This window comes from Trachinotus anak, unplaced genomic scaffold (assembly GCF_046630095.1).
Source record: "Trachinotus anak isolate AG129_WGS33_773 ecotype Australia unplaced genomic scaffold, CSIRO_AGI_Tana_v1 ptg000023l, whole genome shotgun sequence".
Classification (NCBI taxonomy): Eukaryota; Metazoa; Chordata; class Actinopteri; order Carangiformes; family Carangidae; genus Trachinotus; species Trachinotus anak.
The window spans coordinates 1,443,505-1,515,593 of NW_027273874.1; the positions used below are offsets into that span (position 1 = coordinate 1,443,505).

Consider the following 72,089-nt stretch of genomic DNA (forward strand, 5'->3'; position numbering starts at 1 on the left):
CTGTCTGTAAAAAATACACTGTTAGCTTAGTTTAGCCTAAAGATCGTCAACACATAACCTCCTGTGAAATCATCAACTGCTTGTTGTTCCTTTAAGTGTAGCTTAGCTTAGCTTAGCATTAAGGCCGGAAACAAGAGGAACAGCTCACTGAATATGCACCACCAAACCAAGAAACAGTCCAGCACATAACCTAAACTTAAACCACAAGTTATCGTGTTTGCACTTCAGTTTTTGCATGTCGATTAATAAATGTTCTTAAATTTCATTATCTTCAATCTTATGTCAAAAGCTGGGGCCCAAAGTTTGCCTCTCTCTGCTGTTGGTCACATGATATGACTGAAAGCTCCAGAGCAGCTACTAAATGGTGAGATTGTTTTCTCAGCTGCTGTTTCCACGGTCAAGAATGTACTTTGAACTTTTAATAAGGTTTTATAATGAAAACAAAAACAAAGATCAATCATGGATTCTGAAAAACGTTGACCTTGTTGTGTTGAACCTTCCTCCTACTAAAACAACAAGGAATAATCTGAAACTCTATCTTGGGCGTGCATGACCTCAAACTAAATCTTACTGTTTGTCACTTCTGTAATGTTAAAAAGCTATTCATACCAAAAGCAATAACTTTGATCCGTTGGCAAACATTGCTGAATATCCTCATTGTTGGGCGTCAGCAGTGACGTGTCAGTCGTCAGAAAAATAAATGGACTTTGGTAGGTATGAAGTCATAGCTGCAGAGGTATTTGCCTTTAAAACTCTCTCTAAAATCAAAAAAGAAAGGAGAACAATTACCCATACACAGGATTTGATTCACTGTAAGAATTCAAACTGAAGTCTGTGGGTACAGAAGCTTTTAACTCCTTCGTTAATTGTCTGTTCAGATAAAAAAAAAAAAAAAAACACATCAGCACACAGTGGATGCTCTAGTCTTTATCACCTATCACAGGCAAACAGGTTTCCTAACATCTCCAATTTCCTACTGTTCACCTGAAATCAAAATAGAGCAACAGACTCTGAGAAGAGAGCCTTCACATATCAGTGTCTCTCCTCCCAGCATGCTTCAGAAGAATTAGGTCAGGGCTTGTTGGTAGTTATCTTTTCTAACCGGGTTGTAGTGTCGAGGCAATGGGGAAACGTGAGGGAAGAATACAAGATAATGAGGATGAAATGATGGTTGTTCTTTAGCTGTTGTGTTTCAGTGATAGGATTTGTTATAACTCAACTCTGAGATAAAGAATGGCACTTTGCCATGCGCGAGCTTCGTCCTTGAGCGGCCTAAAATTGGTGTCTTCCCAGCGCAAACACGCCATGTTTGATGAATATCTGGGTTTCAGTTTGTCTAACGCAGACGACTCAGAGATACTTGGAGTATTTTTTGAATTTGTAGTCTGCAGGTTTCTCCTTCTATTTAAATTTCAGCTGCCAGTAATGTTAAAGTGTTTAAGTCGTAGCTGGTTTATCTGGCCTGCCAGTGAAAAAGAGAGAGAGAGAGACGGGGAAAGGGGGTGGGGAGAGATATGGGTGACTCATAGGCTTCCCCATCACTGAAAATACAGGTTACAGTTGGAAAAAAAAATACACGGATGACAAAGGGAGGGCCCTGGCTTATAGAGTAAATGCCACTGACAGGCTATTTTTGCGCTGTGTAAATAAGAGGCAATGTCATACTGTACCTACTGTAGAACACACACACACACACACACACTCACACACACTGGATGACCTATGGAGACCTCCTGCTCAACAAACAAGTGGTGTAATTATATGCCTGTGTGGCGCTGCAGGTGGAATGTGCTAGCGATAGTCAAGCCCTTGTTGTCATAAGGACTGGAAGCAGCCCCAATAGCCAACAGACATGAGCTCACCATCATTACAATGAGAGGCGTGGCCAAGCCCGTCACCACTGTGGACCTGATGTTGCCGTGGAGACAGGACACACACACACACACACACTGACAAATACACACACATATAACCAAACAGATTGGCTTAGAGTGATACCGCTGGGAAATTAAAATGGTAGCCCAAAGCAACAGGATTTTATTGGCCAATCACAGCTTGATCTTGGATGTGTTTACCTTGCAAGTTTGTGTGTGTCAGCATGTGTGAGTGTGCGTGTGTGTGTGTGTTTGTTTGGTGCACGGCACTGTACAGGTGCGCTGCACATGCATCGCCTAATTATACTGACAATGTCAGCCAGTGTTGGTGAAATATTCACCACGCTTGTCTGGCATTCGGCATCAAGCACAGAAGAGCAATTACTGGCCTATCAAATCATTTTACAGCTCTGTTCTCTCTCTCTGTTTGTGTGTGAGTTTTAGGCTGTCAGCACTGTCAGTGTTTTCTGTCCCTGGGACAAAAATAAACGTGAATTACCTGTTTCACAGCATGCACCTTAACTTATTGCTACTGATACTTCAGGACTGAGTTAATTGTAGACAATTAGACCAGAGCTTAGTCACATCAGTCTTTGTCTTCTCTGAAATCAAAGGCTGTAAATAAAAACACATTCATGTCTAAAAGCAGACACTTGATTGCAATGTCTTGTAGCAACCTCTAATTACAGTGAAAAGCTTGAGGCGGAGGAGTGGAGGCAAAAAGTGAACCATTTTATTACATTAAAATGTTTCATACAAACAATGCATACACACTAGATTCATATTGCTTCAGACATAAGTTTCTTTTCTGCTGAATTCCAGTTAAACAACTCTGTAACAAAATGTAAGTACAACATTTATGAAAATATAAATCTCTAAACAGGTAAATCAGTCCTGACAATACAAAGAATACCATAGAAACATTCATTACCAGTATGCCAACTATGAGTTGCAAACATGTAAGTTATTAAAAGTCATTCAAGTTACTTAACATACAATAATACCATTTACTGGCTTCCATATGGACACATTCAAATATACTCTTAAACTGGCATTCCAATATATTTCATAAGAGGACTCTTTTTTAAACTTTTTAGCAAAGATAGCACATTTTCTCTATCATAAACATAATCACGGTAGAACACTGAAACAATTTGGTAACAATATAATTACAGTACAAGCCTCAAAAACAAATGAGACAGTCAACAAAATGAAACAAACTATAATTTGGACTTTGGCAATCACAGGATTTTTTTTTCAATTTAGAAACTTGTAGGGAATAAAAGTATTTTAAAGCTTGATGCTGCTACCCGGTTTTGAAATTATCCAAGGGCCATAATCTCAAAAGTTCAAAACTAGTAAACATACAATAATATGGAATAGCCCTTAAAAAGTATATGTCAAAGTGTAAGTGTGTGGGTTTTGTTTCAATCATGCCTGGCAGATGATTGGTCTCATCAGAGCTCAAAATTGCAGAACACAAATTCAGTTTTGGGTTATTACAGACATGCTTTTATAAAAGCTATCATGGCACCTGCAAGTTACAACCTCATAGACTCTCAAATATTCTTTTAGATTGTCAGCAAACCAGATCTTAAACAACTTTAACATTATATCAGCCATAATTTATGGGCCCACATATAGTAAAGGTCAAAAAGATTTATAGCCTGTAAATAATATGTTAATAGTTTCAAATTCCTGTGTAAATCTGCAACAACAGTCTGTATGAAAAATCAAGTTTTCAAGACCAAAAAAAAGGAGAATGTCTAAATAAAATTTGGCAAAATGATATCAATGGTGAGGTTATGCATATAATTAGAGAAAATGAGTACTTGTGTGGACATCTGAGTACAGATTTACTCATTTAAAGACTTTTTTTGTTTTGTTTTCTGTCTTTACTGGACAGTTGATAGTGAATAGGCAGACAGGAAACAGGGCGGGGATATGACATGCAACAAAGTTACCAGACCAGAATCGAACTGTGTATGTTGTGGTTATGTGGCATGCACTGGAACAATGTATCTACCAAGGCGCTCGTTGAGGACAGATTTAAAGCAGAAGGCACGCAATAATTATTAAAAAAAAGACTAATTTATAGGGCACATTTTGGCCCTGATTTTGGTTGTAAAAAGCAGGGCTTCAATTTGTCTGTGTAACTTAATGTGTGTTCATCTGTAATTTCAGTGACACACAGTTTTCTGCTTTTATTGTGCACTCAGGTGTTCACAAAAGCAGTTGTTCTTAGTTTAGCCTCACTGTTTATATTATTTGTTTGACATTCTCAAAATTTTCCAATAAATTTTTCTGAAGCATTCACAACCATGAAGTTTCCATGAAAAGTTTTTTTTCACAAGTTTACAAAAGTTGACATAAAACCACAGGTTTTGATTTTTTTTTTCAGAGCATCACTTTCCAAGCACTAAATCTTATTGACCCTTATTTGATCCCATAGTTTTCCAATTTGCCCATCTCTGCAGTTAGTTGTTAAGATGATGACATCTTTGTATTGATACCAGGCATATAGAGAGACTAGCATTTCAGTGAGTCAGCTGTAGCCTGCAAGGACCTGGATGGCCTTGTGTATTTTTCTAGGCAATTCCAACACCTGTTTAAGACAAATCTAGATCACTTTAAACAATTTATACAATGTTTTATATGAATAAATCTAACAATTTCTCACAAACCACTCATAAAGTGCTTCCACCTACTGTCTAAACCTCTAAATATATTCACAGAGCCAAGTTGTTTCAGTGAGACATTGGGCTAATCACTCCATCCTTTTCTACTGAAACATTTGAACAAACTCCACTAAACCTAAAGCAAGTACACTGGTTAAGGCGTGAATGTGTATGGTGCTATGCTACACTGTATGCTCAATAGTGGTGTTTCCCTTAAAACGAACAGCACAAAAATTGATGGAACCGCAGATAAAGTCACATCAAATTTACGTAAACTGTTCCAAAAATTTTCTACAACTATCATTACAAAGAGCAATGCCATCAATCTCTCATGTTGTTGACTGGATATCAGTACACTGATCGTCTAGATTTAACGTCAATGCAAGTATTATGTAACTGTGTGTATACTGTGTTTACAAATTCCCTGCATTTTCATAAATCTTGTAATCTGCACATAAAGAACATTTTAAATTCCAGGCACTCACTTTGATTGCATTAAGCACAACATAACATTTTTAAGGAGTTGCACAAATTGCAGCAGCCAAAAAGAGATATGTACATATGTTCATAGTTCTTCCATTTTGTACAGTACCAACTGATGTAAATACAAACATAAATATACTTTTTTAAGAACAACATTATGGTTTAATGTGCACAATGTAAATAAAGACAGTGTACAATGAAAGTGGCTAAGATCACTGGAATGGCTCTGAAAATATTGACCAAGACATTTGAATAATAACTTTGTTCTTCAAATGCAAAAGGACACATAATGGCAAACTAATAACTCACAGAATTTACATTTTTTTCTTTTTTTCAAAAACAAAGTATTCTTCTAACAGTCTTCATGTGTAAAACAAACGGAAACTGTATCATAAATTGGAAGTAAGTAATACATAATTTGAGTGCAGCGTTAAAACGGTCGGCCCATTATCTACCCAGAGGGCTGACATCTGCAGCTGAATCACGTGGCTGTAAACAAGAATCAACTGCAACCCCAGAGATTCTAAACTTTGTCATCTATCTCCACCCTTCTGTCCTAACTCCACCTACTTTTTTGTTCTTCACCTATCACTGCAGCAGCTCAGTCTTTTTTGTAGGCGTGGTTGACTCACCTTCACCGGAGTCAGAGACGTTGATGGGGCTGTCCCTGGAGAAGACCTCTGTCGACTCCCTCCAAATGCAGTCGGCGACGGTCTTAAAGGAATGGTTGCCACATTTGGGCCGCACCTTCTGCGAGGCATTGTTGACAATCTGTCGGCTGTTGGAGGTGGCAATCTTTATCTTGAGGGCAGCATCCACACGGTCCACCACTGTGTAAGTGCCGATGCTGCCGTCTTCAAAGCCAATGATGATGTTTAGTGCTCTCTGGGAGAGAGACAGGAAGGTGGGAGTCTTGTAAAGCGAGCATGTACCTATGCTCTTACCATCAGCAAGGCGCATCACTATAAGATTGGACACAACACCGGCATCGTCATCTTCATCACAGTTACGGAAACAGACGTACACTAGATAACGTCCATCTCTAGATAATTTTTGACGCCAGATTATACCAGCAGCATGGACGAGCCTCAGCTTCCCACTGTGAAGGTCCAGGACGTTAATATTTTCATCACCCTTGGAAACAATTCCCAGTTTCCCATTGGGTGAGATCTGGAAGTCCTCTAGATTTTTGAGGAAGTTGGTTGGCAGCTGGACTCGCCTGCACACTGACTCATCTGCCACACTCCAGATGAAGACAGTCTCTGTGGATGTGATGAACACCACACAGTCGGGGCAGTCAGGAATGAGCTTGAAGTTGATGATGGTAATACCATCATCACAGACAAACTTCTTGGATACGCTGCCCGACCACAGACTTACAGCGAGGAGCTTGTTTTTGGAGGTTCCCACAAGGAATGTGTTTGCTGTGGTGATCAGTGCATTTTGGAGGGTGACTAAAATGTTGCACACTTTGTGCCCAGTTGCGAGCCTCCAGACTCTGGAAGCGTTCTGCTCACAGAGAGACACCACAAACTGGTCATTGTGGGTGATTAGCAGCTGTGATATTCTCTGTCCATTGATGCGGAAGATGTTTTCTCCAGTGGTGGTTTGCCAAATGTACTGGCTGGACTTGTCATCTGAAGTCACCATGAGATCCCCTGAGGAGGTTAGGACACAGTTCTCCACTATACCCTCGTGCTTGAAGACCGTCTCAATGAAGCCAGTGCTGAAGTTCCACTTGTGGACAGCTTCTGAACCGTCCATGGTAAACACATAATCCTCTCTGCCAGACAGAAGCAAGCTCTGGATCTTCTTGCCTGTTTTGTCGATATTAGACATGGCGGTGATTATATCAATGTCCCAAACTGACAGCACTCCACTGCTTGCTACAGAAAGCAGCAGGTTGTGATGGACTGATTTAATGAGTTTGACAATAGCCCCTGAGATCTCAATGAGGCTAGCCATGCATTGTCCACTGTCCCTCCTCCAGACAAAGATGGAAGAGGTGTTCTCCATGGAGGCCACGATGCTCTGTCCATTCTTGGAGAGAACGGCAGCAACAAAGCGTTCACTACGTTTGGCTTTGAACTTTTCTACCATTTTCCATACTTTTGTGTCCAGTACTTCAATACTTCTGGCTTTGCAAATCAGAATGGAGCGCTGGTCCTCTGATAACTCAATCCCAACCACTTCACTATCATCCCCTCTACAGTCATAATCCTCCATTAGCCTTGGGTTGGTGATCTCTTTGGTGTTCCATACTGACAAACTGCCTTCATTGTCAATCATCACCATTTGGTTAAGGGTGTCCAGCACGAGGATGGACTTGACGAACCCCCCAGAAAACTCAGAGGTCACAGTGGCCAACTTGTCCCCATTTCCCAGATGAAAGACGGATGCAGTATTGAGGTACTGGCCACAGAAGGCATACATTCCATCTGGAGAGCACTGCACGCAAGTCACCTCGTACCAGCAATGGAACTGGTAGAGAGGCCATCCATAGAGTAGGTCAATGACGTTGACGTCTTTACTAGCCTCAAGCCAAGCCAAAGCATGATGGGTGGACAAAGTAAAACCATTGATGAAGGCCACCCCACCAGTGACGCCACCATGCTTAGACCCCTTGATTTCAACCTCAGATAAAAGGCAGGACTTGTGATTATCGTAGATAAGCAGCGTGTTTTTGGTTGTGGCCACGACCAGATACTTTTCATCAGTGGTTAGCCTGATTCCCAGCACAACGGATCTGGCTGTGTCAATCTGTCGCAGTAGTTGTCTGCTCTCTACATCCCAGGTACTGACAGACCCATCTTCGAGGGCTACAAGAACTATGTTCGGTGCTAGAGTGGGTAAGATCTCCACAATCTGCATGTAGCTAGAGCACAGAGGAAGCCTCTCTGGACTGTAGGTGACATCCATAGAGGAGTGGAGAGGCACTATGGAGCAGTACTTTGGACCATCTTTGTCACACTCCAGGAGTAGGTGTCTGAGCTTGGGGAGGGAGGTGACAACTGGCAGAAGCCGTTGCTGCAGTTCTGCAGACAGTGAGGCTGGATTCTTCAACACTTTTAGCTTGATGCTACGCAGAGTAGTAGCCAGGAACTTCAGTTCTTTTTCTTGGCTGTAGCTATAAGCTAGGTCAATGTCAGTTAAAGCCTTTTCAAACTGGCCAATCTTGATCATTGTGTAGAGCCAGCTGAAGTTCATGATAACACCAAACATGAGGTCATCAGTGCGACCACTCCTGGTAAGGTGATACACCAGCTCTGTCATCTTTCTGTGGTTGACAAAGAAAATGTCAGGCTCTAAAAGGTTGCACTGGAATACCCAAGGCTGCTCGGGAGTCTGCCTGTCATAGGAGTACTTGTCAGAAGATGTTTTTTCATGTGACTGTTGATGGTGGGGGTTTTTGTGATGAGATATGTTGAGGGAAGTGAAATGATTGTTATCGTAAGTAAAGATCTTCTTCCTGCCACCTGACCATGCCCCCAGGAAGTACTCAGCTAGGAGGCTGTGCATTTGATGGACATCCTCTTCATTGCTGAGATACAGCTTCTGAGCAATTAGATGCAGGTGTCTGTTGGCCCAGACCATCAGGGTTACGTTGCGTACCTGACGTTCCACCAGATATCCCTCCAGCTCCTCTTTGAGCCTCGCAACCAAGTCATAAGAGATCCTCAAAGGGTTTTTGAGGTAAGTTGCCACAATAACATCCCCAAGCACTATGTTATCCAGGGACAAAATATCTTCTAGCTCGACCTCAGTTAATCCAGCCTTTGCCATGGTGATGTACCCTAAGGCTCTGAAGACAAATCGTTGACCCAACTTGTTTTCCACTGAGTAGAAGAGCTGCTCTATGCTTTCATGCACTGTGGAGCACAGGGACCTGTCATCCACATCTTTGTGAGACCTCCAGTGAACTACCTCTCTGTAGATGAGGTTGACAAACATAGGTAATGTACACTTGGCAAGTGCCTCATTGACATAGATCTGTTGGCCTGAGGTGACTTTCCTCTTCACCCCCAGCAACTGCTGCTTTAATGTTTGGCTGCAGATCTTGCGGTCCCTCTGAATTAATTCCACATAATACCCTTCATCATGGATGAGGTGTCGGAGCTTCTGCAGGATGCCATGTTTATTGGGCAATGTTGAGACTATAATGCGGACCGTCCGAGGCAAGTGTACGGGGAGCCACCACAGCTTGCGAGCCTCATCAGCATCTGAAAGCTGCTCCAGGGCATCCAGGACGATGACCAAGGGCCTGTCGAATGAGGATTCCCCTAGAAGATTGATCAGGAGCTCCCTCATCTTCTGGATCTTGTTAGGCAAAAAGTCAATCAGGCAGCGGTAGTTTATTGCAATCTGTTCACAAATGCTTTGGAGGAGGGTGCGCAGGTCTGTGGAGAGCAGGCTGGAGCCAATAAAACGGACAATGACCACTGGATCGGTTTCAGGGCCCATCTCCTTCTGCAGCCATGTGTAGGCCTGAAAAACAGAATTCAGGGTGGTTGTTAGGATAAATAATATATAGAATTATATATTTTTATGAATGACCGTGCAAATACTCCATATATTATATATGATGATTATGCAGAAATCTAAAATGTAACCCAAATCTGTAGAATGCTTGTTATAAATTCTGAAAAATCTTGAAATGAACAACTCATAAATTAAATTACTTTTATTCTGCTAGGTCTAGTTAAAGAAAAAGCAAAACAACTGGTATAATCAAGCTCTACAGTGAGGGCAGACAGATCAAATTAATTGATATTCCAACAGTATGAGGCAGAGCTCATTAGCACAGCACAGAGGAGAGGTTTAATAAATTTTTACCTTATCTGTACTGCACCAAGTCTCTAACTTTTTTACACAGAAAAATGTATCAAACTCAGTAATGTTCATTTTAATGTCCTCAAACCCATCTAAAGTCATTAATACATATATTTTAATTCATATATGAATAATCTTATCATTGTGGGAAATATGCTATGAATGAGAACTACTCCAATTTTGAGACTTCATTGATATTATAATTTCATTCATGAATTCATTAACTGGCTCAGCTGAGATTTCGGGAGACATTAAGATGTTATTTGACACTTTTAGGGCAACAGTGATGACGCCTGCTCCACATTTAGCTGTGAGTACGTGTGAGAGGGAGGGAGAAAAACAAAGTGTGTCAGTAGAGTATTTACAATCTGAAATATGTTTTTGTGTGTGACTGAATTTCTAAATCAAAATAAAATATTAAAGACTATAAGGTTGTGCAAAAAATTTATACAATCTTTTTGTCAGCCTGCTTGATATTCACAGATTACATTTTCTATAAATAATGACTGTTTATGAAAAAGCCACAGTAAAAAAGAATGCAACTATAATGTCACAAGTTGCATATGTTACATTGAATACAATGTGACTGCAGAACAGGAAGGCAAGATCATAGAGATGCAAAGTGGCAAATGCAAAAAAGTATGTCTGTATGTCTGTATGTCTATGCACAAGCCGATTTCCCACTATTACAATAAACCATAAATGAAAGTCTATGCAACTTTAATTAATCTGCCTTACGTACAGTAAATACCAGCCATTATCATGTGCCTGAAATTCAGCAGTCTCTGAAGACTCATGACTGCGTTGGCAGTATTCTCCACCGTGTCAAAGCAGCCATTGTGCTGTTAGGAACCCTTTACATTCTGTTGTATATTATGCTATAATAGCCTCCTTAACAACAAATGTAATTCATCATTTCTTACACTGAATTCTTATTCTGCAACTGTGTATGGGTTGCCTTTTTCACATCCTCAACTGCCTGTTATCATCATGAGACTCTATTGAAGCCTTAGGCTACTGGTCTAACATGCTAAAGTGAGAAGATAAAGGTCCAAATAAAATATCTGGCTTATTACCTTTCACAGTATCCTTTATTTTGCCACTGTTCTACATTCAGCTAACTCATTAAAGTGTATGTTTGCGCAGTTATACGCATGTACAGGCATGTGTATTGTTCATACATTTGGATCCAGGTTTTAGAGCTCACTACATCTCACAACTCTGAGACACTTTGACCTGGTTTCCATTTTCCTCAGTGGCCTGCCTTAAATTATATGTCAAACACAATATATATATATTCAGTGTGTTACATTTTCTAGACCCACTCTGTTTGTAAATTGCCTTGAGATAACTTCTGGTGTGATTTGCTGCTATAGAAATAAAAATTTACTTGACTTCTACCATGGTCTTTTTATCTTCATTACTAACCCCACTTTTCCCTTTGTCCACTAAAAAGAAACAAAAAAGTTCAGCATACACCTCTGTTGCTTGACATAACAGCAGGCAATTATAGTCTTATTTTTATTTACTGCCTGCATGCACAATGTCTTTCAGTCCAATCCAGACTTTACACACACATGCTCAAAAAAGCTCTTTAATCTGGCATCAGTATGTAGCAGCACAGATATCAACTCTTTGGAATAACCAGTTATATTAATATTGTTTTGAATTGCCATTGCTTTCCAGAAGGTCTTCTTTTTATTTCATTAATTTAGCATGTGATTTTGCTAACTGTTGATTTGGCCTTTATCTTAAATCATCCAGCTTTAACCCACAGGTCATTACTATGTGCACAAGTTATAGATATCTGGATTTGCACACTTTACCTTTTGATTAGACTTATTATTTGTACATTATGCAACTGGCTCTCCTTTGATATAAACACTAGAAACAAACAAAGGACATGACATTTCCTGTGTTACTGTGTGTACAGCAGGAAATGGCTGCTATGATCGAAAGATTAATAAAGATACATTTTTAATTTATGAATTTATTTCGGTCTGTGTTGCATTCTCACTACAAACAAACCACAGGAAGACAGAGACAGAATCAGTGTGGTCTGAGCTCCAAAGTAAAGACATAAATGCTTCATGGGTGTGAATCACACTCTATGGACTTTAGATGGCCCACAGGACACCTCTTTCCTCTGATCGTGTCCCTCTCTCCTTCAAACACCAAGGCCACACAGGGTTTTTTTTATAGTAAAAACTGCAACTGTTTTACTAAACTTGGATCAGCATCAATCACCTGAGTTAAACTGCATCTTTATGGCTGTGAAAGCAGATTAAAACAACGGCAGACATGGCAGAAATCAAAACAGATGACATGCACTACAGTTATGTGATAAATCAGTAATCTTTATCTGTGTGGGCAATAATTGTTTTGAAATACTTTATTATTTCATAAGTCAACTGTTAATTGCAATCATTTGAATTTATCATTTATTTTTTAGTCATAACAGGCTTTTTCAACTTTATTCTGACTGGATAAAGCTGATATTTACCTTTCTGTGAATTTCTCAAACCTTTTTTTTTTAAGATTTCAGAAAGCAGATTTTTCTCTTTTCTATTTACAAAACCTCCCTTTCACAGTGTGGCTGGCAGCATGTTACAAGGAGGCTTTTGAAACATCCACCTGCTATTGAAAACATGAAAGAACTAAAGTTATTCCACAGAAATCAAGACAGACACTAAGAAAGCAGCAACGCTGCTGTGATAGGAACTAAAAAAAACACGTTGGTGTTGAACTGAAATGAAAACTATTTGTAGCAGTACAGCTGAAATGACGGATGGAAATGATGGTTTATTGGGTGATTTTCCATTTCATCCATTAATGTCATAAAACATGTTGTTCTGCCTGTTTTGTTAGTGTTTTTGTACCTTGTAATATTTCATTAAACTACTACACACTGAACTTGGATGTTATGAATGGCTCTGACAATAAATAAGAGTATTAATGTGACATTTCTTACAAAGGTGGACAGGAGGGGTGAATATGTGGACGTCTGCTGTGTGATCTTGGCTACGGTGTGATCCTAATGTAGGTGGACAACCAGATGGCACACACAACGCCACAGAGCGAACACAGAGTATGTTACATGTGCACAAACATAAAGCTACCTATACACACACGCAAACATTAAGAAGCAAATGTACACAGACTTTGCAGAGATCACTACAGATGTTCACATCAAAATGTTTGAAATAACGTGAAAAAAGTCAGATACAGATGTGGACACACAAACACACACACACACTTGCATGGCTTCGCAGGAAATTAGAGACATGTGCGTGGCAATGGGCCGTCTCATGGCGGACACACAGATGGTCAAGCAAGCGTTTAATGGGAAAGAGATGAACAGTTGCACGCCCCCTCATACTCTGTTGTACAAAGACGGACACATGCTCTGATCAGACAGACAGACGAGCGCAGGCGTGAACACACAGCGAGAGACGGCCAACGTGAGGGAGAAAGAGGGGTTGGGTGGGGGTTACTCAGAAGCAGAAAGATAACACACAGTCTCTCACTTGTGTCTCACCTGTTTGGCCACCTCAGACAGCAGCAGTGTCTTTCCAGTGCAGGGTCCGCCGTACACCACCAGAGGGCTCATTCTGCTCCCCTTGGACGGCAAGAGGTACTCCTGCATGTAATCCAACGACTCGGTCTTGTACTCGTAGAGCGCTGCGTAGGTTTTACAGAGAGACAGGTGCTGCAGGATCTCGTCGTACAGCGGGTCGGTCTCTGTGTCAAAGTTCTGCTGGACTGTGGCCTGGATGATATCCACCATGTCCTCGTAGAACTGCTTGCACAGACCCTCCACGTAGTGGCTCTCCACCTCTTGGGAGTAACCCAGCTTCATGTCGCAGTGAGTGACAGAAGAGTAGACGCGGAGGTTGGAGGCAGCGACGACCGTTGGGATGAATTCGTCCCGCACCTTCAGAAGGCGTTCGTAGGATTCCTGGTTGCGCATGATGCGGTCGGCGCTCACCACGATATCCATGTACCGGGCCATGTCAGGGAGTTTGGCGAAGCGGTCGAAATTGGAGATCTTGCGAATGTAGCAGACACATTTCCTGAGAAAGGCAGGAGTTTGTTTCCCAAGGGCAAAGTCTAATTCATCCTCCAAGGCTGCAGGTAGAAAAGAACACAACTTTGTCATATTTTAGGTATAAAAAACATGACTTTTCATTCTCAATAGCCTAATTGTATAATTTTCTAAGCAGCTGATAAAGGCCACTGCTGGACTGTAATGTACAACCTGCAAAGATAAAAGTCAGATGCAGGATTTAGATTTCATTCAGGAGCAAAGCTGAACAGATTTTAGAAGCCTTTACCCTCCGATTAGCTAGATTTCTCTTGAGCCTTATTTAAGAAGAAACAAAGTTGATAAAATCACATAAGCCAGCACCACTGAACTGTATCACAGGCTCCCCACAAAGAGCCGGCTGACTGATATTCTGCCAGCATCTCCTGCGTAGTTTTGGTAACCTGCTAATTAAGTGGGAGAGGGAAAAAAAAAGTGTCAAAAGTGTGAAAGGAAAGGAAAGTTGGGAAGTTCCAAGCGACGGCACAACTTCCTCTACACAGTACGACCAAGCACCGCTTAAAGCCCAGTGTGCTCAATTAAAGTGCATAAAACCTGCAGCTTCCTGACACAAATGCAGTGCTTCCTCTTCATGTGAAATTATAAAAGTTGAACGACAATGACCAAAACACATTTTTATTACTCTTTATTTGTTCTGTGTAAATGGCTACAAGCTGTGCCTAGTCCATAAAACAAACACTTGTCATCAGATCCTGAAAGCATATTGCTCAGTTCATTTCCCACAATGTCAGACTGAGAAAAGGAGATGTCTTGAAAGATTAGTTCAGTGCTGTCCAAACAATTCAGTAATAACTGGGTGATTCCCAAATGGAAAGTCTGTTACAGACAAGAGCTGATATACGGCATATTGGATCAGCCTTGGACAGGGGAAAATAAACAGTGGGAGGTAACGATCAAATGTCAGAGAGTTGAACCTCTACCTTTAGTTGAGCAGAGGTATGATAAAAGTGAGAATAACTGTTTTGTTTTGATTGTGGCTTCTGTTTTGTTGTTTGATTTGAACAGAGCTCACAAAGGCCACTTCAAGTGAAAAATAATTAGCACCTTTCAAGAACCACATTCATGGCCAAATTGTGGTTTTGTGAGTATTACTACATACAGCAGGGTTACTCAGTAATTAGCCTGATGATCACTGAAAATATTGCATAATATTAAAAAAACGTAGTGAAAAGTAATGAATAAAAAATGATGTTTATAAAGAATGTTTCTGTATTTTCCTGAAACTGTAACGTGCTGCTTGGATTAGTCACCTTGAGCTGAACGGACAACGTGATCGATCACTCACTGTCATCTGCTTGGCTGACAGATCCTGATTGCATCTCATCTCTTGTTATCAATTTCATAAGTAGATGACAGTCCAAACAAGAGCCTCACTCATTAAAATGACGGCCTTGTCATTTTTTCCACTTAAAGTGGAAATGTTACATCAATTAATCAATTACTTGTTTATCAAACAAATAAAGTCAAATAATTATTTTTTAATGTAAAAATCAAAAACCAAATAGAAACCCAAAAATGCAGAAATTAGCTGCACAACAGAGTAAGTTTCAGCTGGAAAATAATTAATTATGATGTGAAATGAAACTGTGAAGAAAAAGGAGACTTGAAACTGACCAGAGCAGAGGAATTTCTTGGCCTGAGCGCTCTTCATGGTCCCCTTCTCCTGAAGCTGCAGCACCGCCGTTCGGAAGATCTTCTTGATCTCCTCCGACACATTCCTCCAGGCCTTGTCGTTCTTGGTCTTGGCTGCGCTGCTTGACTCCATCTAAGCAGGACAGAGGGCGGGGAGAGGACAGTCTGACTTTACAGTAGGACAGAGGACACCCAGCATGTACAGAGGGAGTCCTACCGTTCTTGTTTTTGTGCTGTGCAGACATAAACAGTAACAAAAGAGATGTTGTTCTGTGTGTGATGTAAGAAACACTCATTTAGACTGAGTGCTTATGCTGACCCCTCACCAGAGGATATTTGGGCAGATTCTGGGTCTGATTTGCCCCTCCTGACAATTGCGGGGGCTGAACTGATCATCTGCCCAAATTAACCTGCAGTGTGACCAGCTGGATGCTAACAATAAAACTTTACTTCCCACTGACCTCCAGCTCTCTCTGTAAAAAGTATAAGCCATGCTGATTCTGTTTCTTCTGGTATTTTCAGAAAATGTGTTTTTTCTCTACACCAGCCAACGTTATATCATTTTTATGACTTAAGTAAAACCCAAGGCGACATTATCATACTCCATATTTTATTATGTCTATAAAGATCTGGACAAGATAGGAAGTTGGAACGCACTAGCTAAACAGCTTCATTTAAAAGTAACTGTGCTGACAGAATTATTGTTAAATGACTTTTATGAGGTCCTTTGCAAGTATACTGAAATGTCTTTTTCCCCTTATTTGGTGAATATTAAAGCTAAAGACTTCTGAGGGGTTCAAGAGCTGCCAGAGTTTAAACAACTTTGCTCAGAAACAAAAAAAACAAAGCTGGTTTTCTTCTCTGTATGTGCGTAGAAAATGTTCTTCTCAAGAAGTAAATTCAGCGCTGTTCAAGCCTCCAGTAAGTGAAGTTATGACTACCATGTGCGTAAAATAACCACCAACAAATCCCTTTTCTGCCGCTGCTGGTGTTTAAAGGTGTCTTATATAGCAGGTCAGTTGGACTTACAGAGTTCTGGTAGTTCTTAAGCATCTGGGCTTTGGGTTTGAGGTAGTATGCGGGTGGCACAGAGTTTTCATCCCTGCAGTACCACTCTTCCAAGATGTGTGTGTCCAGGCCTGCCTCCACAGCTGCATCCAAGATCATCTCAAACTCTGCTGATTCCACTTCCCCCGGCACTCGGATGCTGCCATACTTTTCTCCCACCAGTCCCTGAGGCGGGGAAGGAAGAGGGAAAAAAATAGAAAAGGTATGGGGCAGGGAAGGTGAGAAAGAGAGAGACAGGAAGTGTTTATCATCATTATCTTTCAAACAGTTTTAGGGCTCTATTTTTTGGATCAGTGGTGCAGGGTGAACAGTTGAATCAATGATGCACACAGTGCAGCTTATTTAAGGCAATTTCAGAGCCACAGGCACAATTGTGGTGCAGTTGGGACATCTAGCAGCTAGTCTGTGACATCAGGGATGTACAGTAGCTGCCACCACAGTCTCAACACTGTGGGCACTGCGGTGCATATAACAGCTCTGTCTTGAATGGAAATTACTTTACATATGTACAGTGTACGGCTGAAATAAGAAAATGTTGCACCTCTCTGCCCACGTAGGAACATTCATGTTTGCAGTGAGAGTTGAAAATAAATGTGCGCAAACAAGAAAAAACCTTGTGCTTGTTCCTGCCTGCCGTACGTCACATAAACAGCACAACATAAAGCTTTGTAAAAGACAGGTAAGAGAAATTAAAGCCAAGGGAAGATGAGGAAGGGGTACAGTCATCTAATTTCACAGTTTTGATATGAGGAGTAAGAGAAAAGAAACAGAATAAAATGCTCCTGATTGTGTTTTAAAAAATGCACTGATGTTAAGATAAAAGAAACAAGGAGGAAGAAACCTATTTGCATGATCCCTTTGTGCCCATCAAGTGTTGTTAACCCGTCCTGGTTGATCACCATCACCAAAACACTTCAGGGGCTGAATGTTAATTGTAAATGCCTGATGTTTAAAATAGAAGAGAACAAAGTAGGACTCGCTTTGTGCCCTTTGAGTCTTTGACAGCCACTTAAGCAAATGTGTTCATCCCTCTGTCTCACCACCTGCTTACTGCGCAATTTGAAATTGCGAACTTAAAAACGAGTACTGGAAATGTGAATTCCGAAAAAACCCTCTCAAATGTCGTAAAAGGGTAATTTTTTAGACTATTTGACACATGGAAACACTGTGTCACATTCAAGTCATGGCGCTTGCCAGTTCCAACCGAGAGGCAAACTGCTCGAAATCCGTATCATGAGAGGAGAAAACCCATAACATCGCTCAATGGAAACGCAGATCATTCGTAATTGTGTTTTGTCGAAGTTTCTAAAACAAAAAATTGCATCTATTTTGTGTAAACCTGCATTGGAAACCCAGCTACTGACAGCTTAGCTCTTGTCTTGTCTAAACACACACACATTGGCCTTAACATACTTACAAATTAGTTACAAATCTGGCCATTCTGGTTGGTACCACGGACGCACCGGGGTTCAGTACAAATCTCTCCTCATGAATCTTTGTGTTCAGTAAGAAAAAGCAGATTTGTTCTGCTGCTGCACAGCAAATGTTGAATGACACGCTGTTATGTAAAATCCACAGCCTCGGCCAAATTTCCTAATGCTTAGTAATCAGCAGCATTAAGAGAATGAGCAGATTTTCTTTATATATAGAGCAGATGGGGCTGTTTTAAATGAAAAGACATTAATGCATTAATTAAAGGGAGGTGTGTTTACTTGAGAGAATACGACTGTGAAATTTGATTTAAGTGTGCTTCTGTGCTGTAAGAAAAAGGATATTATCATCACAATCGTCGCCTTCATCATCATCACCATCATCATCATCAGTCTTACATACCAAAGCCAACACTGACAATCTCTCGGCACGATCTCATTCCACTATTATTTCTCACTCCACGTGGTGTATCTACTGTAAGTGTTGAGTCCCCCCCCCCACCCCCAGCATCTATGTACATGCCAATTCATTACCATCACAAATGATGAGGGCCATTTCCTGGCACGGTTCGGGATGTGTTTTATCAATCACAGTGGAAGACAATAAGAGCAAAGATAAGAAAAAAAATCACTGGAGACCCTCTACTACATGACCAGCTGATCTTTACTCCATGTGTCGTAATTCACATGCAGCTGAGGCTTCGGGGCGAAAGATGCAGAGCGAGTGAGGGACACGCCAAATGACTGTGAGCTCCGATGAGCAGGAAAACTACGTTTGTATGCTCACGGCAATGACGCTTCAAAGCCACTCCATGTTGGACTCCTCGTTCCCTTGGCATTCGCAGTGGGAACAGATGCAGAGAACAAGCAGAATCAGATGATGGCATGTGGCATGGTCTGCAGGACGGCCTACTCTCAAAACCCACGAATGCCTGTGTTAGATTCATTTATATTCACAGAGTTTTGTGTCCATGTCGCACAAATTTGGTACCAAAGGTTGATTTTACAGCTTCTTTTGGATTAGAAAATAGCTTCTACGTACAGCATCAGTTGTTTTGGAGGAGGAGGTGTCACTTGCAAGGTTAGGTATTGCGTTTTGGATCCTTCATTTTAATGATCATTACATAAGCATTTAGCTAACACACTTTTTCAGTGAAACAGTAGATTAAACATGTGTAACCGGTGCCGAAAAGCAAGAATAGTAGGTTAAGAGATATAGTTCTGCTGGGTAATGAATGAATGAAATCTCAAGAGTTCACAAGAAGCCTAATGAGAAAAGAATTGAAGAGCAAAACAAGAGCTGAGCATATCTACGAGGCAGAAACAATACAAGTAGCAAATAGAGGGAGAAGGTTGGGATTTCCCCTGTGTGTGAAGCTTTGTGCTCTCTTCCTGCCAAAATAAGTAGATAAGTAGGGCAGGTTGCTCGCTATCTTCTCCTGTGATTGATAGGAAAGGTCACAGGCTGGATTTGAGCCTAAAATGTTTCCAGTGACAGGTGCACATTTTTGCTCAGGGTACTTCAAAAGAAATGTTAAATATTTAACTGCTTTAATTTTGACAGTTGACAAGCAGGAGATCTCATTAGGATGACTGTGATCTAGAAGATTTGTGTTTTGTACCCCTACCCTCCAGTTATCAGGCTTGTTGAGAGTTTCATACTTGCGCAGCATGTATGCAGTTCATGGTGATAATGGGCAGCATTACCAATCAAAATTTATATTATTTTTCAAGCCATGTCTTCTTTATTCCAGACAGAAGCAAACGAGGCAGTCCTCTTGCGTTTAACTGGTGGGTGTTGATTTTGTCGACTGTCATTAGCAAATTTCATCAGTTGTTGTTAACGTTTGCTCCATGAGCTCACATACTTATACATATGACAGCGTATGTTTTTCTTTTACAAAACAAAAGGCTTTTGGATGAGGACTAACCAGTGTGTGAACATAATGCCACCTTGAATAATTTAATGGGGTTGGTGGAGTGTAAACTTTCCCAAATCCGACACAGAGCAGGACAGAGCTACTAACATTAGCCTACAGACCCCACAAGATTATATATTATGAAGCAGTGCTAACTTATAACTGAAGGTAGTACGCTAGCTAGTGAGACATGCTAACATAAGCTGCTCACATTAGACCTAACAAATATGCAGTTTAATTTATTGGTAACAATTTTGCTCCTGTGTTTTTTGGTTTTGGCGAAACTCTAAACTCTTTAGATCATCTTAATACAGCACATGGCTATAAAGAAATCCATGCAGTGATTGGACAGTCACTGTTTGAGGGAGGGGCTTAGCGAATGGTAAATTACTGGCTTTTAAGGTTTGCATTTAATGTATTGTCTATAAGTTATTGTATATCCATGACTCACGGTGCTGCAGTGATGTGTCAGTAGAGGATGGAGGCACTAAGCTGGTTTACAGTAATGCAGAGAGAGAAAGAGAGAGAGAGATAGACATATAGTGTGTGTGAGAGAAAGAGGGAGAGAGAGCATGGAGAACAGTCTCTCTCCAAGTTGCTGACAAAGTCTCTGTCAGCTTGCCTTGCAGTGATATAGCAGTGTGTGTGTGTGTGTGTGTGTGTGTGGAGATAAGAGATTAGGATAAAACCAACTGGTGTTTCCCATCAAAATGACAAAATCAGGTGTTCAAATGCTAACACAGACACCAGCACACAGACACATCAGCCTACACACACACACATTCACACCACTTCACCCTTGTGTGTAATCTACTGTCACTTCTGTCACCCACTTGACTTACCAAAGCCAAACTGTAAAAAAATGTCCAAATATTTCCCGGGTGGTTTTAACACCCCTGTCTTAGCCAGAGAGCAGGCCTGGAATGAGGCCATCTAAAGTGGATTACAGCACAGCAGCTGACAAGCTAGAACCTCACTCCTCTGTGTTTGTGTGTTCATGTACAGTCTGTGTGTGTCTCTCTTTTGAGAGAGGACCAAGAGGTTGCAGTAGTTCTTATTACACTTCAGCAGCCGCAGGTGCAAGAAACATAGGAGGCTAAAGTGACAATAGCAAAGCAGATGGGGGCCAAATGCAATTCCAGTTTTAGCCGCATTCCCCTGCCTCCCTCCCTCCCCTGGTTTTTCATCCTTGGACGGGGTTTTATACTCTGACTAAGTGCACTTTATCTGATGAGCCAGTTGGGAGAGGCGACTAAGACATTACACACAGCTACAGTATGAATCAACCAATCAATCACTCACGCAGTCAATCAATCAATGAAACACACAGTCAACTGTTCTGATATTTGCTGCATAAGCTTTGGCACTGCAGAGGGAAAAAGGACCAGATGATCTTACCGGAGAAATATTTAATTTTCAGTTACATGCTCACTCACTCACAGCGCAGTGCTGAACTCAGCTGCGAACCAACTCCATACTACATATTGATGGTATAATTGTATTGGTATACTGTTTTTGCAGTTGGTACACAAGAAATCACTTCAGTATTAACACAAGACAATACAATGATTGGATACAGTACATCATCTTGTAGCTGTAAATTCTCACAAGGTGAGAGAAAATGGGTATTCATCCACTGCTGAAACTAGTCCCTAATGATTACTCCTGTTTACTATTGTTTCAGTAATGTTTTCCAAAAACTACAATGCCCTGTTAATTTTGAAAATTAATGACCTTTTCATGAAACCAAAACTTCATCATTACATCTTCAGGAGGAACAAGTGGGCTTGTGGCTAAAAGGAAGTAAGAAAAGCATAAAGTATGACATGATAAACTAGCACTATGTTGGTTTAGGTCTTTTTATGGGAATTATTGACTATGAGAATAATACAGAATAAGTTCAGCCTTATCATTTAAACATTAAGATAAAGAAAGTTGTTTGAAAGCAAGTGAATTCACTATGCATGGAGACAGTTTGAACACTATTTGTCAAAACTTGCTTAAAATTCATATGTTGTATGGATTTGCAGCAAAGCTTCAGTGGCTATGACGCAACATTTGCATTTCAGCTATCAGTGCACAAGCATACGGGAAGACAGAATTCCCAACATCAAATAATCACCTCTTTGTGTTCAATTCTTGCAGATTTCCTTCTTTGCTGAAATCTTGACTCCAAGTATTTGGTATGCATATCAACTCCCACGAAGGATGAGAGTGTGTAAAGCCAGTCTAGCCTATCACATTAGCAGTTACATCATGTTAACTGAATGGAGGAGAATACAGTATCCTGAACTATCCGCTTACAGCCAGTAGACCTGCTACATGGGCAGACAAGTGGAAACAAAAAGCTGCAAAACTGGACGAGCGGCTGCGTACTGCTTGCTGATACACGTCCTTGAGGCATTTATCAAGTTGTAGGGTTTTTTACATGAGGGAATTTGAGACTGTTGGAGAGCAGAGGAGAGGAGAGGAAAGAAGAAGAAGAAGAAGAAGAAGAAGAGAGGGAGAGGGAGAGAGAGAGAGAGAGAGAGAGAGAGAGAGAGGGGGGAAAAAAACAGTCATGGCTCATTGTCATGCTTAATCTCCGGGTCAATGACACCATCACCATGCCAACCCCTGCTATCGCCATGGAAACCGGCTTTATTGGATCGACAGGTTAGAGAAAAGCCCCCCTCATCCAGGTGTGGTGTGTGTGTGTGTGTGTGTGTGTGTGTGTGTGTGTGTGTGTGTGTGTGTTCACTCTCGCCTGTCTTGTATTCAGCTGTGCCCTTTGAAAGACGCTTGCTGCGAATGACTCTCACTCATAAAGAAAGACTGACATGTCCAATAAAAAGACTGGTTATATAAGAGTTGAATCTCTCTGCTTTATGAACTAAGACAACTCTAAACCTTGATGGTCACACACTCCAGCTTGTTTTCATTGCAATAACAAGGTTGAGATAAAGAGTCTTTACATAGCGGTTACGAAACAGAAATAGATAAAAGAGTTAAGGGCTAGACGAGATATCTGAAGCTATTATTTTGATAGTGGAGAACAGGAGGGACTTCACAGCCTTGAATGATTCATGGAGGTGAATGAAGAGAGTAGTAAGAGGTTTCCAGTTGTTGCACAGATCCTCTGTGGCAGCAGGAAACACACCTACACTACGCATGTCAACCTTGTTTCTCTGTTTCCTCTGTAGTGTTTCTAAGGAACCTGTTCTTCCCTCCTCCAACTCCCATCCTGCCCTTTCCTCTCCACCTCCCCCTCTCTTCTTCCCTGTGATACGAGCACATCACACCCCCCGTATTCTTCTTTTTCATCCGCTTTCTCCCCTCTGATCTGTGCACTGGGCTCTGTGACAGTTGTTGTGGGCCGCAGACCCCCAGAGCAGCTTCTCTTTGAAGTCTCCTCTTACTGCCATGTGGGTGTGTGTATATATGTGTATGTGTGTGTGTGTGTGTTAGCTGTGGTGACACTTGTGCAGCAGCATTTGAGGTGGGCACGTGAGTGGGTGGAAGTGGTGATAATGGTGTGTTGAGACCGTCATGCTTGCATGTCAATACATGAGTTTGAAAGAGAAAGAAAATGAGGGAAACGAGAGGACAGAGGAGAATGAACCGTATACACACAACACGCACACACGGCGTGAAACCTACTGTATGTTGTTGGAGAAACAACAAGACCTTAAATTCTGCTGACATTTTCTCTGTTCTTACATATATATCTAGGTCTAACACCCTGTAAAAATAAACAAGGGTACTCTGGAGATGGCCCAGACAACCCAGAACTGTCATAAGCGAGGATCCAAGTCCCTGATCAAAGGATTCACCGCCGCCGCCATCGCCCAGAGCTCCCCAGTCCTGGAAACAGGGCCGGCTGGCCTGTGTGGCGACGACAAGGAACCAGGCTGCAGGGAGCGCAGCAGCTGGCTCTGACATGTCTGAATGGGACTTAATTCTGCTGAGCTATTGTGGGCTCCTCAACATCAAATCCTGCATTCACCACTGAGAGTAGAACATTAAGATATGTCATTAAAGATTTAACCAGCCAGATGGGGAGGACGTGCACTATAGATGAATGTGTGTGCCTCTTGAGTCTGTGAGCGGGTGTGTAGAGGGGTGTAAAGAGTGTGTATCACCCAGCATTAGAGTACACCCCAGCTGATGCTCAATCTCATGACAGAGAAAATGCCGCGGGTCAAGATGCTCTGTTTGTATGTGTGGGTGTGTGTTTGAAAGCAGGAGAGAGAAAGAAAGGTGAATCAGAGGGAGACGGAACAAAGAGCTCTGTGTGTGTCTGTGTCTGTGTGTGTACCTGCATTTGTGTGCGTCTACTTTCCCTCAGTGTGTTGTCTGGTATTGCTTGGGGTCAGTCGGGGTTAAGATGGTGAAATTGCAGCAGGGACAGAGGGCGGCGAAGCTGATGGGAATGAATGAAATCAGTGCACCATGTACAACACCACACCAAACACCAAGCCAGCAGCAAAAAAAAAACCCCAAAACTTCTTTTTACCTCAGATCTGTTCATTTCAGCGCTGTTTATCCTAATTGAGCTTATACTGTACAGCCCCACACCACATACAATGTCTCATTTAGAGACCATGAAGTTTCACAACGCAGTCTAAAACTTAAGCACAACTTCAGGACTACCAACATTCACAGCAAAGTGCTGGGCTCAGTACCAAGGTAACCATGCAGTATCTGATGTTGCAAGAAATACTCTTCATGACCATATATGACAACAACATCTAACAAACAATATTTACATATGCATTTTATAGCCTGCAAACTGGTGTGGTCCAGGAAGACAGATCATGCATGCTGCTACAGTCACATGACAAACTCAACTTCCTGCAACATATATCCAACACATCTTTTGGTAGTGGGCGGTCTATTTAAGCCGTCAGTACCCCGCCCACTTTTTTGAGGCACTACCACACCTGCTAACTTTTCTGCAAAGACTTGGTGCTAGTCCTGCTGCAGTTGATGTAGCATTTGATAAGGGAGCATGCTCATTAACACTGATTATGCAGCTTTAAAAGAACACGACCACACTGCCTACACCTCTGCTGGCGTTTCCTGATGGGGAGGATGGAGATGCCATTTCAAGCCAAATGTCAATGATTTTTCCTATTCGTGATGACCCTGGTTGGACAGTGGAACCTGCAGCTGTATTTCACTAAGTTAAGTTATAACATTTCTTGCTTTGTGCTGACTGATATGTGCTGTTGTGCTGCTGATGTGTGAGCTGATGTCTTGGCTCTCCTCACATTGCCTGCTTGGTGAGAGCAGTGGTTTCTGCAACAGCGCTGTCTGTTTTATTGCTTTTCTGCAGATCTGTTTGAGGATTATGTTATATTTCTGCTACACTGCTACCATCTACCTACTTTTCTATCATCTGTAAATGAATTTCTTTTGGTGACTGAGTTCATTTTCTTTTATTGTTGTTTGGCTCGGCTTTGTGATGCTTTCCTGCAAAATCTGATGCTCATCTTCACAACAAAAGCTTAACCTGAGAACCAACTGCAATCTTGCTTCAGATCTTTCAAACACACATCATCTCCTTATGTGCAGATGGAGTTTTCCTAGTTGTCATGGAGATGGCATAATACACACGTTTGACTATTATGAGGCTGTATTGGTCCCACTTAGTGATTCCACATAATAGCTGTTGTCAGTCTGTAATGTGGTTCTTATAGGGGGTGAGTTTATTATTGTCCCTCTTCAAACTCTGCTGTGCTGAGGCTGGTGTATGCTTGTGAGGAGTGATGAGTTAGAAAGTATCAACTGTGTACATACTTTGTATTCACATAATACTGTATATGTGTCCCATGTGAGTTCAGTGAAAAAGCATATTTTCAGATTGGATTATTTTCATTTCTTTTGTTTCTGAAGCACTTTTACCTGATAGAAGAATGTTTCTGGAATGAGAGACACTGGCCTGAAATAAGGAGCATCACTCCACTACCAGAATGAATCATTAAGATGCAAATTTTTCTTTTCTTTTTTTTTTTTTTGCAGCAAAGTCTGTGCACTTGTTTGTGTCGTAGAGAAAGAGAAGAACAATTTGTGAATGAGAGAGGCAGGAGGAAGCTGTGAATGCAGAGGAGGAGAAGAAGGAAATACAAAACTCATTCTGGGGAAGGAGATTATGCTCCCGGGAGACCAGGGCTCCTGTCCTACCCATAATGCATTACCTCTCCCTGTGATCTCTCACCTCAATTTCAACCTCTAGAAACGGATCTGTTCCATTTGAATAATTCACCATCAATTTCTCTTCCCGTCATCGTTGTCTCTTCACTCCCGTCTTCACCCTTTCCTTTCCTCGTGCCTGACTTTTTATGTGGCCTAAAATTATCTAAAAAAGATCACTGAAATGTCAGCCGTAATTAAGCGTCATGCCACTCTCTCTCTCTCTCTCTCTCTCTCTCTCCCTCTCTCCTTGCAGACGTCTTCACATAACTCATTCACGTGCTCAAGTGTAATTTTAGCTTTGCATGGATTTTCAGTGCTTTACAGTACTCCTGCCCAAGTTGGTTCATTTTTGTTGCCTTACTTATGCTGTTTACTATTCTCTAAAGCGAGGACGGCCCCTCTAACAACTGCCCATGTTAACAAAAGAGGTCTCTAGACTGTAAACTCGTCCGCTGTCAAACAGAGTAGACACATGTCCTGCATACAGAAGCTGCAGCAAAAGGACTTGAAAAGCCACTGAGACTTGTGTTGTTTCTGTGTCATTTTTCAAATGCAACCAAGCCAGGACTTATAAAAAGGCAGGTCGGCAAGAAAAGCGTGATTTCACTGTTATTAGGTGGTTTCACAATGCCATTAGATCTTCAAAAGCACATAGCCAGGAAACAGGCCAGTCTTAAAGCCATATAAGAGCCATGTAATGAGATAGGGAGGGAAGGTGGGAGAAAACAAAGCAGACAAAGATTTGAACAGATTTTCTACTTATTATGTAAAGCGTGGACACACAGAGATGTGAACTTAGATAACATCCAAAGAGACCTGTACAATCTGTTATATGTCTAACTTTAATAACCTACAAGGCGTGTAATACTCACAACAAAACACGGTCCTGCTGAAGTCTTCAGACATTCCTCCAGGAGCTTCATTCTCAGTCGCTGCAACTCTGGACTGTCCCACTCCTCTGGATCTACGCCCCAGTACAGGTCCACCACCTGAACACACACACACACACACAAACATGGTGTTATGTCAGCGTATTTTAATAAGAGCAAAAAAATAAAATGTAAGCAGCACGGCATCTGTGTTACACACCTCTAAATAGAAAAGTTTTTCTTATCTTGAATCTTATCTTATCGTGAAAATATAGAAGAGAATAAATAGCACAGCCATCATCTGCAGTTCACAAAGGAACAGGCAAATGTTTCTTTTTAAAACAGGTTTATATTGTTGTTGTTTTACGGAATTTGCTGTTGGAGAACACCTAAAGACATATTTTAGGTTTCTGCAACACTCACAAACACTGCCAAACTTACAAACATGTTGTTGTGTCCTTACAACCAAATACAAGGTGGTCAGTGTGTGTGCACACAGTGAAATGAAATGAACTTGGTAGAGAGCAGAGACACAATGCATTTAAAGAAAGGTTTGATTAAACAAAAGCAACACAGCTCAGATGGATCAGTAGGCTTCAACTCTGTCATTGTCACTTCTGTCTTCAACACACACACCTGCTCTGTGTGACTGAAAAGCACTACAACACTCTCACCATCAGACACCAGCAGGGAGGAGCGACTGAACACACACACACACACGCAACAGAGGAGGTCTCCCTCAACACATTCATCACAAGTTTTGGCAGCTCAGACAATTTGAACTGTAAACACGCCACAGGGGGAATCTCCCACCGGAGGAGAGAGAGGTGAGGAAACGCCTGTAAATGTGTGTGTGGCGCATGCCGCGCTGCTGCTGGCTCAGGCTCGCCAAAAAGGAAAACAAGCCCTCCCACTGGCAGCTTCCTGGGTCTCAGATAGCTTTTAGCCGACCAACATGTGGCTTTAAAGGACACATTATGGCTGATGGCCTTTGCTGCTTGGAGGCTCAGGTTTCCTCCCCCAAAATGCATAATGTGCATGATCGTATGATTCTTCTCTTCTTCTTCTTCCTCTCGCTTGCAGCTATTCTGCTGGTCTTGCTCCCCGATGGAAGAATGTGATGGGTAAAGAGTGGAGGGTTTTGCGGGGGGTGGGGGTTGAGGTGAAGTCAAAGTGATTCTGCAGTGAGGGCTGCTGTCTTCCTTCATGCTCTGCTGCTCACCAGACTAGCTAGCTCAAATGAGTTAAGCCTGGCACAATGACTGACACATCCGCAGTGTGGCAGAGAACAGCAGTGACTGGCAGCCTTGTGCAACTGGATGGCACTGAAATTGAGAGTGTGCCATTTACTTTGACAGTCTGGGAGATATTCGCCTCTCCCATTATTGGTGGGAGCAGCAGGAGGGCTGGAGCTACACCTCAGCTCATCTGCTTGATTGTCACTGTGCACCTGTGAGCAGCTGTATTGCTGTGGAAGGAGACAGCTGTCAGCTAGCTGCAGATTTCTTCTGCAGCCTCGGGCTGCAATTAACAAATATTTTCATTACCAAGTCAATCCAGTGGTTTCCAACCTGTCGGTCTTGTAACACCTTAAAACAAAGTTAGATGTATTTGTGACCTACATTCACAGGTTACAGTGTATGTCTATTAGTAGTGCCAACTTCAACCAAAGGAAGTAACACCACCCTCCCACTAAAACAAAAAAACATGCAGACTGGAAAAAAGTTATGTGTCACAGACAAATACATTTTCTTTGTTTTCCTGTCCTCTTGACCATGTCAGCACTTGATTAATGTCTTTTCTATGATTAACTGTACAGTCTATTAATTCTCCAACGGTTCAGAGGCAAAAAACATTTAATTTACTGTCAAGTCAGACAAGGACAAGCAGGAAATCCTTACAATGGATCTTGGGAACTTTTGGCATTTTTGCTTGAAAAATGACTTCAATGATAAATTGATTTTCAAAATAGAGAGAGGCAGATTAGTTTCCTTTTTACTGATTCATGGTAAATTACAAAGATGTTTCAGCTCTAAATTGTATTAAACAATAGTTTAATAGTAAATTAGCAGCAAAATCTAGGGTCTAAATGATGAACTGATTATAGAAGATTGAATTTTTTTTGGCATAACTACCAACTGAGATATATATATTTTGGATAAGAAAATTACAGATGATTGGGTATAGCTTTGTGCATGCTCATGTTGTCAGCCACCAAAGGCTTTTACTTTGGAAGGGATCTCTCCCACTCACTACTGCACACACGATAAGCATTCCTCATTTTGGCCTGTTGTGGAAAATTCATTGCTTAGCCCATCAGTCATTGTGTATCAGTGTCACTAATCTACTTCCAACTTCCAACGCACATGTGTGGGAGACTGCAATCGGCCTCGTGTTGACAAGGACTGGAGGGAGGGGGAATGAAGTGAGATGAGCGCCCTCGATTACGATGGGTTTCTACTGGGTTTCAGCAGGTGATTGGGAGGATGCACGGTAATTAAAAGATAAATGAAGACATTAGTCATATCCATGCGCTGCGTGCATGTGTGTGGGGAGGACGGACTGATTAAATTTGCCCTGTCACCCACCGCGCTTCACTGGAGTATGGAGGGATGAGGGAGAAAAGGGAAGAAAAGACAGTCGAGGAATGTTTATCCAAAATAGGCAAGGACACATAACTGTGGTTAAGAGGGAAAGTGCTGGGACGGGGGATTAGTTAAGGAGGCACAGTCAGAAAAAAAAAAAAAGGACTCCTGTGGGACCGGATCTGGCTGGAACTGTTTCACAGCTTCCTTGTGTCTTTTTCTTTTTTGCTCTTCCTCTCTCTGATTACTCCCCCCCTCACCCACCCGCCACCACTCTTCCCCTACACTATGGTGGTGAGGGTGCTGTTACTTACATAAGAGCCGAAGCAGCTTCTGCTAAGCTGCTTTCTAATGCCCTTGGAAGGCGTTTGCCGATGGCAGGTCAAGTGCAGGAGAAGCCTTTTTTTATTTATTGAATGTTAGACTATTAGACTTTGGGATTATGCCCAAGATGCCCGGGAAGAAAGGGCATGAAATCAGGCGGGAAAAAGGCGGAAAAACCCCACCAACAGAAACACTTCCAGGCAAGAAACAACAGTGAAAATAGATACAGCGCCATCATAAATATGTCTTAAGCTCTCTACTGCAGGCAATTTTATTAAGAACATGTCGTAAATCTCTAAGAATATTTGATGAATGCGGCGTTCTTAGTGCTTGAGGGAAGTGCAGGTTTTAGTAGCAAATCCGTCGACAAATATGAAAAATTTTGGCAGTGATATGAAGTACAAACAGTTTGAAAAAACAGGCACAGACAGATCACATGGATGGAGGTTAAGTAGGTTTTACTCTTCACTGTTAGATCTCTTAAAGCTATGTTTTACTTACTTCAATAGTCTGCCAGCTTTGATACAGTTTTATTTCACAGGTCTGATAAAGTTGATTCAGCTTGTCACTAATTGGTGGTGAGAGGAAATTTGACATGCACACCTTCTGTCAAGCTCCGACACACTGTGGGACAGTGTCTCAGCCGTTGTAGCTTAACCATAACAAGTTAAAGTTAAGAGCCAGTCAAAGACATGAAATACTGAGGTCACATGAAGACTATGAGGCACCAGCAACAGAGGGAGCAGGCTTTCAGTAAAACTGCTCACGGAGGTACATATTTCATGGCAGAAGGTTCTTGACAGTCACTCTAAGGCTCAAATGTAATTGAACTCGGTGTGTTTTCTAGAGCCTGTCTAACAGGGCTTTGGGAGAAGCATTCTTAATGCGAGTTGAGGTTTGTTTGTTCAGCGGCGTCCCCGACAGATGGAGGTGCTTGAGAGTTAAATGGGAGCGGGCACAACTTGGAAGCTCCTGAAACCAAGACGTAAACTCGCAAGGAAAAACTAATCACAGTACTGCAGAGCAATGCAGGTGCTGCTGGCCAGCCTGTGGACGCTGCGATGACTGAGAAAGGTTCAGCTTCTGTTTGATTGAAATCTTAACTTTGCAAACTTTGCTAAAGCTTCTGCAGTAACACCACTCTTCTAGGAGGCTTGACGACCAAACAACAAACAAACAAATTCAAATTCAACTGGTTCCATTCTTTGTGCAGCTTGTATCACCTTTATTCTTTGATTGTGTGGACGGAGTAATTGCCAAACTTGATGAAAACGTCTTAAAATTCATGGCAGCCAGTCTTTACTGTGAGTCAAAGCATCAATACAGCTTCTATATTCTCGTGTCCAAGTTGCCCTATAGCTCAATCAATGTTGACATTCCTTCACTGACCAAAACCAGTGTGTTAAAATACATTATATTCAAATCAATGAAACTGTTTTAGAAACTGAATATCTTGGGGCACACAGGCTATTTTGCATTTTAACCAAGCATTAGCTCGACAGCTTTGTGCTTTACAAGTTAACTCTAATGGTGTAAACAAACTGCTGCTCATGGGAACCCGTAGCTCCAAGTCCATTTATTTCTCTAATCAGAGAAACGTGGCCTGCAGTGTATCACTTGGGCAACGTCACTCTTCTTCAACCAGTGGGTTAACTGCAGACCACTGTGCACTGTGTGTGTCTCTTAGTCAGACTGGCTGCCGGGTAAAAGAAGGCTGAGGTGAGCTGAGGATGCTTAAGGGCTTGGAGAAGCGTAGGTGTTACTAGCGGGGACTCGGAAAACAAATGTGAACTATTCTGGATTTCATTTACTCTTAAAGATCAATGAGATTGCTTATATTTTGATATTTATATATTAAAAAAAAACAGAATTCAGAATCAGGTCTCTGTCAGTTTCATAGTTTGGGTTAAAAAAAACTCTTTGTTGTGATTTTATCCAACCAATTTAAACCATCTGTCCATCAAATTTAGCAGGAATATGTTCATATTTTCTGAGATATCCTGCTGACATCAGATAAACTGAAGGGGCTGAAAATATAACCTTCATGGTGACAGTAATAAGACATCCTCTCTACAGAAGAGTTCTCCCAAGGGTTATAAAAATACAGCATAACTGAAGCCTTCAATGTATTTCCTATTTGATTTTTGATTATCTTTGCTGATTGTCGGTATCATTCCCGTGGAGGCAGTTGGCATGTTGATGCATTTCTGTAGGGACTGAAGAGGGAAAGAAAAACAACATCTCAGAGCTGGACAGTGAATGGAGATGGTGGTCTGCTGCCAAGGAGTGAAAGAAGCAGACGGGGAGAAGAGTGAGAGAGACGAAAACAAGAAATACGGCAGCCAGGTAAACAGATGGAAGACTGATGAATAAACAGGGTTCGTGCCATACTTCATGCTTTGAAGCGTTTCCCCTTTTCAAGTTTTCCTGCACTTGAATTTTCTGTAGAAACTGCAAAAATATATGGTCATGCATCAGATTTCCTATCACTCCGTTTGTCAATAAAAGATATTTACGAGCTTGTGAACAGAACTAAAAAATGAATTATTAGCGTTTAAAGTTATAAGTGGGAGACATATTCCAAGTGCACTGCGTCTTTTCTGACAAAGCCAATCTGACAGCCATATTCTCCTTCCTTTAAATGCAAGCATAATAGACTTCATGAAAAGGCTTTTTTTTTTTTTTTTTAATAGTCGTGAAATGTCGTCTCACCCCTCATCTCGTCTCCCATCTTGCTTCTTGTGTTGCGAGTTGTAAAAGACGCCTGAGTGACAGCCGTTGAATAGATTTGCACAGCTGTGGCCAGGAAACTTTTATTATAATTGTACTGTCTTAGCGTGTGTGTGTGTGTGTGTGTGTGTGTGTGATGGGCAGTGAGTTTGTCAACCATAGTGAGGTTTGACCACATTATTAACAGAGCTGCTTCCAGTATGCCTGATATTCAGTTTAATTCCTGCATGTGGGAGGAAGTGAGTGCATTGTAACGGGCTGATTTATGTCTCAGATGGGTTCAGATAAGGAGAGCTGGGATTTTAGAGTTGTACTGAATGAATGAGGAATGGAGATTCCCACAATAAAAGTGAATTCATAGACTAATCCATGCTCCAGAAATGTTGTGGTGGCATCTGTTTTATAATCCTCTGCAATAACTCTGTGGTGTTTGTAAAGAATTTTAATTCTTAGCTGATTTTGTGCACAACTAATCAAAATATAAGGTCAAGTGAAATATCCAAATCTCAGAAAAAATCCCAAAAAACAACAAACAACAAAAATCACATCATAATCATTTAAAAAATATTTTTCAGTGACGATGAAATGCAAAAACCATCATTCCAACTCGTGACTCATATCACAATATCCGCAATATGATTTTTTTTTTTTTTTTTTTTAACGATTGGATTTCATTAGTTTCATTAGTCTTAACCAGGTGTACTTCATAATCTGGAAACTGACTGCATGTAATCGAGACATCTAAAAAATGTTTCAACAAATGTGTTCCAGATTTAATATAATAATAAGATGCCTTTTCAGCTGCAGATCACAAACCAGCTCACTGGGCTGTTATCAGGTTCTCCAACAGTAAAAAAGATGCTCTGTCAAAACATAGTTTTGTTTCCTGGCTGCTAAAAAAAGGAAATAGATAACTTTATTATATATCTTTATCATTCCCCACAGGGGAGACTAGATTGGCCGCCAGTGCACAGTGATGAATAACAAAAGAGACATAAGTCGCACAGGTCACAACAGAAAACATATGAAAGGCAAACTGCCACAACAACAGTAGCAACACTAGAGACAAACTAAAACCAAGGGGACAGCAGTGTCGTTCAGGGGTCAATGTATTTGATAAAGTGGACCCATTGATAAATATAAATTATTAGAAGTGGTACACCTGAAAATGAGACAATAAATTCCAGTTTCACAATTTCATGTATCACATAGTATCAAATGATGTATTACATTGGGTTACAATGCAAAATGTGTGTTTTGTTGATTTGTATGTCAATATGTTAATTACTGTACATGTATTTCATGTGTCAGTTATGAAAAATAATGGGAACTAGGATGTAATTACTACACTTTAGACGTCTTCACAGGACCTGATTGGACCAAACCTGATGTGCACAGAGAGAAAGAGACCCGAGCCAATACGAAGAGACCTGAGAATAGTTACATTAAATCTAAAATGAGGTCAGAAAACACCAGCACTGTCAGCCTGAGACGCCGCCAATTAATCAGCCACGCTCAGAAAGAGCAGTAATGCATGTCATTTTACGCTGCAGAACACAGTTCACACTCTGTGTCTTGTGTCAAATAAACACACTTTATGCCTGTGAGGACTGTAACGCAGCATGTGTCATCTCCATTCAGGTGCTAGACCCAAGTTCGCCGTCAATACAATGGCACCCTATGTAATCCGTGTTACGAGTCAGGCTGGCCCAACCGATAAATCAGATGGTGGATGAGTCTATGTGTTTGAGTGGCCAAAAACTCAATTCAGCCACAACAAGCATGAAAATCCACTGATCATTGTTTAACCAATAACACCACATGGTTGGAGACTGGATATTGTATTTCCACCGATTGAAGCAAGCCAAACCTCACAGACACACACCAGCAGTGAGCTAGTGTGGTTACAGACGTGCTGAAACCTCGTCTGACCCTGATCCTCATTGTATCTCTGGCATCACTCCTCCGTTTCCTCTGTGTCTTTTGTGTGTGTCTGTTTTGTGTTTAAAAAAAGAAAAAGAAAAAAGAGAGAGAAAGCACAGGAAACATGGGAATAGAAATGGTAAAAAGGGATCATGGAGCCTGATCCCCCCCCCCCCTCCGCTGCTGTGCACTGACTGAATGAGGACGCAGCCCTTGGCCCCTGGGCTGGATTTCCGTGCCCTCTTCCTCCCTCTATCCCTCTCTCCATCCCTTGTGATCCCTCTCTATCCCTCTTAAGGGAAGGTTCTGGATGGAAACTGAGTCAAGTGATGAGGGACCGGGGAGAACTGGGTTTCATCAGCTTGGCATATGTGTGTCAGTGTGTGCCAGCGGATGTGTGTACATGAGAGACGGAGGGTGTATGTGAAAGGGGAGGCGGGATCGCACATAAATTACAAATCAAAGCAAAAAAAAAAGAAATGAATGCAACTAGAAAAAGAATCTACTCAGATATGAAGACGCTGTATACGATTTCACACGTAAAATGATCGATAACCAAAACATTAACGCTCACTATCAAGCTGTGGTTTTACCTAAGGTGCCATTCTCACATGGCATGGGTGAGGATGAGGAGTGGTGGAGGGGGGGTTTGGATAGAGAAGGAGGAGCAGAAGGAGGAGGAGGAGGGAGAGAAGAGTAAGTGAGTCATAGTATTAACTCCCAGGCCTTCTGCATAATCATTTCAGCTCACGCTTCGTCACAGCGAGCAGCATCACCAGACAGACACGTGGCCACAGACACCAGAGCCAAAACGTCTCTGCCTGGCTTTTCCTGCATCATCCTGCACTCCTCTATCACACACATCAGGCATTTAGGGATGTTTGTTATGTCTTTTTGTTTGGTGCTTTTGACCCTTTGACTTGATTTGAGTCACACGTGTCATATGTCTAAATGTTAAGCCATTAAGAAAGTTCTTCAACTGGCTCTAAGTGCAGGACATATAGTATAAGAGAGGCTTTAAGGTGAGGAGTTTTTTTTTTTTTTAAGTGAATGACAATTGATCCATGCTATTCAGCAAGTGGCTAATCGAAGAAAACAAGCTTAATAACAGAATAATAATCAAAGTTTTTTTTCTTATTCAAATAGTTTAAGAATTTAAAAACATGACTCTACTTAAGTCTTGTTATACCATCTTTAAATGGTATGTGCTTGGAGCTGTTTAAGATCCAAACATGAAATGAGAATTATTTGCTGGCGCCCCGCTGCCTGCAGCTTACGAAACAAGTCAGGGGTTACAAGTCCCCAAAACAAAACTCCTCAAATCCTTCCAGCAACAATCTATGGGAGAAATCTCCCCCTGGCTTCGAGGGCTCTCTTGGAATTGTTAAACAAACAAACCTCTGACAGCAATCTTTCTGTGTGTACACTGATGCTGATTTGCAATGCAAATGATCCCGATCAGTGGACACCACAGGGAGAGTGCGGCAATTCTCCGACAACAACAAAGGGAAAGCCCTTGCATCATGCTGCCTTATCCACAGCAAGACTGGTGCCAACCCTCACCGATGGAGGCCTTATCTCTGCTGGCCTTCTGGCTGCTTAAAGGGACAGGGACCTCTGCACGTGGATCTGGTGGCCCCCCCAGGCGATGACGACTGTGTGAGCCATGATGTAGGTTTTGGAGACACTTAACAGTCAGTTCTTGCAATCTACAGCTCTGGTGGTTACAGGTCTCTAGAGCTGTAGGTAACGTAAGATGAAAGAAGTAAAAAATGGGAAGTTACCTGGAATTCAATCCCATAGTTCTCCCTGCAGAAATCTCGTAGCTTGGGGTAGACGTGCTCTTTCAGTGCGTTCCTCTCAGCCTCTGTGTCTGAAAACAAAAGAGAGAGGGAATGTGATTCTAGTTCTCTACTAGCATGTACAAAACTGTAAGCACTTGTTTATAGGAGCTGAAGCAATGTACAATATTTCAAAAACCTTAGATAATGGATGGATGGATGGATGGATGGATAGTTTTGTCTATAAAAACTGCTGTAACCATTTCTCAGAGCCAAAGGTGACGTCTTCAAACTTCTTGTTTTGTCAGTCGACTATGATGTGTGACAAATCCTTACATATGAGCACATAGATAAATAGATACATTTTCTGCTGTTTGACTAATCAAATAATTGACGAATTGTTTCACCTCTAATATACCTTAAAGGCAGCACCATGTCATGTATATAATGTGTGTAATTTCTAAATATGCACCCATGAAAAAATGATTCCCTAGAAGAGCCAGTGCTGACACACACTGTTGAAGAATGTGGGATTATGCAGCATTACAAAGGCAGTGATCATATTGGACAGTCGGAGTGTCACAGAGTGAGTGCCCACAGCGTCTTGTTGTGTCCCACTTTCTTTCCTCCTCACCTTTTTTTTTTTTTTTTTTTTCGCCATCTTCCAAATGGTTACTGTAATTTATTTGGACAGGCCCAGTCTCTTCCCCCCTCTCTTTTTTGTTCTGAAGGGTGTGGATGGACAGTTAAAAACAGAACATACCCAACAGAGAGCCCATGTGTGGCCAAGTGGCCGACTTGCACGCGCACATGTATGCAAGCGCAAAGAACGCACGTGGTGGACGCCAGCAAGCAGCCCCTCGGCCGCGAAACCGTCTCATACGCAGCGTGAGTAGTAGAGCCCGCAGATTTAGTCTGACGTATCTTTCTTCTCATCTATCTTTAGTAAGGCTTTAGGCCGTGACCGTACATGTATCCGCCCACAGCTACCCGAGCAAAATGTCAAATCAAAGCCGAACGGCTGTAATAGTATGCAAATGAAATAAATGGCAGTTGCTGCATCAGTGGCGCTCTCAGCTCACTCCATTGGAGACAAATTACGCCACAATATATTTAAAATATCTTATGGTGACACAGTTGACAACATAAGTTCAAAAACAGCAGCGTTCATGGAATTCAGATTGAACCTTGTTTATCTGTTCGGGACGTGTTAAGCGGCGGAAAACAAGTGCAATTCAAATCTGCATGTTGCCGAACTGTGTCTCGATGTGACCTGACAGGCTAAACTGTGTTGTTGTTTGTATTGTGCTGATAACTGCAAGACGCTTCTCTCTCTCGCTCTCTTTTTTTCGTGGGACAATGATGAGTTGTGGCAGCCTGACGTATGTGTGTGTCTGTTGTGTACACACCCACACGCAGCAGAACAAATACTGGATGCTACATTCGCCCTCCTTTCTCGCTGTGTGTCCCTCCTTTTAATTTTCCCATCTGTTTATTTCAATCGTGCCGAGCAATCTATCTTTTCTTTTAGATATGTCCCGTCAGCTCTCTTCTTTTTTTTTTCTTCCTCACTTAATTTTCCTTTCTCTCTTCCTCCTGTGCCCTTTAGGGAACTTCTTGGCGGCTAGCTGAAGAAGAGACATACAGCCAAATGTTCCTGGTTCCTTCCCTTCTCATCCGTTTATCTTTCATACTCAGTTCTTTGGCTGCAAGTAATGATTCCTCACATTTTCAATTATTTTTTTGTCTATAGAATGTAAAAATACCCATCAGGAGTTTCCTGAGTTTAAGAGGATGTATTCCAATTGCTTGTTTTGTACGAACAATAAGCCAAAGCCTGAAGAGATTCAATTTACACCTATATAAAACAAAGCAAGGCAGCAAATCCACACACTTGAGAAGCTGCAACCACTGACTGTTTGCCTTTTTTGCTTGATAAATCCATTTCAGCACTACTCAGCATCAATAATCTCCATGGTTCCAGAGCCAAGAGGCAGAAAGCTAAACCAACAGTTTTACAACACTATAAAGTTAGTTATACTGACATTTCCTCGGCTGGTCCTCCATTCCTCCACACAGTGGTCACTCTCCAGCTGCCCTCCCCAAGTCTCATCAACAAGACTCTGACAAAGTAATCACTCTGCTCTCATCAAGCTACACCAACTGACACTCCAGAGGCATTTGGTATGCACGACTGCTTAGAGACCTCTGATTAAAAAAGAGAGAGAGAGTGAAGTCCACCAGACAAGTGTCTTAGCAAATAGAACAATGCTGTGGCACAGTGGTCATCCACATTGACAAGGATGCAACGATGTGTGTTTCTGAGGTGCTCAAAGGGTCGAGGTATACGCCGGGAAGATTTCTGTCTCCATCCCAGAACAACAGAGGTGAAATGAATTTTATTTAGGGTGCACACAAGAGTGAAAAAGTTTTTAAGAATCCAGAAAGTGTCTCTGTTGCTCCAGATAATCAGTGCTTCAGTCCTTCCACTCACCTCCATTGTGTTGGAGTGGAGTGGATCTGCATGGCTGAACAGCACCAGAGAGGGGGTCAAGCTCAAATTACCTGGAGGCCACTGCCCAAAGGGCTGATTGAGCACGGAGTAAAACTCCAGTGATTTTCCAGCAATACATTTCAACCACACACATTCAGAAGCTGAGCAGCTAGCAGACAGTTATGGGTGTCTGTGTCGCTGGACAACGGGAGCTTTCTGCTTGCAGATGAAACAGGAAGGAGTCGCTTCGAACTTGACAAAGTCATAATGATTTGTCCACCACACTTGAAACTGTCTGTCCTGGTTGAGACAGAGATATTTTTATGTCAAGTGTGTAATGTATTGTTGATCACAGCTAGTGTTTAATGTACGTTCACAAGTTGTGCAGTGAGGTGCAGCTAGCTAAGAGACATGCATCACATGTAGAAACCAAGGCTCTTATCATTTTCTATCTGACACAAAGATATAACAGAATATTGTGTATGGATGACACAGTAGCTAAAATATAGATGTATCGGTGGGTGGGTGGTCTAGAGAGTCTATCACGAGATAAATCTAAGGGGTTTTGAGATGATTTTGCTTCACAAATAAATATTTTTGCAAACTTTGCTTTTGGCCTCTAATAATTATTCAAATGTAACAGTCTGACAGGTTGTGAAAGAGAAATCACTTCTTAGTGGAACTGTTCACAAACTGTGACGACGGGTTACAAGTAGATACAGAAATTATTTGACAGGGTCATAATCGTGAGCATCGGGTTGAAAACCACTGGTCTAGCATATATTTTATTTACTATAAGTTAGGGATGTTATTTCTATAAACAAAGAATCCGTCGATTAATCTATTAGTCAAAGGTCAGAAAATTAAATGTCAATGATTTTGATAATTGTTTAATCACTTATCAACCAAAAAAGCCAAACATTTTCTACATCTAGAGTTCTGTTGCTTTTCTTTGTTAAATCACTGTGATTAGATATCTTTGGGTTTTGGTCAGATAAAAATATATCTAAAGACATCATCTTGGACTCTGGAAAACCACATTTTCTATATTTTATAGACTTGATGATTAATTAAGTAATCAAAAAAATAATCAATTGATGAATTGATAATAATAAATATAAAGGTTGATACAGCCTGGGTTCAGATTCAGCTCATAACCTGCATCATGTTACCCTCTCTTACGCTTGTGTTATTGTTTCATCAGTGCATGACATTTCACGATGAATCATAAATGTCTACAATACAGCAGAATAGACCTTAAAAGACCAGAAATGGAAGCCAAACATGCCCTCTTTCTTTCTCAGTATACAAAGGAGTGTACCAAACTCTCTAATGTGCAGATCTGGACATGCACTGAAATGATGCAAACACACAGTCAGTGAGCAAATCGATACCGAATGACCTGGAAGATGCTGAAGGCTAATTGTGGCTGTGTAAATCAGCCATCCATAAAGGCCAGATGTGCATTTCCTGAGCACAGGGAGACCCTACAGGTTATCTGAATACCACTGAATCACCATGAAGGAAATCCACTGGAGGTTCTTGTGCTACCACCCGAGCTTGATGTTCAGCCTGGACAATGTAAGAGACGCTGACATGGAAATGGATGTAACAGTGAGAGCAGTACTTCCCTGCCTCTCTGCCACTAACGTACTATGTGTTTGATTAAATAACCATCACAGTTGCTGCACGCGGAACCAGTGTTACTCTACCCAACATAAAAATGTACTATAACAAGTTCACTGAGCAGCATCTGCGCTAACAGCTGTTACCTTTAAAAACCACGAGTGGCGGGTCTAACATGTTCACATTTATGCCAGGAACACACTGGCCATTTTAACGCCCAGTAATAAGCCATGATGGCTGATTTTGAAGATCACAGAGACTCTGCTCTGTGTAAAAGACAGCAGGTAACCATGGACACACAGTGCGTGTTATCTTGTGGTTTTATATTCAAAATTTCACATTGAATGTGATTTTGTAATTTTAGTTTAACAGCTTCAGAAGTATTAAGTCATATTCATTGGAGGCCGAATGTAAGTCTTTAGTAGGTTTTGAGTTTCACAATGTTTTTGCTTATTTATAACATGCAGATTGGGAGAATCTTCAGTTTGTGTAGAGAGATTTAGTTTTTCATTTACATTGCATCTTCATCTCACTAGCAACCCCATAGCCAGATCATTACATTGTACTTTATCTTTTTTTAAATATATTTTTATTATTTCATTATTTTTTATTTTGATTTTATTTCTGTCAGATTCTGTTAAGATCTAGAGATATGAAAAGAACATGTATCATATTCCAAGGAGAATTTAAGTGTGGGAGATGTGTTAAATATTTATGTTATTTTTGAAGTGAAGCAGCTTCTCCTTGGCTTCGGAAAATTTATCAATACTTTTTTTTTTTTTTTTTTAACAATTAAATATGTTGCAGGGGTAAACTGATAGCTGAATGGTTAGGGTGCACACCATATGGGCTCATATGCCCTGAGCAGTGAGTCCCTGGTTTGACTCCCGGCAGGCCAGACCATTTGCTGCACGTCGTTTCCCTACACTCTCTCCCTGCATTTCCTGGCCATCTCCATTGCTGCTATTTGAGAAAATGCCCAAAAATAGCAAAAAATATATATGTTCTGAAAATAGAATCTGGAAATTTTAGTTGGAAAAGATCCAAAGTAGTCCATAACGTCTGCACACATGCATAATTAGAAGTTAAAGAAGGTATATACTGTACATACACAGACATACGTACATACAGTCTTGCAAGACTTTCTGCCTTACTACATTATATTATGATGACTTTAAATTTAGCCACATATAGTGATTAAAATTACAATATCTTTCACAGTAGATGAAACATTCATTGAAGTCACTTGTAAGATTTTGTTCATTTTCAGTCTCAATTATCGGTATTAAGCCCCCAAACCCTCCCAAAGCACAGGCCTCAATGTGCACGTAAAATAAAATTCCCATTACTTATAAACCGCTTCCAGACCACACTAGTTTTCTCAAGGTTAATTATGTTGGTTACGAGTGAATAATCACTATGTAATTTTACTAAGGTGTATCTAGCGGGCTGCTTGCTATCATCGCCATCATTCCCTGATGAAATATTTTTACTCTGTGTTCCATGAAAGGAATTAGACGAGCGTGCAATAGCAACTGCTGAATTTGTCAGAGTGACATCCTGGAGGAGTAGGACTGCTCCACAGCGCTCTGGAAAATTCAGAGAGGTCACTAAAAGCTGCTGCCAAACTAGTCCGAGTGAGCTTACTCTCTCCCTTCAGGACAAGAGTGGAGGCAGGGAGGAAAGCACAAGCAGAGGGGCGCGGGGGGGGGGGGTGAGCTCGCGTCATAAACTTCACATGCCGCAGAACTGGGCCAGGCTCGTCCAAAAATCCGGCACTCACCGGCCCCTATTAAACAAAAGACACCCTTGACACAGACTCTCCACCTGTCATCTCTCCCTCTGTCCTCTCTGCCATCCCTCCCACTCGGTCCTTTGTTCTCGTTCACCAGACGCAATTCAAAAAAGTGGATAATTAAGGAGAGACTGAAAGAGATATTTTTAGAGGAAACAACCACTGAATCATAGAAATCTGAGCTAAAAACCTACAACACAAACAGAAAAGGATAAAGAGAGTAAATAGGAACACTGGGAATAATTGTGGGGTGAAATGTAAGGTAATTAATGGTCTCCGTGGTGACATACTACAGCCTTGCTGATGGTGCATTCGGTGCAGACGATTTTATGCATCACATCCCCGAAGCCTGATGCTTTTATCAACTTTAAACAGCTTAAGCAATAGCTTGCATACAAATAGCTGCCTATAGCACACAACCAATGCAAGGGCCCCTGAGGTGACTACAGCAATGTAATGGAGTTGTCTTGATATGCTTATATGGATCTCCATGAACATACACATACATTGACAGTTAAGACCGTCTGCATAATTTACTGAGCGGTGCACACAAAGTGCGGTGCTTTTCTCTGGTGTGTTGCTAGTGTTTGGTTACTGGCAAGAACTGATAGCGGAGTTTTTAATTGATCGGCTGTGGCCACACACACACACACACAAACACAGATCCACCTGAGCCAAAAAACTTGCCTGATTCATTAACATCATGGACGGAGGATGTAAATCCATCAAATTTGTTTAGTTGTTCTGCTTACACTCTGGCAAACACTTTGGAAATGTGTATATCTTTACACTGTGGAGTTAACCTTCTACTGGAGCATCTGCATGCTGTGCTGACATCTAAAACCACTCTCTCTTACCAAATTCTTCTGAGAGAGACAATGTACTTTTTTTCTGTATGACTTTTAAAATTGTGTCATGCCCCTTTATGGACGACACAAACAAACCCAGCAGAGGTCTCTGCAGCTGAATACAGCAGTGGGAGTGCATCACAGTTGTCTGTGGCTTTGGATTAAGGGCATTAGGGTCAGTATATTCAGCAGACCAACAATATTACCAAAGAGTATATAAAACTCTCAGAGCTGTAGATCAAAGTAGAGAGGTCACACACAACGAAAAAGTTCAGTAATTCAGTGATGATGGTTTGATTATGATTGCGGATAGCGTTGCTCACCCTTCTACTGCCTGGTATTACAAATAGTGAAATTATGCTGTTAAGTGCAACATATATTTTATTAACTTTCATCAAGAGAAGGTTGTCAAAGCGAGGATGATCCTGCGTGGCCTTGAGCGACTCTTTCACATCGATACTGCTGCGGTCAGGGCTTGCACGTTTATATTTGGGAGGAATGAATGGATAAATTCCCTGCTGTGTCTCCTCAGCATGTTGGAGAAGGGTTAGAGAGTTACTACTTCAATTTCAAGGCCACGGCTTTCCAGTCACGAGCCCAAACAGACTAACGGCACTCCTTCACTGTATGTAATGCATGCTGCCGATGATAGGATTTACATTAAAGTGTTGGAGGGAAAAAGGGCGATGCTGAAGCAAAGAGCGGTTTTCTTATTGTGACTGGGTACTGTCAAGATGTGAGGGCCATGTTACTGAATGCCTGTCTGGTCTGACCACATTATACTGTCCATGTACAGTTAAATTAGTGCATTGATAGCCCCCTCTAGTGAACATGGAGAAACAGACTCTGCAGCAGGACTGAGGGCAGACCTGGGTTACAGCTATGAATATCTATGTTTTGTTACGCTTCCATGAGGTGCCAGCAGGGTGAGTGCACCAAACAGGGAAGAAAGTTTGTAAGCATATTAATGCATCTGAGGTTAGTATGAATCTGTTGTTACTGACAATATATCATACTGGACCACTGTAATGGAGCGAAGTTCTAAACAAATGCAAAGATACCTGGTTGGAATTTTGATTTGACCAAGGTGAACTTGAGGCGGATTCAGCTGTGGTTTTTGTGATACTGTCTGAGGTAAGACAGGGTGTACCTCTACGGCTTCATTACTAGGATGTGGCACTGGATATCAGCACCTCGCTTCACTGGAAGCAGCAGTTCATAATTAGCTCTCTTCGCAGCTCAGGCTGAAATGTGTGCCTTTCCATTTGTGCCAATGGAGTGAAAAGAACTACTTGGAAAAGCCCCCTCATCGTTTTTCCATCCACATGTACATCGGGGAGGGGGGGGGGGCGTTACATTTGTGCTGTGTCGGGATGGTCTGAATGACTGAGTCAGCTACAGGTGGCTAAACAATGCCAGACTTTTAACTGTGTACTGCGGGCCATAACAGTGCAATGATCTGAGGTCACTTTATTCATTTTTGGGTCCATAGCAATTTGCTCAGTGAGGGCAAGGAAATGACAGTGATGTATCGACAAAAGCAACCTCCCTTTTTATTCCTGGCATGCCCTCCTTCTCCCTCCCTCTCTCATAGCCTACTCTACTTCCCTTGCCTTGTTTACTCCAGTTTTACTGTGCCTATTTTTACCCCCCTTGCCCAGAGGGCATATTCAAATACAGAGCTGCAACTGGGTGTCTCCCTCACGACCTAACCGTCTTGCACTCTGCTCACACCGTGCACTCTGTGCTGAAGGCAATCTGTTGTTTCACTGTGTAACTGGAATAAATCATGCACCAATTTGTTTTTTGTCAAGTTGTCATATGGCCTAATGTAACCTAATTTAAGATATTTTCCTGTGGTTCCATTAGGTTAAGTGGGTCTTTAAATGTCACAGCTAAGCCAGCTAAATAGACTACACCTTAACCCTACAGTCTTGACTTTTCTTTAAAACTAGGCCTAATCAATATTAAAGATCACAAGCCTGGGCGGTGGCTTTACTTTGAATCCAAATACATTTACCTTATACTGTACTTCATGAGTCATGAGTCAAATTATTTGACTGCACTTGTGTGTAAACGCTGCAAATTTTCCTTGTGATTACTTCTCAAGAATTGTCCACAGGAGTTAGATCTTATGAACCATGCTGCACTAATTCCCTCCGCAGACAAATTATCTGAAACACTGTGGGAGCTTAAGAAGCCTGAAATGTTTGTGAAATGAGTCACAACAATAAGCCTGCGTCTTGTGTCATTTTGAGGGTCCTCAGGCTTCAGCAGAGTGAGTAGGATGAGGGAGAGGGGGCTGTCACGCTGCTGACTCTTACCGTCGGGGTTGGCACAGATGAAGACCCGGACGCTACGGCCGGTGGGGACGTGGTGCGGCGGCAGGGCGTTCATGTTGCCGCTGATGGCCGCCCTGCGCAGCGCCGACTCCCGCGGGCAGGGCTGCCTGCTCCCCACTCCCGACGGCCACATGGGGGGCGACTTCCAGCGTGGCTGTTTAGACACACACACACACACACACAATGCACAAAGAAGGGGCATGTTAGCGCGTCCAGGGGCGCACACGGAGGCACATGGACAGACGTGCATGTTTGCGCGCAGATTCCCCTGATCCATCCACACACACATGTGGCGTTACTCATGGCAAAGGCATGGAGCTGCAACTAATAGCTTTTTAATTTGCTATTAACTTTGGGCACATTCATAGGCGCTGACTTAATGTCTGGAGACGCAATGGTGCTGAGGAGCCACAGGACACATTTTAATATGGGATCCAAAATGCTCATCCAGTCATTTTAAGATAGGACTAGGATTTAAAAGTGGTATCCTTTCTCATATTTAATGCTACAAAATATATATATAACATTACATAATTGAATATTTACTCCAGGATTTAAGCATTGCAATGTGCTACCTTGCCATACTCTGAACGCCCAATGCTGCACACACATACACACACTGGTCAAGTTAGGATGGATCTGCCAAATCTTCTCTAAACACAGAAATGAGATTGAATGTGTTTGTTATTGCATTCATGTGAAAGGGGATATAATAATAGGATATTACGCACAGCCTACTACCGTCATGGTGCATGCGTAATTTGTATACATGTCCTTGGACGCATTCATGAATTTTCATGCCACTGTGGGACAAACAGACAAACAAAACGAGACGATACAAAACTCGAACAGACGAGCAAGGCAAGCATCAGTCGTATTCCCACCCCAGAGACGATGCTTGTAAAGGCGAATAACCGCTAACAATGGTTATTCCGCCAGGTGCAGATGTCAAGTCGCTGGTTTTCCGGAGTTGGTCTATCCTGAAATCTTTGTTTCAAAGACGGAAAACCTCGAAAAAGACAACAAAAAGCGGGTAAAAGTTGGGTAGTCACTACATAAAATCCTCTGAAAGCACACAACTAAAAATCATTGAGGTACAGCATCCACAGAGAGGACTTGGCTACTAGTGATGCTGGAGACAGGCACAACAACAGGACACTTCTTGTTGCTCACATTCATTCGCTTCATTTCGTGGCTTCCGAAAATATCCAAGCGTCGAGGACGGTAAAAGGGAGATAAAAACGCCCATCAGAGTTGCTGTGGCCGAGAAGCGACACCGGGAGACGGTAAAACGGACGCCGTGTGTCGGAGTGCTCCCCTAGGCATCCTGCTGTCTGTACGAGCCGACCGAGCTCTGGTCGATGGAGTGCGTGAAGCCGGACAAAATAAAAGCGACACTACCGGTTGACATTTTCAAAATAAAACGCCAATTTAACAATATAGGTTTCCACACGCTTATTTCAGTCTATTAAGGCCTGGAAGCAGAAATTAATAATTAGTCTCACAATGATATCTTGTTATAGACGCACATCAACGCAGCCATTACCCCCCTCACTCACCTAATATCCTTCGTTCTCAGGAGTTAGGCTTTTACATTGAAAGTGAAATATTTAATTCCGGTCGGGCTCTACCATTTCGTGGCGGGCTTGACGGAGGTGACAGAGGAGCTCCCGGGATGCTCTCGCCGTGTTTCCTCTCTTCCCTGTCTGTCGCTCCTCCGGCGGACAGACCGGTGCTCACCCAGTCCCTATTAAAAATCGCGATGGAGCGCCAAGTCAGCAGTGTGGCGTCGTAAATGACGTTTCTACTTTTACCAGTCACGGTAAGTAAGAGTAACAGCGGAGGAACCGTTACAAAGGCGCCGGTAACGGCCAACAGACGTCGAGTAAAGTTTACTCCTCCACTTAAAAATCAAAATATCCGAAATGCATTCACTTTCCCGGGGTCTGTCTGTTTTTCTGACAACGTAACTGCGAGCTAGCTAAAGTAAGAAATAGCAGAATGGAAACTTTGAGTTAGCTCTGTATTTTACATTTGGCAACATGGCGTCCCCTTTTTAATTCAAAGTTTTATTTTCTGAGATTAGCACAGAGCTCCTGAAATTTCCTTCCTTTTTTTTTTTTTTTTTTTTTTTTAAACAAGTATTTTTTTTGAGTAACGTTACCTGACTGTCCTTTGCCGCGGATGGGGGAGCAGCAGTCGCCAGGAGGAGGAGGGGGAGGGGTCTGAATTAATTGCTTTATCGATAAATGTACCTCTGCTCTGCAGCCTGTGGTTATTCGCGCTGGAAGTTTAAGTGCATTGGATTTGTACTAAACGGAATTGATTACTGTGCTGTTCTTGTGAAGGGGAAACGCTGAAGCACATATTCACCCCCTCTCCTCCTCTCTTTCTCAGTGTTTAGTGGGCAGCAGCAAGCATTTCTCTGAACCTGATGAAGAAGAATCAGGCCTACAGATGCATAAGGTCGTAGTATTTCATATAAGCTTTTCATTATCTAACCGATGGAAAGAAGCTTTTTACACCACTCCCAGATGCAGTAATTTTTGCAGCCACATCTCTCATCTTTCCTCATATCTAGCTGAGGCAATTAATACAAACATTTTAGCCAAAATAAATAATGGGCTATAGTATGATAGAATATAGTGGAGAGATATTTGCGCTGTTAGAGAGTAGTTAGAGACAATTAATCTTGTCCCAATCAATAAACATCATTGTAAATGACTACTGCAAGAAGCTCCAAATTTTGCTGCTATTTCACTTTTCATTGATAACATCTATTCAGCCCACTACACCAAAAAGCACAATAATATTCAAATCTGAGTTGTTTAAAATGTGCAAGGAATAAGTTAAAGTCTAGGGGACACATTACCATGACTATAAATAATAAATTAACACACTATTTATGCAAGATAAAATAATTAGCAATAGATTGACTTACTGTTCTGCTGCAGGTCTCGAGGATGATTCTAGGGCTCTGCACGCTCACACCAACCCATTTAAGACATGCCTGCAGGGGCACCAGCTCACACCAGAACAAAATTCAGAGTCCGGAAAAGCTCAAGTAGAACACGGGGGACTGGAGTCTTGTTCCCAACAGTGTTATGACCTTTCTTTACTTGATTGTTCCGCTCTCTCTCATAATCCCCAGTCAGTTAATCATGAGTGCACCTGCACTGGATTAATGCACCGCAGTCTTATGAAAGGATGCACTTTATACAGCTTGTTGGCATGATGTGATTTGGCAGGCGAGAAGTGTGTTTCTGTATGTGTGCGAGCAGGGGTGCTGATAGAAATTCTGGGCCCTGTGACAATAGCTCATGGTGCCTTTAAACAGTAAAAAATGTATCATCTCTGGCATCTGCCATGTCCAGCTCTGCCCCTATTAAATAATTTAGCATCTGTACCCAGTTTGGTGCCCTAAAGTGCCAGGATGTGAGCATGTGTGTGCATTCAAGCATTTACAGTAATTGCAGGTTGGTGGGTTTATTGGCACGCATGCATGTGTATGTGCTTGTGTTCCCGTCCCCCAAACCCTGGACCACTCCAAGGGAATGTGAGTCACCGTTGTGACAAGATGTGATGTGTCACCTGGGAGACACACAGACACAAAGGACAGACACTAGCTGTTCACTTGGCAAACGTCCACACACACACACACACACACAAACACACCAACTTCACAAATGGCTAGTGATGGATGGTTGTTTCCGCAAAACAGCTGGAAAGAAACAGAGTGGGAGTCAGAGAAGACATTTGGGAATGTCTATTTCTGTGTGATACCCACTGGCACCACTACATTCACTCCTTAATTGAAATGTCCACTCTGAACTGGATTTTTCTTGTTAGCTGACTAAGATCAAGGGCATTCAACTATACATGGCCTCTTTTGGGTTTTAGGTCATTGATGGGAAATCCCATCTTGGGACAAAGTCCCACTAATGTGATTCATGCTTTTATTTTGGCATATTGGCTAAATGTGTATGTCCCCTTGTTTCCTCAAAACAACATAAATGGAAGACAGTCAAGAAAGAAAGAAAGAAGAGTGTTTTCAATAACACAATTAAAACATGTGGTTTATTCCTATGTCATCTTTGTTTTTATGTAATTTTAGAGAGTTTATCAAAACTCAAAGAAAAAAAAAATCAAAATATTCTTTCCAAAAAAATGCGTACGTGAAAAACTCCATTAAAATTACAAAATCATTAACTGAAGACTTTAAATTCCTCCTTTTACAATGTTGAGATGAGAGCAAAGTGTCAAGACCAAAAGTCTACAGCCATGCTAGAGGCTCTGTGAGGCCCTTCTTCAGCACAGCAGAGCTTTGAGCTAATGCTAGCAGGTACATTGTTTTACCATGTTCACCATCTTAGTTGGCATGCTAACAGTAGTACTGAAGTTGATGCTGATGGGAAAATGAAAGTGAGAACCTTGACCTGATCATTAATTTAGGCCCATCCTCTGTGGACCACGAATGTCTGTACAAAGTTTCATAGCCATCCATCTGGTATTTGTTCAGCTGTCACAGTTTAGACCAAATTTGTGGACCGACCAAGACCCAGGAGACAGCCAACAGACAGCATAGCCACAAACATGAGTGAGGTAAATGTAATTGGGCGTAGAGAATTCATATGGTAATGACCAAGTTGTATTCCAATTAAAGTCTCTAATTAACTGATTACAAAAGATTTTTCCTCTTGGAATGATCTTTCTTTGTGCTATTCATTTCCATTATGCTTATTATTACACGTGTGTATTCCCTTCAGGTAGACTAGAAAATTCTGTTACATAATCAAGAAGAAAGGAGAATAAATTAAATCTGGTTTATCGAGAGATTTTAATTTGCACTCGCAATTAGAGATCATTTGAATGTAATTCATTCACAGAAACTATCATAGATATTATTGTGACCCTTTGATCTTCCTTCAGCATGTCCTTGAATCCCAGTCTGCTCCTGGGTAAGCACTCCAGTGCGACCATGCGCTCCGACCCTATGTTTCTTTCCTATAGTGTTCATTTCCATAAAGCACATGAATTTGTATTCGCTATAACATCACTGATTGCCTGAATGATCACAGGTCCCTTTCAACTACACTGCTACCGTGACACCTTCACATCCACATCTTATTTGCCTAGAAGTCCAAAATCCTGTTGTTATAATTTCATTTACGTGTTCAGGTTTGGCAGTAATGTGTGAATAATTAGGTAATTTTCTGATTTCCTGACTTCCATTTTAAGCTTTTAGAAGGAACAGATGCTGCTTACCAATTTATGTATGCAAAGTAGATTAACTTTGGCACCTTGCAAATCACTGGGCTCATTCATGGGTGAAAAATCTACACAATCAATAAACAAGAGCAGCTTCTACCTCTTTGATTGTGATGTGTAAAAATGATTCGGCTACTTTGAGCGGTAGGTATTTTTCTATGAGCGCATCTGTCCTCCTCCACATTTTCTCTTGACAGTGTTTACATTCACACAACCGATAGCGCTACTCTCACAACAAAACCCAGGAGATACCCAGGCTATAACTGAATAAAAACCTGGCAGTGTTGGCTTAGGGGGACTCAGACATAATCCTGCTATTAGCCAAGACAGGATTCCAATCAGAGCTCTACAACAACAGTTTCCCTCTCTCTTCCACTCTTTCACCAGAAAAGCACAGGATTAAGAGGTGACAGGCAACCTCCTGCCCCCCATATAGGATCAGTAAAAACACAAACCTGGTGTCAGTGACACTATTAAGTCACAAGCAATTCAAATCCCGAGAAAACTCTTACTTTTTAGTTTTGATATTCATCGGAAAAAAAGATTTCATAACATCATAATACACACTTGTAAAGAAAAATAATACATAAAATTGTTGCAATGGACGGCTGACAATATGGGCCATTTTACTTTAGGTGAACATACTTTTACCATTCTATTGCTATTTGGATTAACACATATCTTTAGATACATAAGCACCTATCTATTTTAAGAAAATCCTACATGAAAATGCCAGAAACTGAAAAAAAAAAGATTATTCATTGCAAAAAAGTTTGTATGCTTGGCTGAAGTGGATTGAAAAATAGAAGCTGTGGTAAAGGCTTAAGATTTGTTTTTTATTTTTTTATTTTTTTTCCAATTTTGTCTTTACACTATAGTATTTGTTTTTGCTTTATCTAAAATAGATGCTGCCAATCATCATGTCTCCACTGAATCAGGAAGCCCGGTAAAATAAAGAATAACAAAAGTCTGCAGCCATGTTAGCAACTTGAACTCAGCAGTGTTTTGAGCTAAATCATGCACGTTAGCACGCTAACGTTACCATTCTGCTTCAACTACAATGCTAATATGCTAATACGTAGAGGTATCTTCACCGTGTTTACTGTGTTAGCTTCATGTGTTAGCATGCTAACGTTTACTAATTAGCACAAAACACAAACAGATAATGCTAATGGGAATGTGATTCATTTTTGCTGGTATTTGAAGAAAAATATTGGAAAAATTAAATATTTGATGGCGCAAGAGTAACAGGTGCTCGATTAATTACGACTAAATTTGCTCAAAACCTGAGCTACCTTTTACTGGAGTGATAACTTCTAATCATTTTCAACAGGAACACACTGCAAATGCATTCTTGACAAAGAAACTAAACCCTGACTGCTCACCCATATGAACAGACTATCAGCCAAATGCTTTATCTGAAGCCAAAATAGAGAATATTCAAGCCAAAATCAAACAGACTGCACAAATCTCCTCCTACTCTTCTTGCTAACTTCCCTCAGAGTGTGAATCCTCCACCACAACAAGCATCAGCCAAAATGCTGTAGTTATATTTGGTCACTGGCAATGTAAAATGCATTTCAGCTATCCTAGCATTACCTTTGTGCCAGACCAAAGCCTAGGTGAGGACTGCTGAGGTATTTACAGCTATTTATGGGCACATCAACCGTGGCACGTTTCATGGCTCACCAATTAGTGGCTTTGTTTGTGCTCCCACTGTGACCTTTGTTGGTTAATTGATTTGAATCTATGTTGGTTTTTTTTTTTCTTTTTTTCAAGTGGGTGAGGCTGAAGGTGTGATGATTGCGATTCAGGCTGAAACACACAAATACACAAGTGCAAAACACAGACATCAGTGTGCTTAGTGGTGTTTATGCGTGCTGAATGTGCACACAAGTATACAGGCATGCAAGTATGCACACATCCGCTCTCAGATACATAAAATACACACACCATGTGCAGATGTGCATAAAAAGGGTTTATTTTTAGCTTTTGTGGATGGTGAAAATGGAAATCAACTCAACACAAAAGTTACTTATTCTCGCATCTTTTGCAGTTGACATGTGATGATTTGATTGTATTGATGCCATTGTCATACTCATGAATATTGACCAATATCACAGCTTGTTCTGGATAAGACTGCAGTACACACACATGCATGCACAGTGTAGTCAACTGCGTGGTGAATGCTTTATTGATCTCCTGTTGGATAGGAAGTAGTGTGGCGGTCATTAGTGTATATGACGCCTCCTACAGACTTCTTCCTCTCTCTGAACATGCTGCATGTACCCTCACATTAAGCACACCATGTTGTGCAGCTTTATAGCACTACAGATACAAAAACGGTTAAAAAATAGTGTGCAGATCCCAACAATGTTCCTTTGTTAATAGGTACAGTCAATTCTTAGAGATATTTTCTGCTTTCATAGAGAGAAACATTTATGCTGAAGCACAAAAAGGTTCAATAATCAATGGTGCAAATAAAGATGAAGTAAATTCCCAGCAGCCCCAGCTTCAATGTGAGTAGAGTACCAATCAGACTAGGTGAAAACACCTATGTAGGTCAATACCACCTCTTAAAGAACACACAGGTATGTGTCAGTACTTATACTACAGCATTCATACATTATAAATGAGTCTTGCAGGAATAGAAACCAGATAATGTTGCTAAATATGGAAAACTCTAATGCTGAATAGGCGCTAAAACCAAACGCAGTTCTAGTGAATATTGTGTAAATGAGTAAAATCTGGAAGATATGACTTGAATACGCACAGCTAATATACTATGCACATCTTTTCATGACAGTGTGTCCTTATGCACATTACTGGAAAACAGATGATTTGCCAGCAAGGCTATAGCTGCAAATAGATTTAGGATATTATGTTATCAATCTTGTGTTCAGCACATGCTGAGATGGCCCTGGCACTGAAAACTTCACTCTGTCCTGCTGTGAAGATGCCAAAACAAGAACTTTGTATACACGCTACTGTATAATTCTGCACTGATAGTTTGTATAATGTAGTTCATTTAAAAAAAAAAAAAAAAAAAAAAGTTGGCACAAATAGTTGCATTACATAGGCGCTCCAACTGCATGGGATCCATGAAAGCAGTGCTAATTGGCCGTGGTCTTCTGTAGTTCCTCTTGCAGTCGAAGCTTGCTAATGTGTGTGGAAAAGACAGAGAGAAGGACGGGCTAGCTCCTGCTCCAATTCCTCATTAAATCACACTTTACCAAGACGTTACCCACAGTGGACAGGCCACCATTTTTCCACTGATTTGTATTCCCTGAATTGGTCTGAAAAAGCTGAGGCGTGTGTGCTAGGCGGAGAGTCTTGGAGTGAAAAATCAGCGAGTAAGTGGCAAACTAACTTAGAGACAACAAGAGTGTGTGTGAGGCAATGACTGGAAAATGTAGCATAAATGAAGTGAAATGCAGTTGCTCTTGCTCTCCACAATCTAAAATGTCAGGCTGCTAAGTGTGGGGATGGCAGGAATGGTCACAGATCTGCAGAAAAAAACAAAGCCTTCTGCTCTGTCTTTCATTATCGCCTTCTCTTTCACTAGTAGCAGAAAAATCCTATAATTGTCTATTTTAGTCCTGTCTATAACACACCCAATGAAAATGTTTCCTGTCATGCTATCCTCTTCAGGAGCTCAGCAGCCATGGGAAAATATTGTTGTTGCATGTTGTATTATTTATGTGCAAAATGGCAGCAGAAATACGGCTGCTTTAACATGTCATGTCCAATGAGAGCTTAGACTTGCATCCATTTGCTGTTCGAAAGGCAAGTCACGCCATCGCAGTGTATTGTGTGCAAAAAGGCCTGAGTACGGACAGACATGAAAGGATGATGCCAAAAAAAAGGATGAATAATGAGGAGCAGCACATGGGGGTTAAATTATACACACAGGGAGGAAGTGACAGATTGAAAGTGACGGTTCAAACAGTGAAATACAAAGCATCTATAATATAGAGGGATTCGTATCTTTACAACTTTACAACTTTTCTGTTATGTTCAGTGAGCAGCTCCTGTCAAGTAGTCCTGTCCAATTAATCTTGTGGAAACAGATCCCCTGATGCTCCCACCGTCCTACTGACAAAAACAAAAGAGAAAACTGCTTGTCGGATCTGAGATGTGGAGGGAATAGTAGGAATAATGACTTAACTCAGCTTAGTGGAGACCGAACAGGGCAGAGCCATGACAGCAGCATGGCCATAACCTATTGTCACATTAATCTAAAGATGATAGGTAGCCTACTAACTCTGCGTTCTTGTCTCATGGGATTAATATGATGTCAGGACAGGAAATATGACCCTCCGTCTGGCGATAATTAGTCATGTCAGCCGCTAGGAAGAAAAGTGCAGGGATTGTTGGTGCTTAAATCTCCTGTTGAACTTTGACAGCGACATAAAAATATCAACAGTGTAAGCATGGGACATGGCATGCATTCAATTCTGATGTATTATTTCCTTGTCTCAGGACAATGCAGTTGGTATTTGCACATTTTTTACTGTAAGATGACTGGGATGCACAACAGTGACAATGGGGAGATGTCTGTGGAGCTGTAAAATACAATTCTAAGACCCCTAATGGAGAATGGAGGTTTTGTTCTTTCTTAAATTTATATTTTATTCAATCAGACAAGTCTCAGGCAATCAAATAAACAGATTATAAAAAGTGGATCAAAAGGCTTAAATGAGCTAAGAGAGACAATTAGCAACTAAGCCTGTTACCACAGAATCAACATCTTTAATGAATGCAGCAAAAGACATCATGTAAATATGCTAGCATTGCTAACATTAAACACAATCTGAACCTAGCATTCACAATGGGTGGAGCAGTATTGACAGAAGCATTGTGGCCCATACAAATACTGTGAGCTTTTAAAGCATCCTTGACTTACTATCACAAAAAAAGCTGATGTCGCAAACATGTTAGCTACCTGTTGCTTATTTACACATCCAGCAAACATCAAGAAACATTAACATTCATTTGGAGTTATGTTTCTAGCCACCTCACGCAATGTAAGTCTAATATCCACTCTCCTTTTATCTTAGCTTTGGTCTCCACCAACTCTTTGGGAGAATATCTGGTTCTTTAGGTGTTAATAGCTCGACTATGTGCTCTAGCGAGCTGGGCAGGTTGTGTCCAGTGGGTTTGTAAGAGCAGCTATTCTGCTGAAAACAGCTGCCTGAGTCAGGGAACTGGGCTGAGACCAGTGAGCATGAATCAAAACAATAAAGTTTCAGGCCATAAACTAAAACAATGAGTTAAAAAATGCTAAAACACTACCTGGACCTGGGTGGGACTGTACAGTTGGGAAATAATTCTGTGTGGGTTTGCCACTAGGAGCAACCCTTTTCACATTACATATAGCTATTTAATCTATTTCTAATATAAAAATATTTAAAAACAGGTTCAATCTCCATCCAAACACCATTATAAATGCTTATATCCTGTGTTTGTATGAGAAAACCTGGAATACCTTTCAGCCATCCCTGGTTGACTCATGTTGACTCATGGAAAATACATATTCAGTAACAATACAACAATACTGAATCCTTTACTCGGAGCACTAAAGAAAGACAATAAGCTAATAAACAGTAACTTACAGACACCAGAGACATCTGTGAATTTCTGTTATGCAATTTCTGCAATGACCCGTCTTGTATCTCAACCATATGTTTGTCTTGGTAGCGTGATGGATGTGGCAGCAGAAGCCTGACACCCCCTCTCCCAAACTTGTGAATCACTGTGTATGTGCTTTATAACTGTGTGTGTACAGGTAGCTGGAGCATTTCACCGATAAAAAGAAAAACAACAGGAGGGATGAAGAGAAAAAAAATATGCCTCTTGAGCCCATCATGCTTGAAATCCCCCGTCATTTCTCATCTGGCAGTAAAACAGTTTCTGTCTTCCTTTTTCCAGTCCTTTCTTTTAGTTAAAACGCAAGAGCAGTATTTCAGTCTCCACTTGGGTATTGAGGTTAAATAATATGGGTCACAGTTTTGTCATAACATGAGATAAACTGTATATATTTTTTTAAACCTATTGGGAACAATTGAGGGTAGCTCAGAATTATTGTTTTATGTGTGTGGAAATCAAAAATCTTAATAATTACAGTGTAATTGTAATTATTAGGCTATTTTCCAGATAGATGGGTCGGTGTGTGATGATGGTGGTGGTGTGTGAAAGAGATCATCTCGGTTCATTATAAGATGGCTGCAAGAGGCAACCAGAAAATAGGAATTCAACTCACGGCCAATCACATGGGGGTGATAGACGTGGCCGTGCGTGGTTATGTTTGTGTCTCATAATTTCCCTCTCCTCGCCTGTAAACTTCCCTGTTCACATCTCTCCTCCACTATCCACGACCTGCAGGAATTCAAATGAGTGGCAAAGGTCATAATAACAGTAATGACGGTGAATATAGTTTCCTGCTGTGGGGATGCAAAAGAGCTTTACACTAAATCCATGCAAATTCTCAATATGAAAAAGAAATTACCAAGAGCTTTTATTTTGTATGACTCTCAGGCTGCGCATTTGCAACGTGCGGTGGCATGTAAGGGAACATCTTTGTACAGGTGTAAGTCAACATCTGACATTTGACACGATTCTCACATGCAATCTGAGACTCCAACAGTAGCTATAGCAAATGCTGAATGCTAATACACTATACTTTCTCCCGCTTGAAAGTCAGATTACGTTAAAATTTCCCATTTCTGTACACTTTGGGTCAAGCTTGTACACCACATAACAATTAATATTTTTTTTTTCAACAAAACACACTGCTGCTATCCATAACATTTTTACCTTGACAAAACACTTGCAAAGTTAAAGATGTCTTGTGGGGTTTTCCTGTATGCGAACGAGAGTTTTGTTTAAATTCAGTGTTTCTCACCAAAATGCAGTGTCCTTGAGTGTTGAATAGATTTCCTTTCTCATTAAGCATTCATAAAGCCTTTTTTTGTAATATTCTTTTAATCCTGTTTTATAGCCACATTTTCTTAGTAGTCCTCTTCTTTGCTTTCTGGCTTTCTTTCTTCTTTGTTCCTTGCTTCTTTGCTTCTTCAGCACTGCTACGCCTCTTAGCATGGCTCTATCAGTGAAATAGCATGAAACTTTTAGCGTAAATGTGTGTCGCGCGTTGTACTGCTGTCCATTGTACATGGACCACAGTACTACTAATGGTCAAAATCTCCACAGGGTGCTTCAAATGTTTTCAGACCTAGATTGTGTTCATCGACTTTCTTTCTTCCCATCCTCCTCCATTAGCATGTTTAGCTGATTTCTGCCACCACTCTCCATGGGGGAATTGCATGAAACCCCAAGTGATTAAATTCCCTCACATAAGAATCATGATTTGAATGAATTCAAAATGCCAAAATTGTGGATTGTGTTACTTAATAAAGTTATGTCGACAGAATGGAAACAAGCACAGTGCAGCACCCAGGTGGTGTACAGTACTCACATACCAGAGTAATCTTGTAGCTCATTGTTGAAAAAGGCAAGCGTGCAAGGGTGCATTTTACATTTAATGACTAGATAATTAGCTTTGCAAGACAAAGGCTTTTTTTGTGTTCGTCAGACAACGATCCTCATCAAGACCAGTTAACTTAACTGTCAGTTATGTTTCTCTTGTAGCTCAGTGGGCAAAGGACAGGAGTCGGCCAATTTATGTAATTACAAATCTTAATGTGATTTTAAATTGAGTTAACTTACCTGTGGAAAACAATCTACAGTTTCCCTTTCACTCTGGCTCTCTGACTCTCACACTACAGCTTTACACAAGGTCAAAAGCTCCACACTTTTAAAGCGAGTTCAAATCTGGTTGTGGTTAAAAATTTTGGCCCGGTTGGGTCCACATGGTCAGCGATAGTCTGCGCATTTCATACAAATCATGGCTGTCTCTGTTTGTAGAAATACAAAACCCCAGTAAGATCACACTCCATACATGAGACGAATGCTCAGGGCTGCATTGTGTGGGTACCTAACGCTTCAGGCTCAGGTGTGTAGCCCTCTGGTTGCCCCAGGTAGACAATAACTTCAGTGTGTATGTCAGTCGCTCTCCTCATTCACTGAGGGATAAGAGTAAACACAAGGATTGACGACTGGGGGGGACAGAAAGAGATTAAAAATGAGTATGAAAGGCAGTGTGCTTTGATGTAGCTGCACTTCAAAGATATCCTCGCCTCTAGGGTGCGTGTCCCTCCACTGTACCTCAGCTCGTGCTCAACACTGACAGGAAGTCTTCCCTCTTTTTTTTTTTTTGTTTTTGCTGCTGCCTGTTCTCTTCTTCTCTGCCTTTTCACCCCTGCAAAGCTTCAACAAATTTTTCCTTCTTCCTCAGTGTGTGCAACATCTGACAGCTTCAGCGGAATGGCAGAAATACACGTCAAGTATGTCGGAGAGGATTGGGCTCTGATCCCCGGTCCTCCCCTGCTGATCCTGGCTGGTTCTGTTCATCGGATTTAGTCCCCTCTGTACTATTCTGTGATTCATACACACCGGTTATTCACAAAACCTTAGTGATGGAAGGGTTTTAAGTGTACAATTATGTCATGACATGCTTGTTATGTAATGTACAGTATGTGAGTCAGTCATTTTTGAAAATGCCTCCTTTCTGTTGATATTTAGATGCATATAATTGTGCGTTTTTATGCTTGTGAACAAATTGCTCAGCCGTTTCCCCATGGTGCATGTAAAAGTGACTCACAAATGGCAAATCTCTTGATTAATAATCTATCTTGCCTGCTGTAACGCAGATGATATGTGCGTGTGGCACAGAATAATACATGCCATCTTGTGATATCCTGTGATTATAAATGATCAAAAGCATTTTTTTTTTTTTTTTTTTTGATGAGAGGGATGCAGTGACAACTTTCCCTCCTGGAATGCTAAAAAATTCCCTACAGTGGAAGTGTGAGGGGTTTGATCGCTTACACTGCACTCCAAGAACCGCTAAATAATGGAGGCGTGCATTCACAGAGCTCATAAGACTGATATTTCCACGCGCTTTAATTTTTCACGTTGTCTCCTGTGTCTTCTCTTTTCCCGTGGTATCATCTGAATGGTGGGCAATCACTCAGAGAAAGTGTTTGCATCTGCACATGAACATGAGATATTATTTTGAAGCTTGGTGGCCTCTTTAAACAATCTATATGTCATAAACAACACTTCCTGTAACAGGAAACGTGATGGGCTCCAGATCCAGGAGCGAGGCTTGATTTCCACCGAGGTCACATACTCATTACTTATCATTAAGGCAGTGCAGGCAATCCCGTCTTAATAACCCACCTCACACAATTGACACCTCAGTTAAAAAGCCTCTAATTAAAGTCCATATATCAGGATCCACAGGTAGGTCTGATTCATTGCTGTCAAAGAGTACCACCGAGACGTGACAGAGCATCATTTCCAGTAAGAAGCTGGCTTTCACCTCCGCACATCTATTAATGGGAAATCCTGGACTGATGGCTCACCTGTAGCTCGGGGAGGGGGAAGTGCAGCTTTGCTGCTGCACGATGGAGATGTTCATGTCTCACAGGCTGTCAGGCAGAGAGGGCTAATTGTAAGAGAGAAGCAGATGGTGCACAAAAGCTTTGACAAAAAGGAGAAAACTTACGTTTTTTTTTTCTGTTTGACTTACCATTAAGACGGGAAGAAAAGTGGAAGAAAGTTGAGAGAGGTAGCTTCAGTCAAGGGAGAATCTTTTTGGTGGATGGCCAGGTTGGGAGTTTTTGGCTCATTGACAGGCTCCTGTGAGCTGACTTTAAAATCATGTCTGATGCATCTGTAAGTAAGGACTGGTAAAGTAAAATGGTGTAGAGGCATCACGTTAAACTACTCATCGTAGCCAGAGGGAGGGGAAAAAAAGAGACAAGAGACGTGAGGCAAGGATAGAAAGAGAGAAAATGGGCAGAGGGATGATCTGTGGGAGGCAGCACGACGAGTGTTTGTTTCTGTCTTTGCACTCCCATTCATTCAAGGCAGGACCACCGAGGCAGAATGCTAAGCTAATGAGCTCCCATAGGATAGCGCCAGTTTGGCACACTGACAGATTACTCTCTACCAACTCCCTTATTACCATCCGGCTTAGTGCAGCCCAGTCTAGCCTTAGCTTAGTTTAGCTTAGCTTGCCAAATCCCCCCACAGATCATAGGCCTTCTGAACTGCTTGCCCACACATGAATTACACATAAATGCATCTCGGCATCCCCTTTTTATATGAACTCACATTGTTAAATATTGCATAATTTCCCTGCCTTATTCAAAACTGGTGTAATGTTTGTATTGTATGTTATTATTTCTGCCTATGATGCCAGTTATGAAAAAAAAAAAGCACAGCTTGAAAAACTGAATTGTCTTTCTAATCTAATTTTGCTTCGCTGCTCTGTTGTCTGCCAGAGTATTAATCACAGTGCACACACCTGTCTGCGTGTGCTCAAACAGACACACTTACAAACACACTGAGCTGTCCCTTACAAAAGACAACCTATTTATAATTAATTGTACTTTGCTTCCAAAAACTAGTGACAGCCAGATGGGCGCATATTAATCAGACAGCTTTGCGTAACTGGGTCAAAGAGAATTCAAAGATCAGGGTGATGCTAAGTTCAGTTTGTGAGTTTTCGTTAAAAATTTGAATAGAGATGGAGTCAGAAAAACTCACTGTCAGCTTCATACACAAAAGCTGCATATAGTTTTCCTCTCCTCCCATTGGAAAACACATTTTTATCACTAGACAAGACCCCAGGTTTATGTTCAATAAAATTTTTTCAGCCTCCTTTTGTAAAATTCTCTTACTATAATATCATGGTTATGGTTACAGTGGTTAACGTTAGGTTAGGCAACAAATACACTCATTTAAAGTTAGGGAAAAATAGTCTTTCATGCTGATTCAGGTTCCGATACAATTTTTTTTTCCATACTAATACTGATTCTGATACCTGAACTTGTGTATCAGCCAATACCGAGTACCGATCTGATACAATGCATTAAGGAAAAAAAAAAAGACTGATTGACCATGGTCCATCTCTTTACCAGAAATCAATTCTTCTTCACTGATTTATCACTGTAGTTGCTGGTGGCTGCACAGCACAACTTCCTGTGCAGGGTACAATTTTAGGGTGTCAAAGAAGAATTGGATTAACAATACATTATGTGGTATCAGATTGGTGCACTCAACGTACTCGCCGATTCCCAATCCAGTACTTTTTATCAGAGACATTTCTGATACTAGAATCAGAAGTGGAACAACAAGCGATAATGGCAGGTCTGGTGGGGGATGCAAACTCAGATCTCTTGCATGAAAAATCTACATACAGCCCCCACCTCCACCCTTACTTTCTGCACACACTGCTTCTTGTATTGACTCTGAACTCATTGGATGTCAGATTCAGATGTGTGTCAAATGGATGCCGAACAGCTATCCATGACAAGTTGACGTGACATCACAGGAATACATTGCGCTCATCAAGCAAACATGACAGAAATTCATTATGAGGCATTGTTGGTCTGTCGGTTGGCTCCAGCCTAAAGGACCAAAGAATGATAAGTCATATTGCTGACTAGCTGTGTGCTGCCTTAGCAAATACCTTAGATCAGGTAATACTTTTTCTTCAACATTTTGTCATATAAAAGGCTCCCTTATTTAATCTGCAGGGAAATGATTGAGGAAGAAGATTGTGTCCTTGCCCCTGGTTGTGGGAAATGCTGCTGTTCTGTTCAGACAGCAGGGAGGACCAGCAAGGAGCATCTGGAGACAAAAAGGATGGAGGAGAGAAGAGTTGAATCTCAGGGCTGCTCTCAAACACAGCAAATGAAGATGGATTCCACTGGGACATTGCTCAGTGTGTGTGTGTGTCCAGTAGAGATGGGGATGAAAGTGAAATCTGCTTATGAAGCTGTCAACATGATAGAATATGTTTGTATGGGAGTGTAAACATGCAGAGCGTGCATATGAACAATCTTAAAGCATCGTGCGGTAAAATTGTGGGTTTTCAACATTAATTTGGTTTTTGCATTTACTGCATATGTGTGCGTGTGTGTTTGTGTGTGTTCACCCTCTTTAGACCACATTCGTGTAAACCTCAAGGACGACTGAGCCATGTTTGCCTCTGCCTGTGTAGTACGACAGGTTGAGGAGTTGGTCGTTGTTTTGCCTGAGAGTCATTTAGATTGAATTGATAAGAAGGCCATTAGCTGCCGCTTCAGCCCGTTGCCATGACGACGTGTCTTCTCTGGAGAAAGGTATGGCGCCTCAGGTATCTCTCCTCAGAGAAACCGTTGTATGTATGTATATGTATATGTATGTCTGTGGTCTGTATATGGGATGTTTTGTGTGTGTGTGTGTGTGTGTGTGTGTGTGTTTGATTAGCTGGGTTGGGCCATGCAAGGATGCTCCCATCAAATTATGTCAAGTCCATCACATGTAATTAAAATAACTCAGCCCCATGTGTGTATTTACATTTTACTATCTGCAACAGCATTTGTGCGTCTCCTACTGATTAGCTTTTAAAATGTTTCCCAACATCTGGAAATGCCACTCACAGCATCTCCTGGGCATTGGTAACATCTGCACATGCCACTAGTCATCCGACTGGACATGAATGAACATCTGTCGTACTGTGCTTTATGATTGGCAGGTGGTGTGAGGGGAGGTCAAGGCTTGCATTTCAAAGCCTGCTTTGCTTTTAAATGGTTGCAGCAGAAACTTAAAGGTCAGAGGAGCTTGTGACTGGAATGTTGCTCATTCTGCTTACGGAGAATATGTATGAAACCTGTGTGGGAGGAAGCAAATAATCAACATATCGTAAATGTGCCTTTGAGCAATGCAAAGGCAGGTGCTTTTGCATTGGGGCACGGAGCTATATTCAGCCAAATCTCGGAGAACAGTGGCTTTCATTTTGAAAGAAACAGATATAAGCAAACAAAAGGGCAAACTGTTTGGTATCCTTGCAGATTCAGATTACAACTATGTCTGACTGTGAGCATCTGAGAGGTTGTCAACAACACAATAGTAACCCACATTGAGCTTTTCCCCAGAAAGGTTTTCTGGACTTTACCTCCCCCATGCTGTGGAGAGGATTTCTCACTTCATCAGACATGCTCAGCAGAGGATGTATTTCCTGAGGCAATTGAAGAAGTTCAACCTGCCAAGGACTATGATGGTGAACTTCTACACCTCCATCATTGAGTCCATCCTCACCTCCTCCATCACCATCTGGTACGCTGCTGCCACGGAGAGGGACAATAACAGACTGCAGCGTATCATCCACTCTGCTGAGAAGGTGATTGGCTGCAATCTTCCGTCCCTCCAGGACCTGTACGCCTCAAGGACTCTGAGGCGTGCAGGGAAGATTGTAGCTGACTCCTCCCACCCTGGACACAAACTCTTTGAGACACTCCCCTCTGGCAGGAGGCTGCGGTCCTTCAGGACCAAAACCTCTCGCCACAAAAATAGCTTCTTCCCATCTGCTATTAGCCTCATCAACAAGGCTAGAGAGCCCCACTGTTGCTGATCAATTGCACCAATCACCAGAAAAAATTCCTTGTATGTGAAAACATACTTGGCAATAAAACTGATTCTGATTACATCATTATAGGTCAGAATTAGCGTTGCTTAGCTTAGTTTTGGACTCTTTTCTGTTTTTTTGTTTTTTTGAAGCTCTTCCGAATCAAAAATACAAGCGCAGGAATCCATTAAACAATATATGTCTGAAGTTAGCATGTCTGGCTAATTAGTTTACTACAATAGCATTTTGTACTACATTATTTTGTGGGCTGATAAGTTACCAAATTCACAATGTCTGCAACCTCTGTGTAGCATATTTCCATTGTGTGAAGCTGGTCGTAGTAACAAACTGATTAGCCCTCATCAACCTCTGTGTCACTTATAAACTTTTAAATAAAATGAAGAACTTAGAAAGAATTAAGTTTCTGTTATTAAGAGCAGCTTTTTACCCTTATCATACTCACAGTATAATACTAGGACAAACTATCTTTACACTGCTGCCTAAGAACAATGGAACACTGTTTATTTCCTTGCTTTCTACATTGATCATCAACTTGTAAGGACACTAACTTTTTTTCTTAGATATGCAGCTTTAAACTTTAACATTTTCTAGCACAATATCATGTATGTAGCCATCAAGTGCACATGTGAGAAACTTTTACAGTGTTCCTGTTTTGAAGCTTGCCGGATGGAAACATTAAAAGTCAGTTGTAGACAGCGTTTTCAACCAACTCATCGAACTAACATGAGCTGAAGTAGCTAGCTAGCAACAGTTGTCATTTTATGCAACAAAACTGTGGGTCATCAGTTTGAAATTTTTCATTTTTTTTTTGAATTTTGATCGTATACCTGCCAACATTATCACTGTAAACTGGAGAGTAACAAAATGCAACAGTAACTGTAGGGCCAGCTCAGTGAACGGTCAGTGTAGGAGTGAAAGCAATATTTCTCTCTTTTTTTTAATGCACTAGATACAATACGCAACTGTTTCTGTCCACAATTTCAATACTTTTACCAACATGTGTGCACATCCAACACACACACACACACACACACACTCTCTCTCTCTCTGTCTGTCTCCTCACTCCCTCCCTCCTCATTTTCTCTTTCATGCTCTGGCAACTTCTGAAGTGCCCTCAAATTAATCAGCGTTTTAATGGAAGCTGGTTAAATATTCAAATTCAATAGTCAGTTGCTTAACAGCTTCAGGCTTCACTCCTCTAAGCTGAAAGCACTATACTGTATATTCAACATATTATACTAGTATACTGTACTATTTCAGTGTGTGTTTTAGGGTTCAGCCAGTGGGTTCAATAAACAAAGAAACATATTGGCATTTGTCTTGAATTATCTTATCATCTAAGTACAGAATGTCTCTGTATATGAACAAGCAAAGGAGTCCCATTTCACTGGTTCATTATATTTGCACTATTATTGCACAGATGTTAGCACGCACTGTTCTTACTATATTCGATCACTTCATAAATTCATTTATTTTTCCTAAATAAACATTCGTTCAAAGTTACTTTCCTCTGGTTGCTCCTGTAACCAGAATCACAACATGACTTAGTTTGTAGAAATGGGCACTGCTGGGATAAAATATTAAACAATTTCCCTTCACGCAGAGGTGTCAAACATTGTACAAATCACTTTATATCCATTTGGACCCTTCCTTGTTGATTCAGGAAAACACATTAATTTAATTGTCCATTGTGGTATTTTGGGAGAGCACCTGCTATGAGTGCATACCTAGCAAGTACATTTGAAAACGAAGGTAAATTAAAGTCATTTGGTTCCTTCCTATCACAGATGTGCCATTTTAATTAAAGGTTGCCTGTTGAGTTTTTGATCACTAGTGGAACTATGGCAATTTTTTTTATTTTATTTTATTTTTTTATTTTATTTTTATTTTTGGGTATTTCTTGCTTGACTAACACACACAAGGACACAAGCACATAGCATTGACATTTGGGGGCGGTAATGTGGCAAGGTATGGTAGCTATTCTCTAGGGAAGAGCATGGACAAACATAAACAAACAATCAATTATGGGTTAAAAATAATGAAGGTTTCTAATTGTTAAAATGGGTGTTGTAAATGTTTTAATGAGGAGGAAAATGCTTTTAATACAATGGTTTACATGAAAATACCACACGGTAGGGTTTAAGCTCCAAAAACAACAGTCAACAAGTATCATTTATTTATCTTCTGGTATCTGAGAGTGTTTGCTACACTATTTCTTCATATTCTTCTTAATGTAGGTTATACAAATGCTATTTTTAAAGGGCCACTGTGGAGGTCACGGCCATTGTTGGGGCTATCCAGCAATGTTTTGTTTGTGTCTCTAGCTGTCACAGGCTCAAGGAAAGCAGGTGTTTGCACATATTTTATTTATTTTCATTTATAGTGGGACACACAGTGCATATTGCTGATACACTCTGAATGTTAACGTAATTGTATTTGGTCACAAGACATTTCCAGACTGTACCTTTAAGCTCACAGAGCCACCAGAAGTCTCAACAGGATGTTCTGACGTCTAGAAAACCTTCAACATTTAAAATCCAGCCCACATGTTGACACATAATATATTTGGCATCGCGTGTTGTGGACAGAATAGCACAAATGGACACATGTTGCATTTCCTGCACAAATTAGTAGGTTTCATACCAATCGGTGGCGCAGGTGACCCTGCTGCTGAAATGACAGGGGTGCTGCGGTGTTGCTTAGTTTTTTTTTTGCAGTGATGTCAGCCGTCATTCCCAGCACTCAGTCATTTGATGGGGTTGTGAGGGGAGCGCCTGTCAAATAAACCATGACCACTGCAACCTGTCATGAGCCCTCCTCGCTTTTCCCGTTAAACGTTGTGCTGTGTTGAGAACCCTGTCACTCTAACAGACACTTCTACACACACAGTGAAACCCACACACACACACAATAGAGTGAAAGTACAGCCTCAGCTAACAGCAGTCTGTCTGTTCTGATTGATGGCACTATCAGAGAATATTGCTGGTTACAGTGTGGCTGCATGTACTCAAGCTGTTAGCATCATGATGTATGAGCGACAATAATATCTATTTTCAAACTGACCCAGGCATAAATTCTATTTAAAGATCCATTTGCACTCATACCATAAACATGGCATAGTAAATAAGCTAAAATTAGCAACTGATCCCTCTCATGTTACCAGACAGATGCGTTGTAATTATTCATCATCTCTATAAAAATGGCTCCTTCTTGAGTCTCATCTGAGCTTATGGCTGATACTAAATGAAGATCTGTGGGCATCTAAAAATAGCTTTGCAATAAATCACGATTGTGTGTAAGTGTGTGTGTGCAGTGAGGTTTCCGGTATCTGATAAAAGCCATTACCCGAAGCAGTAGATCCGTAAAGTGAGTGAATCCTTATACATAAGACACATTAGGGTGTTAGCATGTATTTGAACCTGTTGAGACGGTGGGACTATATTTTGTTATTGCTGTATAAAATGTATTTGTAGAATTAGAGGTATGGGTAGACATGGGAAAAACAGCTGTATGTCTATCTGGGGCAACTTTGGTTCACGAGGTAAAGCCGGTCGTCCACTTATCGGCAGGTTGGTGGTTCGGTTTCCTGCAGTCTGCATTTTGACGTGTTCTTGTGGAAGATACTGAACCCCCAATTACCCCTGATGTATCATTGGCGTGTGAATGTGCATGTATGTTAGGAAAAACTATATGTGTAGGGAAAAGAGCCGTGTGAATATGGCTTTCATTCATTCTAAAGGGCTTTGAGTGGTCGATTAAGTATCGATAAGCGCAGTCCATTTACCGTTTACCCTATATATGTATACATACAATATTTAGATTCATTAGTGGGAGTCGGTGTTACAGCACAACAACTGGGGTTGTTCTTGTAGGTGGAGCTTGTAACATCTTCAGTTGTGTACCTTGACGTCACTGGGTGTTTCGGCCTCAGTTGAGGCAGGCCCACCACACATTCATCTCTTCGTTTCAGCTACAGCCAGTGACTGCTCCTTTCTGCGGCGTTGTTAATGGCTTTAACTGTTTTCCTGTGGGTCCGCCCTCTGATTCGACCTCCATCAGGAGCCTTGCGGTTAAATTGGTGACAAACCTCTGCATCCCACCTCCACAGGACTATAAATATATGCTAATGCTTAGCAGGAAAACAGACAAATAAATAAATATAAAAGCACAAGATTACATGGTAACAGAAGCAATGAAATGCTTTGAATGTTTATGCTGGGAGTAAGTCCTCATCTTGTATTACTAAAACACAACCTATGTCAACCCACATTGATTCAATGAAAATCAAGTAACAGAATGGTGTAAAATGCTATTTCACTTCAAACTAAGTGACATGACAGACAAATTGCAGCCAACCCTGCTATCAGCTGTCCAGAAAAGCATCCTGTCCTGCTGGGACCAAGTAGAGTGCTTTGAGTGCAAACATAAGGGCTCCAGGATTTAGGGATAATCAGCGATTGCGCTGTTTTCTTTGAAAATGTTTTGCATGAAAAGCAGACGCAGATACATGCAAACAAGTCACATAAACCCACTAATACACGTCAGAGCCAGGTCTCTTTGGTAATATTTTGTGGAGTGTGTCCTCCTCTTCCCCGAGGTATTTCTCTGCCATTTGTCTTAATGACTAACACACTGCCGGCAATTATAATATTTCCTCTGCTGGCTTTCAGGGAGGCAGTGCCCATACAGTATGCCCTTGTCGTCTCTGGGGGGAAACCATCAGAGGGTGGGAAAAAAAAAGGCGGATTCAGGGTGACCGTGTGGGATTTTGGGAATGTGTGTGGAAGATGAAAAGCGAGGACTAAAACTGTCTTTGAGTATGTGTTTGTTTAGAAGGCGTTTGTGCGTGCGTCATTGCTATTGTTCAGGATAAGGGAGGTTATGGATGCAATGGTATTTCTTGGATATCAACCCTCCCTGTACCGTGTAGTAACTCTTTCCCTTGTGGGAGAGAGCAAGCTAGGTTGTGAAAATATGACAAATGGGCAGGAATGTAATACCCATTGTTATGATAGCTAAGTCCATTGCAAATAGCGCCAAGCTATCCTCATATTTTTATCACACCTATCAGCTTACAGAACTATTGATGTTTCCATGGGATAGATTGCGCTGATTTGTGTGTGTAAGTGTGTATAAGCTTTTATTGCCAGTGCATTCTTTGCTTAATGAGAGTTCAGGGTCTCAGTGGAGAAAAGGTGGGTTTATTGTCATGGTGACTTTCAGTTCAGATGGTAGATGTATTTGTGTGTATTGTGAACAAAGTGTGTGTGAATGACTGAACTCCTATTCCACTAACAGAAAGACCCATATTTTCTGTAGTAACTATCAAAAAAGCACCAGATAACACTGGTAATATGATTCCGTACAGATATATTGTATAAAAAATGGTAAAAGTAGGATTGATATGTTCAAAGGGAAACAAACCTCTCCAGTTATGGCTATGGCTATTACATGATACAGGCCAAACTGAAAATTAATGGGAGGCAATCATGTTTGGCAATGGGCCTAACAACATCCGTGACAATAAAAAGCCCTAATAATCCACAGCCTCTCAATGATTATTACATAATTACATGATATTACATGCTACAGTGTGGAAATTCCTGTCGATTTCATTCTCAATTTGTCCAGCCAAATGGAAACAGCAAAGCAGGAAATTGCAAGACACGGATGTACTTTTCACCACAGCTATTCTCAGTCTCATATAAAATTTAACCAGAGCTGCGTTAGGACTTTTGCTCTCACATCTACAGTAATGTCAGCGGGATTTCCAGCTGCTTTAAGGACAGGGCCATTTTGAAAGTCTCGACGCTGACGGCTGCAGTCTCGCAGGGCAGGAAATCAACCAGCAGTGTGCACAGATTTTCCCAGGTGTGCCGAGGCCATGTATGAAAGTGGTGCCGTATTTTAAAAAAGCTTCCATTCCAACACTCCAGTACAAGATGGAGTTCCTTTATTTTGTTTTACGTCATCAGTGTATTTGCCATGGGGAATTCTCACTGATCAACAGAAAAAAGAGAGTAAATGAAGACTTATTTTGATCTGTTGTCCCTGTCCAGATGTGAAAAAGGCACCATAAAAACAGAATAAAACTGCATATCTTAACCTACAGCACAAGGCCATACAGTATAAATGCAATTAATAAATACAATAGTAAAATATGTATAAATATTTATGAAGATTACACATTTGGCTTCTGCTAGTATAGTATGTAATTTTCTGCTCAGAATTATTTCAGCAAAGACACAATTCTAACCACTTCTCACAGTCTTACATAGAGGTTGTCACAAATTATCAGCTCAAAAATCTAAAAGATTTGCTGTCAGAATTGTTGCATTAAAAGTATTTATCCTTACAATACAAAGTCCAGTCGTTTCTCCACAGTCATTTCTAAAAAATTTTTTGTTCTATAAAACGACGTCTTCACGATGCAGGCCCCCCTTTCTGTGCCTTTCTGACAGTGGGTGTGTTTATTACTGCAAAAATGTCCCAATAAACGGGGACAGAATAAGACTTTTGACAATTTATGTGAGGAGCTGTCAGCTATCTGTACTCTCCTTACAGTGAGAAAGATGAAACTGAGGCTCTCCACAGCTGTTTGAGTTTTCAATCATGTAACTTGCTTGTATAAGCTGGGTGGACATGTAGGCATTTATTCATAGGAACACAAGGTCTTGGTTGACTGTTAGATGTCAGTACCTGGGTGCAAGACATCAACTATAAAATGATTGCCAATGTTGTTTCCGTATGTTGCCCATGTAGCTGTTTCCATGTGTGATGTTGGTTGTTGTGATTGGCTGAACTTCGGTCTTAGTGCAGATAAAAAACAGGAGCGATGCTGCGTTTCACTACAGCAAGATTTCACCTATGTCTTGTTTCATTCGATGATATATTTCTAAATAATGGCAAATCTATCAGCCTTAAAATCAAACTTAATGTAAATAGGCCTTAAAAGTTTGAGTGTTTAACAGTTAGAGAGTAGTATAAGTCCGCTGTTTTTAAATTTACATTACAGTTTGCTCACCTACTTTTTTTTTTTCACAGTTGTTTTATTAAAACATGGGATGCGGATAGAGACTCACAGGGACAATAGAATTGAAGGTGTATGTGCTCAAAATGTATCTGTGCGTGTGTGTCTGGCCCCCAACTCAATTTAAGTCAAGGGACCCCCCCTAGGTAATCAACAATCTGGAAAAAAAATCTCTCTGTCCCTCTGTGGACCTCAGCCTACACACCAAACCCAATACAAAGATGGCCCCCAATTTCCCTTTTTTAGATACACACATGCAGCAGACTCAAATACATTAGCCCCCGCACACTCACTCACTCTCTCTAACACACACACACACACACACACACACACACACACACACATTTCCTCACACACACCGACATGCTTGCACTCTGTCAGCAGTGGGCTAGAGTCCAGCTGCGCGGCGCCCTGCAAATTGCCGGTGATTACAGCAGTTTCACAAAATTCAGTGGAGGAGAGAGAGAAAGGAAGAAACAGGAGGAGACTGAAAGGGAAGGCAATCAATAAATACTGAGCAGAGCGTCGAAGAAACCGACTTTCTTATCCATTTCTCCTCGTCCGTCTGCGGTCTGTGCTTTGATTAGGCAGGGCTGTGAGGCGCATGGGTGGAATCAAAGGTATTTGTTGATGGATGAAATTTCTGAGATGGCTTTTCATGTTTTCGGCCTCAGAATATTCCAGAAAGGGAGGATAAAGGGGGATCCGATCAATAATCATTCAAGAGCTCATTTGTTT

General features: G+C 41.3%; 1 protein-coding gene across 5 annotated transcripts; it reads right to left on the reverse strand.

The window, feature by feature from the left end:
• Positions 1-2,585: 2,585 nt before the first annotated feature.
• LOC139606835 (NACHT and WD repeat domain-containing protein 2) lies at positions 2,586-47,916 on the reverse strand. 5 transcript variants are annotated; one of them, XM_071459212.1, is made up of 9 exons: positions 46,687-47,916; positions 46,398-46,522; positions 45,496-45,667; positions 36,412-36,500; positions 27,069-27,185; positions 16,632-16,835; positions 15,585-15,735; positions 13,404-13,993; positions 2,586-9,520 (listed from the first exon to the last, which is right to left on the reverse strand). In XM_071459212.1, the coding sequence occupies exons 3-9, from the start codon at positions 45,644-45,646 to the stop codon at positions 5,624-5,626; spliced, it is 5,199 nt and encodes a 1,732-aa protein (XP_071315313.1). In that variant the 5' UTR covers positions 45,647-45,667; positions 46,398-46,522; positions 46,687-47,916; the 3' UTR covers positions 2,586-5,623. The 5 variants fall into 5 exon arrangements, with proteins under 5 accessions (XP_071315313.1, XP_071315314.1, XP_071315311.1 ...); XM_071459213.1 differs by lacking the exon at positions 46,398-46,522 and having other exon boundaries at positions 47,678-47,916; XM_071459210.1 differs by lacking the exon at positions 46,398-46,522.
• Between the last annotated feature and the right edge of the window lie 24,173 nt (positions 47,917-72,089).

Excerpts from the sequence above, each read along its gene's own strand:
- LOC139606835 (XM_071459210.1), bottom strand. Across the intron at positions 36,501-45,495 it reads CATCTGTGCCAACCCCGACG|ACACAGAGGCTGAGAGGAAC; the intron begins GTAAGAGTCAGC and ends TTTTGTTTTCAG. Across the intron at positions 13,994-15,584 it reads CAAGAAATTCCTCTGCTCTG|CCTTGGAGGATGAATTAGAC; the intron begins GTCAGTTTCAAG and ends TTCTACCTGCAG.